Below are 72089 nucleotides of genomic sequence, written 5' to 3'. Positions count from 1 at the left end.
AATACCATCCCGATATCCATCACACTCGCAACACATTGGCAAGCTCCAGTGTAATAAAAAACGTTGCATCTTGCCTATATGACCGCGAGATCTACGTCAACCAAAAGTCGTTGAGAGACTAAACCAACATTATAATATTACTGGTGTATCACCCGCTGGATTAGCGCGAACCCCGTGAAGTCAAAAAAGGCGAGCGACACCCAAAAAATAAAATATAATAAAATGAAATATAATATGATATTACAGGACATTCGCCTGCTGGATCAGCAAAGGTCACACGAAAGACGACGAAACGAATCTCTCATACCAGATACAAGAATTTAAACATAAGCCAGGGTTATTCTTCGAAGAAATCGGACAAATCCACTACGCAAAAGAAAACTGGAAACTAGTAATAAAATTAGACTTATCAAACTTAGACGAAAGATACGAGCAAATAAACGAATATTTAAAACAGACCGAAAGATTATGCGAAACTATGAAATTTCACACTCATTATCTTCGAGATACATGTGTGAACCTAGACATTCTAACAAAAAGAGAAGCAAAATATTTAAAAAATGTCATAATACAAATTAAAACAATATACAAAAAACAGACAAATAAACGACGAGGACTCATAAACGGAATAGGTTCCTTATCCAAAGTCTTTATTTGGCACAATGGACGTTAACGACGAGAAACGAATTAACGAACAACTTAACATATTAGAAAACAGTCAAAAAACAATACAGCATGCCGTACAAAATCAAATTAAAATAATAAATACGACTATCGGGCATATTGATAAAATCGAAAATACAATACAACGTAACGAATACCTCTTACAGAAACGAGTAAATGAATATATAGAACGCAGCGAGATAAACGAACACTTTACCATAATTACCGCAGTAATAGCAGAATTAATACGCGACGCGGATAACATTATAGAATATCTAACATATACAAAAAACGGAGCAATGCATCCGAGATTAACACCGATAGATAGCATAATAACACATTTAAAGGAAGCAACACAGCAGTTGCCACAAGGACTGTACTTCCCTTTTCAAGTACACACCGAAGATTGGCTTACTATAGAAAAATACGCGAAAATAAGCGCATTCAGCGATAAAGCAATTTATACCATTCTAATCTTCCCATTAATTGCGCAACCGAGCTATACCATAATGAATGTAATTGCGTTACCTGTATTCAGTTATAACAATATATTCGCAGTAACAGAAATTAACAATAAAATAATTGCGGTAGACAAAGAAAAACTAACATACGTTATAGTAACAGAAAAAGATTTAAAAGATTGTATTAACATTAACTCACAATACACATGTGAGCATGCGCACCGACATATAGAGTAAATTTAAATGCACCATGCGAAATACAAATTTATACACAGCAGCGTTAACGTAACTGTAAGACGAAATACATTATATCAATGCGTACCACATGGATCGCATTACAACAGCCACAAACATGGCTCTACTCGACTGCTACCGAGCAACAATTAACAATACAATACGACAAACGACAAGAATACAAAACAGTGATTAAAAACACTGGGAAAATTACGCTGAAGGGAAAATGCAAATTAATAACTCCAGACATGACTATACAGACGAAGCAGACAATCTATGAAACGGATATAGAAACGTACCTGCCTGAATATAATTGACACTGGTACGAGAACGCAACACGATAACACACGATAATGACACGATACAAGACATAGGTCAACACCGAATGGAACTGACAAAATTAAAATTACACTAGAAGAAATAGACAACAATTTAAAAAGTAACGAACAAAATTTCTTCGCGAAAAAACAATTCGTATATCCAATGGCGACAAGCGGAACAATCACGATAACAATAATAATAATATTAATTGTACTTTACATAGTCATACGAAACAAAAATAAAAGAAGGAAGCGACCAATAATTAGGATATACGACGAAGAGCTATCCGAACCGATCGATCGACTCCCGAAACCAATATTAAAACGTAGCCTAAGCACGCGATTTTAGATAAGAAAAACGATTATATTTAAATATTGTAAACGCGAAAACAAACAAAATTGTAAACTAGAATAAGAAAATAATATAAAAGAAAACATGTAGTATATATATATATATCGGGAAACTTAAAACTTAAGAAAAAGAAATAAATTCCCTAAAACAGAAAACGTTGTACCTCCGTTTTCTTTTCCAACGGGGAAGGGGTGTTATAGCCCCAGAAAAGACTACAGACTTAATGAATATATACATATATATATACATATAATTATATTGATGCAGGAATGCATCGCGAGCGAAGCGATAATCGCGCGAGCCGCTGACGCAGCGAGCCACGCGCGCCCGAAACCGAATGCGAACACGAAACCGGAAAGGTGTCACCGAATTGCTAAAAGTACAAGCGAGGAAATTCGACTTTGAACTTCCTCGCCTGCACTAAAACGCGAATTCAGCAACATAACCATATTTGGTCATGTTGCTAAGGGACCCCCTCCGAAAAACCATGCAGTTCGGAGGGAAGCTCAGCACCCGCCGCGATGAAGCGACGGGCAGTCGTTGATTAGAACCTAACGAGTAATAATTGTCACGGGCAGCTGTTGACCAGATTCAACAGAGTCATACACGAATAACTAAGAGATATACGCGCGCCGGAGATAAGTCGACGCGTATCAGACTACCTGTGCGACAGAGCATACGGGAGATACCGCTTTCTCACTTTAACCGATAATAAACGCGAGTGACATAACGTTCGCTGGGAGCAGTGACTAAATATCGTACCATAGACTTAATTAAAATGTTATTTATTGTTTACAAATAAAGAGGATAATAAAAAAGCGAATACACGATATTGAAAAAGAGAGAAATTAAAATAAAAAGAGGCCACTGCCCGCCGTATCCCCGGCCTTCCCTGAACGATCCCGAAAAAATCTTGTGCCCCCTCCCAGAGGTACAACATGGAGCTAGATATTATTAATCAAATTCAAACAACAAAATGCACATTCATCGCACAGTCAGCCAAATTCCTCAGAACCATCCTCCTCACACCCTTCCGTAGAAGCTCTTCAAAGATTATATACCATACATTGTTTCAAAACTTATTCCTATCAGAAGATAAATGATGTACATGTCACTTTATGCGTCACTTGTTATATTAAACTAATTCCTGAAACAGTAAAGTCATATTACCAGGAAACTAAGAGACATCAGTGTGTAGATGGCACAAAATTCTACAGAAATAAATGTTATGCATGCGAAAATCACATGGGAACTATCCAACCCATAGCTCATTGTAATCCCTGTATCAATCGGTATTTCGAATTCACTAACGAAATGGAGCAACTACACCGCATAATTAACTATTATGACGATCCTATAATATTAGCAGTCATCGACGACTGAAAGCAAAACATATATACACATACATATAAAAAAAACTCGGTTAGATATAATCATAAGATAGTAATACTAATATAGGAAAGAGAAAAAGAAGAAAACACAATAAACACCTAACATATAAAATACGAAAATTCGAAAAGAAAAATCTTACATACATATATAAGGAAGAAATAGATATAAAACAATAGAGAATAGAGTTATATATAAGTGCTTCTATTAAAGAAATATATATATATATACAAGTATTATCTTTTCAGCAAAAGAATTCATTCCTTGAAGACATTGACGACCTAAACCTGGTCCAGGTTTAATAATAATAGTAATAACTTTTGAATACATATAAATTAAATATATATATATTTCTACGTAGTAATAGTAATTTATAAAATGTGTAGACCTAAGCCTTATAGATATAAGTCACCTTACATTCTGACGCATTGCCCTGGAATTTTCTCTTATCATTGTTATAATGTTCAGTATATTAAAGTGGAAGATAATCGATATTGCGTCACCTGCTTCAGATTAATTCAACAAAATTTTCAAGCGAATGGACTTATACAATTTCATGATATATATAGTGGTATTTTTCAAGAAGAAAATTGCTATATTTGCGGAAATGACATAATTACCTATACTTCTGTAAAAGAATGTTCTACTTGCTTCATGCACTATTTAGCGATATGTTGCGTACTCAGAGAGAGAGAGAGAATTAGATCCAAATAATGTAGACGAGTTGTTATATGATTGCGATAATACAGAAGTAAAGATACTATTAATGCATGAACCAACAAATAAAATGGAAATACCATAAAATGAAGTAAAAATATATTATATTCATACAAATATACATGTACAAATAATAAATTGTATCTGCTTACTTACAGAAATGTATCATTTAGTATTATTATTCACTGCGCAAACGTCCCTCGCCCTTCTTGGTTTTGATTGCGGAGGGCGACATTTAAATATTACATCAGTTTCGTTGTTGGATGTGGGAGAATGCAATCTTCCATATAAAACATCAAACTCTACGGATACTTATATCCAACTCCTTCAATTATCTGAGTATAATCATGCGTATATAATACAATGTACGGTCGAAATTTCAAGAACTATATATTACTGTGGCATGCACTCGCATGTTTCGATCGTGCATAACGGACGTGCTGACTATATACATGAAACCGGACACTCACAGTGCAAACGAATGTTTCGTGATGGTACTCTTTCGCTAGGAGCAAGAGTTTTAATCGACGGCATCCGAGTCAACCAAACCGCCTCCTACAGCATCACCATGGCTGGAAGCGTAGGCAACGATGGAAAATGCAAAGGCACCCAGTATTCCGACCACTATGGAACATGGGACGACGTTGTCGTGCAAGCTGTCGCCAAAATATCTTTGAAATCAGCCTATGTCCCCGTGAAACTAAATACTGGGAAAATAATGCTTATATCAGGAACAATTTGTACGCTCAGTGAAGGATTTTGCATTGATTCAGAGGATGGATATACCTATTGGGAACCGATGCCTACTTCTTCGTGTAATTTTCACCAATACGACGTTCTATATGAAGGACCCGCTATCAAAACTACGGACGATACCAGCAAAGGAAAATCGCCTATCGTATATAGCCTGACAACACAAGACATAACTTTCGCTCTGACAAGAACGCGAGAACAGCCATTGTGCGGATACACGCTTCTTCGTACAGAGCATCCCAAACTCTTTATACTGGAAACTAAAAAGGGAGACGTCTTCGCCGAACGAGGAACAATTCCAATTGATAATCTTGATATTTTCGCATATATGAACTCGAAGTTTGTATATGTAGAAAAACACATACGACACCAAATGACATCTCTTTACCACAATGTCATTCAACAGAAATGCGCGCTGGAAAAGGACGTCGTAACTAACACCTTATCATTTGCCACTTTACAGCCTGACTAATTCGCCTATCGGTTAATGAAAGGACCATGATACATGGCTGTCACTGCAGGAGAAGCAATTTATGTAATAAAATGTATCCCCGTTGAGGCCATAATTCGGAGAACAAAAGAATGTTATGTCGAGCTCCCTGTAACAGTAAGGAACGCTTCACTATTTCTAACGCCAAAATCAAAGATACTCACCAAATTCGGAATTCAGAAGAAATGTAGCTTTGAACTACCAACGCTCTACCGCATAGACGATACATGGATTGTCACGTGCTGTGACCCACTGTTATGGTCTAGCTAGGTGTCAATAACAGGATTGCTCTCTATTTAGGTTTTTGGGTAATCTGTCTAAATCGGCTATACCCAGGGCTCCGCCGAGAGCAGGATCAATGTGTACTAGGAACTAATAAATCAGGGGATTTTTTTACTGATCTAGAATAATGATAATAGAGGCTTGATTTAAAAACTCTTTTATGATATTGTCTAAATTGTAAATAATATTTTCTTTATTTTCTTCTATAAATTGGATTAAAGTTTCTAATATGACTTCAGGGTCAATGAAAGGTTTTTGTTGAAATTCAGAATCAGTTGTCTGAGGCCTCATTTATTTTATTTTATTTGACAAGAAAAATTAAGAAAGTTGAAAATAAAGTGATTAAATTTATGACATATGTGTTTGAAAATGATTAAGAATGTTAAGCAAATGCGTTGAATCCCGTAATTGTATATTTGATATAGTCTGGTGGTCAGAATATTCACTCGGCACTAACGAGAGGCTGAGGAAGTTCTAGGAACTCCATGACACCATGACGATTATCGTGTATGCAATGAACGTGACGCACAATGACACTCGAGTCAATTAAAGATGAAATAAAATTCTAAAATTATATCTGTAATAGTTCTGAATTTATTCAATTTTAAGTTGGAGTAATAATTATGATTAGAAAAGTTCAGTTTAAAATTATAAATAGATTATGATTAATTTGACAAATTTTTAATTATATTGGGATAAAGATTATGGTGGTTTGCGATAGTAGTTATGAGAGATTAAGTACTTACTGTTGTATAGTAGAATTCACCGTCGGAGCAATTCCAAATATACTGATTTTGAAAGTTTTAATTTACGACTTGTATAATGTAAGAGCAAATTTCCCAGTAGTCAATAACTGCTTTAATATGAAGAACAAGGTTAAATTGAGAAATTTAAATAATTTGGATTTGTATTGAATGTAGATATCTCTTTCCTTAAGAGAAAGTCGACTATTGTAATATGATTTTATTTTTCATAAATATCATTGATGCATCTATTCATGTAATAAGAAAAGATTATTAAAATTGTTATTGCTCTTATGTAGATATATATATATATATGTATATATATGTTAACAAGAGTATGGTTCTTTGCAGGTTCAGCACTGTGTGGTGAGGTGTCATATAAAGAAATGTACACTGGAATATGGTGTGGTGGAGGCCAGTGATATAGTTTATTGTTGTCAAAATCACTGTCTCCGATGGAAAATAGGAAGAAGAGATTAAACAAGGGATGCTCCGTTATTTTTATTATTAAATTAAGTGTAACGAGTAGTTAATTCTCTTACATTGATAGATCGATTATTTTATTTCATTCTAAGTTTGCAAATTTCTTGATATAGTATTTTAACTTTATAATTCTTGAGAGTGGTATCAGAATGTGAATCAATTTGTAATTTTAAGAGTCAATAGTCCGAACTGTGAGTTATTCAAAAGAGTGAGATATATATATATATATATCTTGTATGTATGTCTAGTTAACTGTATAAAAGATTTTTATTTCGAAGCTTGAAGGTGGAACAGTTTATTGCATTAGTCGTAAAAGCATATGTCTAGATTGTAATTATAATTGTTTTGCAAAATTGAAGTTGTTAGAGTAATATGATGTCCTATAAATGTCAAACACGATGTGTTATAAATAGTAGTTCAATTCAGAATTTTTTTCTTTTTTATTATATTTTGTTGAAATATAAGTACGTTTTTCTCTTTTTTTTTTATTTAAAATAGTAGTATTCTTCTTGGTTGATCATATACTCTTGTGTATGTGTGTGTTTAAAATAGTGACTTACCTTTATTAATGTCTCTAGTTTTGATGATTTTCCTGGGCCTTTTCCTCGTAATCTGGACGTCGTGGATCTCTCTCAGGGATGTCAGTGATAGAGGTTGAGGCAGGATGCAGCTTGATTTCAACCAAAGGTCCGGGCCAGCCAATAAATTCGAAGGTTCTTCGCGAGATGGGAACTTCAACTAAGTCAGATGCAGGAAGCTGATCGAAAAGTTCTACGACAATTCTTTGATTGTCCGGTACGTTAATTGGATTGTCTTTTTCTACTTGGCTGAGACCGTTATCACTGTTCGAAATTTGTCTCTGTCGGCGTAAAGCGGCACGTAGTTGTCTATGTCGTTTACCGGCGCGACGAGAATCAGGCATTTACTATAAATTATTACCAAAATTTTATTCTAATTTAAAAAGTTATTCATTTCAGTTTGACAATCTGGATCAAGCGACATTCAAGCAGCTCATCGACTAAGTCTCAGCTCTGCTCGAACTAACACGAGGGGCACGTCACTCTGCTCTATCCCAGGCACGGGTCTCGCTAACGCTCAAGATTCAGACGTATATTAAATATTTAATCGATATTAAATTAATTATAGTAAATACTGGTTGGAGGTGAAGGAACACTCTATTAAAATAATTAACTTGTGAATATTCTGAAATAAGCGACTAAGTATTTTAAAAGCTTGAAGATTTTACAGAGATTGCAAGTAATGATTATAAATGTTGGTCACAATTCGAATGTAAAAGGTACAACCGCACTGTACCAGAAATTGGAAATTAATTAACAATAAAGTAGTAATTCTAAATTATAATGTAGAGTGAGTCGAAGCTCTAAATTATAATATAAGACGAGTCGCGAAGACGAGAAAGTAAAGTATTATTAAAGATCTACCTTGACGACACAAAGTAGCTGACGACAATTAAGTTAAAATTGACTTTAGGACGCAGTGAATGTATAAAGACACAGAGACGACTTTTCACGACTTCGGACTAACGTTTCGGAGAGATGTTGAAGTGACTTATTAAGATGAAGTTTGGAAAACGACTTTTTTTTTAATGATGGGGAGCGACTTTTTTAGATGACTGGTGGTGAACGACTTATTAAGATGATGAGTGGTTAGCGACTTTTAGGTTTGAATGATGAGGAGCGACTGACTCCGTCCGCAAACTCGACTGACGTTCTGCGGTCCGTCCCCACTTTCGGGTCACCTCCCTCTAGACGTCCGGTGGATCCAAGGCTTTCCGGGTTGGCTATGTCATCCGGTGGAGATGGATTCTTGATCTTGGTGAAGGAACTCTCCGCCTTCGAAGACGTCAGAAACGGTGAGCTCTTCTTAATCTCAATTTGATATTCAACGTGAATATCAAGAGACACGTTGTTATAATATTTAGTTTCGTCGAGTCGCTGCGTCGAGAGATATGAATAATATTCGGTTTCACTAGTCTCTTCGTCAATAGATAGGAGTAATATTCGATTTCACTAATCTCTGCGTTGATAGATAGTATTTAGTCTCGCTGAGTCTTTGTGTCAATAGATAAGTATAATATTCGATTTCATCGGGTCTCTGCGTCAAGAGATAAGAATAATATTCGATTTCACTGAGTCTTTCTCGCCGTCGCTTATTGCGTCATCATGCGAATGGAAGGTTCTTTGTATTATAAAATGATTTCGAACCCTTATATTATAATTCTTTTTACAGCAAGAGAGACTTATTATTACAAGTATAGCAAGAGTTAATATTCCTTTTCGAAATTATGTCTCATCAATAATATTCCTTTTCTTTTCACTTATTAATTTATATTTGAACTTTCTTTAATTTCCTCTCTTGTTGCATCACATTTTTTTTATATTGACATTTCTGCTTTTATTATAGTATCTATATGGAAGATTTAATTAATGCAGTTTAGTATCGTTATTTTAATTTGTGATTCCTTTCCATTATGATTCTTTATGATTTTACTTTAGCATAGGAGAATAGCTCTCTTTTACATATGTATATATATATATATATATGTATGTATAATACTTGTCATGAGTTATCTTTTGAGAATATTACTTTTGCATCAGTTACATTAAAAGAAAGTCTTCCATTTAGATTTACATGTTGATATATAAAGTCAGCTTATTAATATTATTAAATAAATTAGCTTATATAGATTTGCATATATATATATATATATATATATATATATATATATATCTTAATGCTAGTGTGCGTATGCTTTTTGAAATGTACTTTACTGAATGATATTTCTTTTTCTTTATTTTTTTTTGTTATAGTTATGAAAATGTAAGATTTATAAAGCGATTGTTAGTATGATTTAATTCTAATATAACTAATTTGCAAGTGTTTTTGTTACAATCGTGTAATTGAATTTCAATGATTCTGATACTATAGTAGTGTTTATTTCCACATATTTTAGTAAAGAGAATTTTAACTTTTACTTGAAAATTTAATATATGGTAATCTAATGATTACAATTTTTTATTTCTTTACTATAAGGGTCAGTATTATTTTTGGTCTAATTTTTATAAGAAGTTAATTTGTTTTAAATTTATATTCATCAATGTGAATATAAATAAACATATATATATTTAGAATAAATATATAACTGTAAGAGACTTTGACTTTAAATTTTAATTAATATTTAATATAATATAATTGTATAACTATGATTGTATGATTAATTTTTATTCATTAAGAACTATATTACTTAATTATGATTTTATATAAGCAAGCATTTAGTAATATACCGAATTGTATATATATATAGCGTACATTTTATAATTGAACAGTATATTTGTGTTTTTGAAAATTTTATTTTTGGCGGGACGTCACATCCTCCCCCTTATTTAAGAACGAATTCCCGATGTTTTCGTAGGGATTTGTTCTATATCATTTAATCGTTCGCGTAGATCGGTATAGACAGTGGGGATAAGGGTGGTCGTGTTTACCGCTGTGGTGTGGTTAATAGTGTGTTCGTCTTTTGGTGTTGTTAAAAAGGATTCCGTCTGCCCTGGGGGAGATTGTCCTTCTTCCGGTTGTAGCTTTCGCCGATTTATGGGTCCTCGTGCCAGATGAAGTAAAAGATGTGTGAGGGAACTCCATACGGCGCCCAGCAGGTGCAGACTGCATCCATATACGGTGTATAGTGCATAACCATGGATTGCTGTGTCGATAGTCAACTTAATAACTTTTATGACTATAAATACTCCGAGAATTCCGGCTGTCGCTGACCCGAAGGTTACGAATCCGCTCCATATCCTTGAGGCGGTATTTGAAGCTATTTTTTGGAGTGCCTTTTCGTCTAACAGGCTGTATAATGAGATTTCTCCTGGTACAACTGCTTGTTCTGTCATCCCACGTGCTACGAAGTTGAGAAGCGCTGGTTTCTCAGCAGGAAACATTATGTGATCTCGTAGCTTCTCTATATCTTTTTCAGTGTATATTCCTAATCGCCAATGGCCCTGGAGTGAGATATTTCCAACTCAAGGAGGTCATTGGATGTAATCGTTGTGGAGGTAATTGTCTGACTTGTGGATCTGGAGTAAGTTGAATCCATGTATCGTCTATGCGATAGAGTGTTGGTAGTTCGAAGCTACATTCCTTTTGAGTGCCAAATTTTGTGAGCACTCTAGATTTCGGCGTTAGAAATAATGAGGTATTTCTTACTGTTACAGGAAGTTCAGCGTAGCATTCCTTTGTTCTTCTGACTGTGGCGTCGACAGGAATACATTTTACTACATGAACTGCTTCTCCAGCTGTGACAGCCATGAATCCTGGTCCTTTCATTATTCGATAAGCAAACTCATCAGACTGTAAGGTGGCGAATGATAAGGTGTTGGTTATTACGTCCTTTTCTAACTCGCATTTTTATTGAATAACGTTATAATAAAGAGATGTCATTTGATGTCTTATATGTTTTTCGACATATACGAATTTTGAATTCATATATGCAAAGATGTCGAGGTTATCGATCGGAATTGTTCCTCTTTCGGCGAAACGTATGAATGCATGCCACAATAATATATTATTCTTGAAAGTTCAACTTTGCACTGCATTATATACGCATGATTATAGTCGGAAAGTTGCAGGAGTTGGATATAAGTTTCCGTAGAGTTCGGAATTTTATGCGGAAGGTTGCACTCTCCAACATCCAACAGCGATACCGAGGTTATATTTAAATGTCGCCCGCCGCAATCGAACCCAAGGAGAGCGAGGGAGGTTTGCGTAGTAATTAACAATATTAAATGATACATCATTCTGTAAGTAAAGAAATCAGAGTTTATTGTTTACATGTTTTCAGATTTCTGTTTCATTTGTTGTATCATACATTGTTATAGTCATTATTTTTTTTATCAATACAGTCATATAAGAGTTCTGCTATGTTACAGGGATCATGTCCTTTGTTTCTTAATACAGTACATATTATTAAATAATCTATAAAGCAAATAGTGCAATTTTTAATTGAAGTGCTTTCGACTATGTCATTTCCAAAATTATGACATTTTTCCTCTTCGAATTTATCACTGAATATGCCGTGGAATTTTATAATCTCACATGTTTGAAATCTGCCCATAATTAATCGGAAGCAAGGTACACAGTATCTATTTTCCTCAGCCTTAACATGATACGTTTTATAACATTGAAAAGTAAAGAGTCTGGGGCAGTATGTTAGAAAATAATGCAGTTTTGGTTTATAAGGTTTCGGCCTACACATTTTTATTGATTTTCGTGACTTATTGCAAGGATTATATATATATATATATATATATATATATATGTGTGGTGTATATAAATGTGACTATTAATAAAAACCTTGCGACCAGGCCAAGCTCAGATCTGCAATCCCTCTAGGGAGTGGATTCTTCTACTGAAAAGATATGCAGATTGTGATATATATATATTTTCTTAATTTAAAGCTTACGTATAATGTGATCTTATAGTATGTGCATATAAATGTGCTTACTTATATATGTATGTTTGTATTTCTTGTATATATATATATATATATTTTTTATATGTATATTTGTTTAGCAGCTAACACGGCATTAATACGGTCCTTTATAAAGGTAGTTTTGGTGCAGTCGGACCCAAGTAAAGCAATGGAAATTTGTTTTGGGCGATAATATTGAATAATACATAAAAAGAGTGAGTAGTATATATATTTCTTATATTATTATTTTTTATATATATATATATATATATATATATATATATATATATATATATTTTTCTTAATTTTCCATTTCATCAGTATCGTCATATATTGTTAATTTGATAGTATCTTTAGTGATACTATCATATAATATTTCCTTAATATTGTTAGGATATCAAACCCCCTTTCTCTTAATATTATACATATTGCTAAATAATCTATAAAGCAGATTGTGCAGTTTTTAATGGATGTATTCCTTAGTAAATCAGTTCTACAAATAAGGCATTGTTCCGTTTCAAATGTTCGATTACTTATTCCGTGAAATTTAACAATAAAAAACGTACGGTAATTGCCCTGGATTTGTGCGAAACAACTAGAGCAATATCTTTTTCCTTCTGCCTTAATATATAAAGCCTTATAGCACTTATAAATGAAAAGACCGTGACAATGAGTTAAAAGAAAATGGGGTTTAAATTTGTATGGCTTAGGTCAACACATTTTTAATGATTTATAATAACTATATGGATATATATAAATATATGTATTGACAAGAGTTGAATGACCAAGTCAGCGATTTCTTCCAAGAGTGGATTCATTCACTGAAAGAAAAATACATGTATATATATTTATATTAAAGTATATGTATATGTCTAAGTACGCTCTATTAATAGGATGATAAAACTTATTGTGTTATAATTTATGATTGTAATCTTATAATTATTATTCTTATTGTATAGTATATATTCTTTATATATTAATTTATTTTATATTTTATTTTTAATCATCATTTATTATTAGTATTACGGGGTCTTCATAATCATAAATATTCTGGTGTTGTTGTTCTATTTTGATGATGAATTCAAGATATCGATTGGCACATAAATTGCAATGAACTATAGATCGAATTGTTTCTAGGTAATTTTCACAAATGTAGCATTTACTTCTATTAAATCTTGTGCCGTCTACACAATGGTGTTTCTTGAATTCTTCGTAGTAAGGCTTTACGGATTCCAAAAGCAATGTATCGTAGCATCTAGGGCATAAAATGACATGCATATTATCTATTTTTTTATAAAAGCGTGTTTTAATACATTGTACTATATATAGTCTTTGAAGCGCTTCTGCAGGACGAGATGAGGAGTGTGATTGTGAAGGGGTTGAGGAGTTCTGTGACGAGTGACGCATCTTATATTCTTTTATTAGGGTACTAATAGTATCGAGAACCGCTCACGTGTAATATGAGTGGATTAGGGATAGTGTTAAGGTCGATGTGTCTCTCATCGCAGTTCAACAAAAATTCTAAATATTTCAGAAGGCACTCATCGCATTGGTACATAAGTCTGGTTATTGTGATATTGGCGTTGCAACGTGCACAAATGATTTCGCGAAACCGTTCACTAGAAATCATGTGGTGTGACACTATCCATTCGTATTGACTTTGATATTGCGGTTGGAAAAGGCTATAACATTGGGTACAGTATGCGAATCCTGAGGCTATGTGTCGGTACCCAAGGGATTTAGTGCATCGTGTGATCGATAGTAATGAGAATAGGTCGGTATTAGGCTGTAATGCTGTGCTGAATTGTAGCCCTGTAGATTGGCCTTGCGAGTTCATTCTATAAAGAGAAAAAGGGTAGTGCAGAAAGGGAAATTGACCGGTTTTTATTTATTCAAAGTGGATACTTTGAATAAATAAAAACCGGTCAATTTCCCTTTAGTTTGTATACATGAATATGTATACGAACTAACACAGATTTTTCTGTATCAGTTTGTTCTTCATCTTCTTCTAAATTTGTTAAGTAAGAAAAATATGTATCATGACATAGATTCTCTTAATGATCTTAATGTGACTAAAGGTACCTTACATATTTTGCATATTATTGGTTCATAATAACTTGTGATTATAAGATAATGGCATTTAAAATATTTATAAAACCATCTATAATATTCAGAAGGTAAAAAGTGGTAGCATTCTGTACAAAAATTCAGATTTCCACGTTTGATATGGGAAAATCCGATAGCTCTAACGCACCATGTAATGTCTAATCGCTGTTGTACTTGTGAGAAAGCAGGTGACGATTTGTATATGGGATTTATTGTTGGTCGTTGGCGATGCCAACACATCTGAAACCAAAAATTTAGACTTAATGTATTTCATCCTGGCTCTATATGAGCGATTTTCAATTTGTCCGCGTGGACAATTTTTGTAGTATTTTTGAATGAAATTTTAATATTATTTTTCGGTAGTATTTCAAGTATTTCAAAAGGTCCAATATACTGGTCTGAGAATTTACCTTTATTTGGTTCTTTTAATAAAAATACATAATCTCCTTGTTTAAATTCTCGTACATGAGTACGTTTGTCATAATAATATTTGCTTTTGGTTTTAGATTGTATTAAGTTTTGTTGTGCTTCTTCTTGCGTGTCACGCAATCGATTGAATAGGTTTGTTAAATATTCAGTGTATGTAGGGTCTATATTTTCCTCTATAATAGTATTAGACGAAGGTAATCGCGCTATTTTTCCGAAGATTAGTTCAAAAGGGGAAAATTTTGTGCTTCGTGTATACTTGTATTATATAAAAACATGGCTAAAGCGATATGATCATCCCAGTTCGAGTCTTTATTAATTTGTGTTTTTAAATATTCCGTTAAAACGTGATGAGATCTTTCTATCGATCCGTTAGACTGGGGGTGATAAGCAGTTGTGCGGTATTGTTTAATTCTGAATTTTTTTGCTAAGTTCTTCATCAAGGCGGTTAGGAAATTGGATCCTTGATCGGTTAGAATGGCTTGGGGAGCTCCATAAATGCAAATAAAATTTTTCGTAAAGGCGTCGGCTATGGTTAATGACGTGGCTTCTTTTAAAGGCACCGCGACTGAATATTTTGTTAATAAATCTTGTATCATGAGTATGTAAATATTTCCATTATCGGATATGGTTAATGGACCTACAATGTCCATTGATATTTTGTCGAAAGCTGATCCGGGAGTGTCGGTTATTATCATTGGTTGTTTTGTTTTTATTCTTGTTAATTTTTTTAATTGACAAGTCCGACAATTTCGAATAAAATTTTGAATGTCTTTTTTCATCGTATTCCAATAATAATAAGATCTTAATCTGTTATAGGTTTTAGTTATTCCTTTGTGGCCGCCAATTGTTGAGTCATGATATTCACGGATAAGGGAAAATCTTTCCTCTATATTTGGCGTTTGAATAATATCTTTACATATAGTTATGCAAATATTTATGTCATTCATATGTTTGATTAATTGTGATTCTACATAAGCCCATGGGAGTCCCAGTGTCAAAAAAATTAGTTTTCTTTATTGAAATGGATTCTAATTGCAATTATTGTACGACATCCAGCAATGATTTGATACAGTTTTTTATATTATTCGGTTCTATTAAAGTGCGGTGGTTAAGTTTTAGAGGTAATGATATTAGAGTTTTTGAACGTATTGTATTTATTTTTGCCCTTTCATAATTTATATTATCCTTATACACGGGTAAAAGGTTGGCTTCCTGTAGTTCTTTTGCTCCGTTATCGAAAGGTTCACCTTTTAATGTTATAAAAATTATATAGTTATCATTATGTTTTAGCAATCTATCTCGGCTTATTCGGGCTTTGACTTTATGCTTGGTAGGTATTTCCACGTAGGGTACATTGTCAGCGGATATTAATTCATCATCACTTTCTTCGCTACTTGTTTCCAGATCTTCATTACTAATTATACTTTCGTTTTTGTCACTATTATATTCTTCAACAGTTAAGGGTTCCGTTACAGGTGTATCTATGTGTTAACAAGGAGGTATCTTCGTTTATTTCCTCTTCGGTCACAGGTGAAGGATTATGGGGGTTAATTTCTACATTGGTTTGAATCAGGGGTTAACGAACTGAGAATAAAGATTCATCAGAATCGGAATCAGGGTCTGGAGGAAGAGGATGAGTTTTCTTAAAAGGTAAGATTTTAAAGGTTGGGTTTCTAGATAGTGCATCGGCATTATTATTTAATGTTCCCTTTTTATATTGTATATTGTAATCATATTCAGCTAATTTGATTCTCCATTTTAAAAGTCTCGAAGAAGGATCTTTAATAGAATGTAGCCATACTAGTGGTTTATGGTCTGTCACGTGTCACGTGCTGTGACCCACTGTTATCGTCTACCTAGGTGTCAATAACAAAGTTGCTCTTTATTTAGGTTTTTGGGTAATCTGTCTAAATCGGCTATACCCAGGGCTCCGCCGAGAGCAGGATCAATGTGTACTAGGAACTAATAAATCAGGGGATTTTTTTACTGATCTGGAATGATGATAATAGAGGCTTGATTTAAAAACTCTTTTATGATATTGTCTAAATTGTAAATAATATTTTCGTTATTTTCTTCTATAAATTGAATTAACGTTTCTAATATGACTTCAGGGTCAACGAAAGGATTTTGTTGAAATTCAGAATCAGTTGTCTGAGGCCTCATTTATTTTATTTTATTTGACAAGAAAAAAAATTAAGAAAGTTGAAAATAAAGTGATTAAATTTATGACATATGTGTTTGAAAATGATTAAGAATGTTAAGCAAATGCGTTGAATCCCGTTATTGTATATTTGATATAGTTTGGTGGTCAGAATACAATTCACTCGGCACTAACGAGAGGCTGAGGAAGTTCTAGGAACTCCATGACACCATGACGATTATCGTGTATGCAATGAACGTGACGCACAATGACACTCGAGTCAATTAAAGATAAAATAAAATTCTAAAATTATATCTGTAATAGTTCTGAATTTATTCAATTTTAAGTTGGAGTAATAATTATGATTAGAAAAGTTCGGTTTGAAATTATAAATAGATTGTGATTAATTCGACAAATTTTCAATTATATTAAAATTGAGATAGGGATTAAGGTGGTTTGTGATAGTAATGGTGGGGGATTAAGTACTTACTGTTGTTGTATAGTAGAATTCACCGTCGGAGCAATTCCAAATATATACTGATTTTGAAAGTTTTAATTTACGACTTGTATAATGTAAGAGCAAATTTCCCAGTGTGACGTCCCGCCAAAAAAAAAAAAAAAAAAAAAAAAAAAAATTCAAAAACAAATATACTGCTCAATTATAAAATCTACGCTATATACATATATATATATATAATTTGGCATATTACCAAATGCTTGCTTATACAAAATCATAATTAAGTAATATTGTCCTTAATGAATATAAAATTAATTATATAATCATAGCTATTCAATTATATTATATCAAGTATTAATTAAAAATTAAAAGTCAAGAATTCTTACGGTTATATATATATATATATATATATATATATATATTCAAAAAAAAAAAAAAAATATATATGTTTATATATTCATACTAATAAATATAAATTTAAAACAAATTAACTTCTTATAAAAATTAAAACAAAAATAATACTGACCCTTGTCAGTAAAGAAATAAAAAAAGAAAAAGAAATATCATTCAGTAAAGTACATTTCAAAAAGCATATGCACACTAGCGTTAAGAGATACATATATATATAAGCAAATCTATATAAGCTAATTTATTTAATAATATTAATAAGCTAATTTCATATATATATATATATATCAACATGTAAATCTACATGGAAGACTTTCTCTTAATGTAATTAATGAAAAAGTAATATTCTAAAAAAATAACACATGACAAGTATTATACATACATACATATATATATATATATATATACATATGTAAAAGAGAGCTATTCTCCTATGCTAAAGTAAAAATCATAAAGAATCAATATAGAAAAAATTATAAATTAAAATAACAGTATTAGACTGCATCTTCCATATAGATACTATTATAAAAGCGGATATGTTAAGATGAAATATGTGATACAACAAGAGAGAAAATTAAAAGAAATTTAAATATAAAAGCATAAATTAACAAGTGAAAAGAAAAGGAATATTAATGATGAGACATAATAATTTCGAAAAGAAATACTAACTCTTGCTATGCTTGAATCAATAAGTCTCTCTTGCTGTAAAAAGAATTATAATATAAGAGTGCGAAATTATTTTATAATACAAAGAGCCTTTCATTCGCATGATGACGCAATAAGCGACGGCGAGAAAGACTGAGTGAAATCAAATATTATTCTTATCTCTTGACGCAGAGACCCGATGAAATCGAATATTATACTTATCTCTTGACGAAGAAAGATTGAATGAAACCGAATACTATTCTTATCTATTGACACAGAGACTCAGCGAGACTAAATACTATCTATCAACGCAGAGATTAGTGAAATCGAATATTACTCCTATCTATTGACGAAGAGACTAGTGAAACCGAATATTATTCTTATCTCTCGACGCAGAGACTCGACGAAACTAAATATTATAACAACGTGCCTCTTGATATTCACGTTGAATATCAAGCTGAGATTAAGAAGAGCTCACCGCTTCTGACGTCTTCGAAGGCGGAGAGTTCCCTCACCAAGATCAAGAATCCATCTCCACCGGATGACATAGCCAACCCGGGAAGTCTTGGATCCACCGGACGCCTAGAGGGAGAGACCCGAAAGTGGGGACAGAGCGCAGAACGTCAGTCGAGCTTGCGGACAGAGTCAGTCGTTCACCACCGGTCATCTAAAACAGTCGTCTTCCTACCTTCAACCTAAAAGTCGCTAACCACTCATCATTTTAATAAGTCGTTCATCATAAGTTAAACAGTAGACGTGAAGAAGTCATCCTAAGTGATAGAATCTCTGAGTCTTTGTTCGCTGCGTCCTAAAATATAATTCAACTTAGTTTTTCTGACTACTACTTTGTGTCGTCAAGGTAGAGTCTTTTAATATTTTAAGATTCATCTACTCCGCGACTCGTTTTAAATTAACTTAGATTTAATACTATATTACCATTGATATCTTTAATCTCGGTATAGTGCGGATGTACCTCTCGTTTTAATTAATAACATTATCATAGCAACTTATATACTTGCAGCTTTGTAAAATTATTTTGACATTTGAAATATACTAGCTTATTCTTGCATTACTTCAAGTGAATTGTTAGATCCAGTGTTCCTACATTCCAGAGCCAACATTTACTATAAACAATTAGATATTATACAAATTTATTACTACAATATTAACTAAATATTAAAGTCATTAGAATTTTATTATTTACTCTATCTGGATAAAGCGATAGCGAGTCCCGAGCCTGGGAAAGAGCAAAGTGACGTGCCCCTCGTTACAGTTCAGGCAGAGCTAAGACTTAGTCGATGAGCTGTCTGGGCGTCGTTTAATCCAGATTGTTAACAAAAGTTAAGTTAGCAAAATAAAAAAATAATTTACGATAATTTATAGTAGATGCCTGGTACTCGCCGCGCCGGTAAAAGGTACAAACAGTTACGCGCCGCTTTACGCCAACAACGGCAACTTCAAAACCAAATTAATGCTTTTAATCAAACAATTGGAAATAGTGAAGAACTTATTATAGACATACCGAATAATCAAAGAATCGTTGTTGAACTCTTCGAGTGACCGCAGGCCTTAGAGCCAGTTGACATCCCCAGCACCCGAAGAACCTTTGAGTTCATTGGATGGCCCGGACCACTAGCGCAGATTGAACTATTTTTTCCTGAGATCTCTGTCGCAGACATCCCCGAATCTGATCCACGAAGAACAGCACGTGAGAAGACACAGGAAAATTCACAACAATAAAATACTTTAAAGTAAGTCACACACACATATAAATATATATATATATATATATATACACATATTTTTTCTTTTCTTTTACCTCTTAATATTATTTTAATTCAACATTATTTTAATTACACATTAGTAACCATATTACTACTTTATCTTATAATCATTAAAATTATAATAAAATTTTTAGAAAATTTTATTTGCAATTGCTTTCACTATATTAAAGCATTTTCTATATCATTTAATAATATTATTTCAAATATAAAATACGTAAAAATTTCATTATATACATATATATGTATATATATATATATATAATATAATAAATAAAACACAGTAATAGTTAATACAACTGTAAGTACACATATATATATATATTACTGTTCATACAATAAACTGTTCCTCCCTTAGCTCCTAGATATAACTCACGTATAAAGTAGCAACGTATACATATATATATATATATATATATATATATATATATATATGTATATCTATGCTTCACTAAATAATTAACTATAACAATAAATCTTCATAATAAGCTTTTAGACAAATAAAGTATTAATAAGAATCTTTCCAATCATGTATAAGTATTTATGAAAACAATGAATTTTAACCTTATTTATAGATTAACATTAAATTACTAATTATAGATATATATATAAATTACTAATTATAGATATATATATATATATATATATATATATATATATATCTATGCTTCACTAAATAATTAACTATAACAATAAATCTTCATAATAAGCTTTTAGACAAATAAAGTATTAATAAGAATCTTTCCAATCATGTATAAGTATTTATGAAAACAATGAATTTTAACCTTATTTATAGATTAACATTAAATTACTAATTATTAATTTTTCTAATTATGACAAGGGAACAAATAAATAAATAGAAACATATATATATAAAAGAAAGATCCGCGATACTTATCTTAATAAATAATGTCATAAGGAGCATCCTTCTTATAACTACCACTTTCCTTCTCCATCAGAGACGGTGACTTTTTAAATAAATAATAGCACCGGCCTCTAATTAACCATATTCCAGTGTAAATTCATTTATTTGTAAACCATCTTCCCTTGAAAAAAAAAAAAAAAAAAAAAAACACACAAAAATTAAAACATACCTTATTCAACACATTATTATTATTTAGCATATTATTATCATTTTATTATTAAATAAGAAAATCCATTCAAAGTATTCATGAGTCACAAAATCCCCTACATAATTAAAAATAATCAATTCTTTCTCATACTCATTACTATATGAGTATAACTTGTTCAAAATTATATATTAATTCATATCAAGCAATTAACAAATCATATTGAGAAAGTTTTCATCCCCTTCTTCTCAATCTATAATAAAACCGAGTCAATTTGTTTATAAATAAACAATCAAGTGACATGTTAAGATAATAATTTTAACATACATTTGCACATTAGGGCAATTGTGTGTGTGTGTGTGTTAAAACCCTCCATACACATATACTTATAACCAATCCATTTGTTAACTAACAATAATTTATAAACGATATCATATTTTTCTCATCAAAATTTTAGTCAAATTATTATAATTAGACTCCTTTGTAATTACCAAATATTATTTTTCTTACATAATTTAATTTACAAATTACTTGTAAAATCAAATAATAACGAATCTATTGGAGATACAAAGTTAGAAATTGTCTCAGTTATCCTATCCTACTTGTAAATTAATAATTTCTATCAAATTTTCCTCCTCATGATTAATTATCAATAACGTTATGTAATAACAATAAAAACCATAAAATTTTATTACAAAATAAATAAATAATTAACGAAATTTCCAATTTGCTTGAAACTTTGAGAATACACTTTTTAGCCAATTTTACACATTTTGACCGCTATTTTGAAATTTTTTATTTCCGGATCTAATGATCCCAAATACCCTTAAAACTTCTTATTACCACTAAACTAAGATTTATGCAAAACTTGAACTAAATTAAGACGACTTTAGAATTTTGCTATTCAATAAATCACAATTTTGCACCTGTAAAGGTACTACTTTAACTGGTTTATTTTATGCAGTATTCCCTGTATATCTTATAACCAAAATTTCGTAAACTCACCCTTAATTGGTTACAAAATATTTCCATTTGTTTATAAAACGTCAGCCATCTTGTTCTTACTGGTTCATCCTGGGAAGATCGGACCAATTCCATTATAAAGGACTTGAAATGACGATAATCTGTCCTTAATCTCGCCTCTCCAAATCAGTCCCTATAATAATTAATTAAATGAATTAATTATAAGAGTTATAGAGAATTTCTTAAATAATAAGTTAGGATAATTCTTAACAGTCATTACTAAATAATAAAGACAAAATCCTACTTTAGAGTCACCCTATATACACATCTTATATACCGGGTGTCAAAGAATCATTGATCATAGAAATTTAAATTTTCAATATCTACAATATACTCAATACGTACTCACAACGAACATAAAATTTTTATCTCTATCTCTCTATATTAGCCCCAAATAAATTGATAATCAATGAAACCAAGAGTAACCGACGCTGAAATACAACAAAATTCTTCCCAAGAACCTGACACTATACTAGAAATATTAATACAATTCTTGGAAGAAAATAAAGAAAACATTATTTATAATTTAGACGATATTATTATTGAGCTTATGAACCAAGCCTCAATTGTAGTGGTTCCCGATCAGTAAAAAAATCCCCTGATTATCAAAAGGGTCAAGACTTAGCTCTCGGCGGCTCCCTGGGTATAGCCGGTTTAAACAGGTTGCCCTAAAAAACTAAATAGAGAGCAACCCTGGTATTGACACTGAGGTGGACGATAACAGTGGATCGCGAGACGTGCGAGCACGTAACACCAGTAATTAATGACTGCTTTAATATGAAGAACAAAATTAAATTGAGAAGTTTAAATAATTTAGATTTATATTGAATGTAGATATCTCTTTCTTTAAGAGAAAGTCAACTGTTGCACTATGATTTTATTTTTCATAAATATCGTTGATGCATCTATTCACGTAATAAGAAAAGATCATTAAAATTTTATTGCTCTTATGTAGATATATATATATATGTTAATAAGAGTATGGTTCCTTGCAGGTTCAGCACTGTGTGGTGAGGTGTCATATAAAGAAATGTACAACTGGAATATGGTGTGGTGGAGGCCAGTGATATAATTTATTGTTGTCAAAATCACTGTCTCCGATGGAAAATAGGAAGAAGAGATTAAACAAGGGATGCTCCGTTGTTTTTATTATTAAATTAAGTGTAACGAGTAGTTAATTCACTTACATTGATAGATCGATTATTTGCAAATTTATTGATATAGTATTTTAACTTTATAATTCTTGAGAGTAGTATCAGAATGTGAGTCAATTTGTAATTTTAAAAGTCAATAGACTGTGCGTTATTCAAAAGGGTGAGATATATATATATATATATATATATATATCTTGTATGTATGTCTAGTTAACTGTATAAAAGATTTTTATTTCGGAGCTTGAAGGTGGAACAGTTTATTGCATTAGTCGTAGAAGCATATGTCTAAATTGTAATTATAATTGTTTTGCGAAATTGAAATTGTTAGAGTAGTAAGATGTCATATAAATGTCAAACACGATGTGTTAAAAATAGTAGTTCAATTCGGAATTCTTTTCTTTTTATTATATTTTGTTGGAATATGAGTGCGTTTTCTTTTTTTATTAAAAATAATAGTATTTTCTTGCTTAATCATATGCGCATGTGCGTGTATGTATTTAAAATAGTGATTTACCTTTATTAATGTCTCTAGTTTTGCTGATTTTCCTGGGCCTTTTCCTCGTACTCTGGACGTCGTGGATCTCCCTCAGGGATGTCGGTGGTAGAGGTTGAGGCAGGATGCAGCTTGATTTCAACCAAAGGTCCGGGCCAGCCAATAAATTCGAAGGTTCTTCGCGAGATGGGAACTTCAACTGAGTCAGATGCAGGAAGCTGATCGAAAAGTTCTACGACAATTCTTTGATTGTCCGGTACGTTAATTGGATTGTCTTTTTCTACTTGGCTGAGACCGTTATCACTGTTCGAAATTTGTCTCTGTCGGCGTAAAGCGGCACGTAGTTGTCTATGTCGTTTACCGGCGCGACGAGAACCAGGCATTTACTATAAATTATAACCAAAATTTTATTCTAATTTAAAAAGTTATTCATTTCAGTTTGACAATCTGGATCAAGCGACATTCAAGCAGCTCATCGACTAAGTCTCAGCTCTGCTCGAACTAACACGAGGGGCACTCTGCTCTATCCCAGGCACGGGTCTCGCTAACGCTCAAGATCCAGACGTACGTTAAATATTTAATCGATATTAAATTAATTATAGTGAATACTGGTTGGAGGTGAAGGAACACTGTATTAAAATAATTAACTTGTGAATATTCTGAAATAAGCGACTATGTATTTTAAAAGCTTGAAGATTTTACAGAGATTGCAAGTAATGATTATAAATGTTGGTCACAATTTGAATGTAAAAGGTACAACCGCACTGTACCAGAAATTGGGAATTAATTAACAATAAAGTAGTAATTCTAAATTATAATGTAGAGTGAGTCGAAGCTCTAAATTATAATATAAGACGAGTCGCGAAGACGAGAAAGTGAAGTATTATTAAAGATCTACCTTGACGACACAAAGTAGCTGACGAAAATTAAGTTAAAATTGATTTTAGGACGCAGTGAATGTATAAAGACACAGAGACTTTTCACGACTTCGGACTAACGTTTCGGAGAGATGTTGAAGTGACTTATTAAGATGAAGTTAGGAAGGCGACTGTTTACTTCGGATGTTATAATGCGACTTTTTAGTTTGAATGATGGGGAGCGACTGACTCCGTCCGCAAGCTCGACTGACGTTCTGCGCTCTGTCCCCACTTTCGGGTCACCTCCCTCTAGGCGTCCGGTGGATCCAAGACTTCCCGGGTTGGCTTAATCATCCGGTGGAGATGGATTCTTGCTCTTGGTGAGGGAACTCTCCGCCTTCGAAGACGTCAGAAGCGGTGAGCTCTTCTTAATCTCAAGTTGATATTCAGCGGCGAATATCAAAAGGCACGTTGTTATAATATTTAGTTTCGTCGAGTCGCTGCGTCGAGAGATAGGCATAATATTCAATTTCACTGGTCTCTGCGTTGACATAATATTTAGTCAAGCTGAGTCTCTGCGTCGATAGATAAGAATAATATTCGGTTTCATCGGGTCTCTGCGTCAAGAGATAAGAGTAATATTCGGTTTCATCGGGTCTCTGCGTCAAGAGATAAGAATAATATTTGATTTCACTCAGTCTTTCTCGCCGTCGCTTATCGCGTCATCATGCGAATGAAAGGCTTTTTGTATTATAAAATAATTTCGCACTCTTATATTATAATTCTTTTTACAGCAAGAGAGACTTATTAAATTAACTATAGCAAGAGTTATTATTCGTTCTCAAAGTTATTATGTCTCATCATTAATATTTCTTTTCTTTTCACTTATTAATTTATGCTTTTATATTTAAGTTTCCTTTAATTTTCTCTCTTGTTGTATCACATATTTTATATTGGCATATCCGTTTTTATTATAGTATCTATATGGAAGATTTAATTAATGCAATTTGGTACTGTTATTTCAATTTATAATTCCTTTCTATCGTGATTCTTTATGGTTTTACTTTAGCATAGGAGAATAGCTCTCTTTTACATATGTATATATATATATATATATATATATATATATGTATAATACTTGTCATGAGTTATCTATTGAGAATATTACTTTTTCATCGGTTACATTAAAAGAAAATTTTCCATGTAGATTTACATGTTGATATATAAAATCAGCTTATTAATATTATTAAATATATTAACTTATATGTATTTCTCAATGTTAGTGTGCGTATACCTTTCGAAATGTGCTTCACTGAATAATATTTTCCTTTTTCTTTTATTATTTTCCTTTTGTTATAGTTATGAAAACGTAAAATTTATAAAGCGATTGTTAGTATGATTTAACTCTAATATAATTAGTTTGCAAGTGTTTCTGTTACAATCGCGTAATTGAATTTCAACGATTCTTATATTACAGTAATATTTTATTTCCATATATTTTAGTAAAGAGAATTTTGACTTTTATTTGGAAAATTAATATATAGTAGTTTAATGTTACAAATATTTTTTTTCTTATTTTTTCTGATAAGGTCAGTATTATTTTGTTAATACTTCTATGTAAGCAATGTCCAATTTAATAGCTATATAATACTATGCTTGATTAAATATTTTATTAAGTTCAAGTTGAGATATATATGTATATCTCATACTTTGTGTTCATATCTTCAGCGGTACGTTTATATTTTGGAAAATTTAGTTTGAAATTTTTGGCGGGACGTCACACTTACAGTTCAGGCTATTGACTCTCATAAAATTACAAATTGACTCATATTCTGATACTACTCTCAAGAATTATAAAGTTAAAATACTATATCAATAAATTTGCAAATAATCGATCTATCAATGTAAGTGAATTAACTACTCGTTACACTTAATTTAATAATAATAATAACGGAGCATCCCTTGTTTAATCTCTTCTTCCTATTTTCTATCGGAGACAGTGATTTTGACAACAATAAATTATATCACTGGCCTCCACCACACCATATTCCAGTTGTACATTTCTTTATATGACACCTCACCACACAGTGCTGAATCTGCAAGGAACCATACTCTTATTAACATATATATATATATCTACATAAGAGCAATAAAATTTTAATGATCTTTTCTTATTACGTGAATAGATGCATCAACGATATTTATGAAAAATAAAATCATAGTGCAACAGTTGACTTTCTCTTGAAGAAAGAGATATCTACATTAATATAATCAATATAAATCTAAATCACTTAAACTTCTCAATTTAATTTTGTTCTTCATATTAAAGCAGTCATTAATTACTGGGAAATTCGCTCTTACATTATACAAGTCGTAAATTAAAACTTTCAAAACCAGTATATATTTGGAATTGCTCCAACGGTGAATTCTACTATACAACAACAGTAAGTACTTAATCCCCCACCATTACTATCACAAACCACCTTAATCCCTATCTCAATTTTAATATAATTGAAAATTTGTCAAATAAATCACAATCTATTTATAATTTCAAAATTGAAACTTTCCAATCATTCCAACTTTAAATTGAATAAATTTAAAAACTATTGCAGATATAATTTTAGAATTTTATTTTCTCTTTAATTAACTCGAGTGTCATTGTGCGTCACGTTCATTGCATACGCGATAATGGTCATGGTGTCATGGAGTTCCTAGAACTTCCTCAGCCTCTCGTTAGTGCCGAGTGAATTGTATTCTGACCACCAGACTATATCAAATATACAATAACGAGATTCAACGCGTTTGCTTAATATTCTTAATCATTTTCAAATACATATGTCATAAATTTAACCTTTTTATTTTCAACTTTCTTAATTTTTTTTCTCTTTATCAAATAAAATAAAATAAATGAGGCCTCAGACAACTGATTCTGAATTTCAACAAAATCCTTTCGTTGACCCTGAAGTCATATTAGAAACTTTAATCCAATTTATAGAAGAAAATAAAGAAAATATTATTTACAATTTAGACAATATCATAAAAGAGTTTTTAAATCAAGCCTCTGTTATCATCATTCCAGATCAGTAAAAAAATCTCCTGATTTATTAGTTCCTAGTACACATTGATCCTGCTCTCGGCGAAGCCCTGGGTATAGCCGATTTAGACAGATTACCCAAAAACCTAAATAGAGAGCAACCCTGTTATTGACACCTAGGTAGACGATAACAGTGGGTCACAGCACGTGACACTATTAAAGTGCGGTGGTTAAGTTTTAGGGGTAATGATATTAGAGTTTTTGAACGTATTGTATTTATTTTTGCCATTTCATAAGTTATATCCTTATACACGGGTAAAAGGTTGGCTTCCTGTAGTTCTTTTGCTCCGTTATCGAAAGGTTCACCTTTTCATGTTATAAAAATTATATAGTTATCATTATGTTTTAGCAATCTATCTCGGCTTATTCGGGTTTTGACTTTATGCTTGGTAGGTATTTCCACGTAGGATACATTGTCAGCGGATATTAATTCGTCGTCACTTTCTTCGCTACTTGTTTCCAGGTCTTCATTACTAATTATGCTTTCGTTCTCGTCACTATTATATTCTTCAATAGAGGTTCTGTTACAGGTGTATCTACATGTGTTAACAAGAAGGTATCTTCGTTTATTTCCTTTTCGGTCACAGGTGGGGGATTATGGGGGTTAATTTCTACATTGGTTTGAATCAGAGGTTGACGGGCTGAGAATAAAGATTCATCAGAATCGGAATCAGGGTCTGGAGGAAGAGGATGAGTTTTCTTAAAAGGTAAGATTTTAACGGTTGGATTTCTAGATAGTGCATCGGCATTATTATTTAGTGTTCCCTTTTTATATTGTATATTGTAATCATATTCAGCTAATTTGATTCTCCATTTTAAAAGTCTCGAAGAAGGATCTTTAATAGAATGTAGCCATACTAGTGGTGTATGGTCTGTCACGATAATAAATTTAGTACCGTATAAATAAGGTCTAAAATGGTTTGTACAGTATACCATTGCTAAACATTCTTTTTCGATAGTTGAATAATTTTGTTCTGCTTTATTAAGTACTCTTGATGTATATGCGATGGGAAGATCTTTTCCGATTGGTCCCTGACTTAATACTCCGCCGATTGCATATCCGGATGCGTCAGTAGTTAAATTAAAGGGTTTGCTAAAATCGGGATATTGTAGTATTGGTTTGGTACATAATTGTTCTTTGAGATTATTAAAAGCGTATTCTTGATCTTTTTGCCATTTGAAACAGTTGGTTTTCTTAAGCAAATCAGTTAAAGGTTTAGCGATTTTTGAGAAATTTGGAATAAATCGCCGATAGTATCCAACTAATCCGAGAAATTGTTTTATGTTTTTAGGATTTTTGGGGGAAGGAAAATTATGAACAGCTGTGACCTTTGTAGGGTCAGGTCGTACGCCATCGGATCCGATAATATGACCGAGGTAAGCTACTTCTCGTCGCAAAAATTCGCATTTGTCGGGTTGTAATTTTAAATTAGCTTCACGTAATCTTTTCATTAGTTTGTTAAATTTCACCTCATGTTCTTTTAAAGATCGTGCATAAATGACTATATCATCCATGTAAACAAAAAGTTCATTACCTTGTAACCCAGATAGGACGTTATCCATTAATCTTTGAAATGTTGCAGGGGCATTTTTCAGTCCGAAAGGCATTCGTTTAAACTGATAATGGCCGTAAGGGGTGGAGAATGCTGTTTTGGGAGCGTCATTTGGATTCATGGGTATCTGGTGGAATCCTGAAGCGAGGTCAAGAACGGAAAAATATTTAGCGCTTCCTAATTGATCAAGTATGTCGGTTATATTAGGAAGAGGGTAAGCGTCTCCTATTGTTTTTTCATTTAGAGTGCGGTAATCAATAACCATTCTCCATTTTTTATTTCCAGATGAGTCGGGTTTCTTAGGAACTATCCACACTGGTGAATTATAAGGCGAGAGTGAACATTCTATCATGTCGTCTTTCAGTAATTTAGTAACTTGTTTATCTATTTCTTCTTTGTGCATGGGAGGAAACCGGTATTGCTTGGTGTGGATTGGATAGTCGTCTGTAGTGTAAATGGAGTGGTGAGTCACGTGTGTGGTTCCTAACTTATCGTTGGGTAAGTGGAATCTGTCTAGATTATTGGAGATTAATGTTTTAAGATTAGTCTTTTCTTCCTCATTTAAGTATTCTAATCTTAGGAGTTGTAGAGTAAGTTCCGCACGTTCTGGCGGCGTTTCAAAAAATATTTCTTCTGACTGAGACGGATTTTGGTTTAAAGGATAGTTCGCGCTTATCTGATGCCCTCGGGAATCGATAACACCGCAAAAACTTCCGTGAGACGTAGGAAAATTAACTTCGTCTTCCTCAGAAGAAGAAGTGGGCTGACAAGTGGAGTCAAGATCAGTGATACAATGACCAGAGGCCTCGGATGACCCTAAGGTTCCGTTGGCTTCACAAGGAGAATATTGATTCTCTTGGATGTCGATGGTATCAAATTCTTGCAATGGAAATGAAGGTATTTCTATTTCATACTCTTCATTAGTAGTGTTAAAAAGAGGCAAATGGACCTTGCCATGAATATTAGAGACTAATGCGTCTCCGAGGTATATTCCTTTTATGGAGGTTATTAATGGAAGATATCCTGTTTTTATTTCAGGATTCGTGATTTTAATAAAGAAGGGAGTAACTGACTTTGGTTTGACATTGACATGTTCAGTCTTATCAAACGGAATGGATGTATTTTCTAGAAGTAAGTGCTTTGTTTTAAAATCAACATTTGTATTTCGATCTTTTAAAAATGGGTTGCCAAGAATTCCATGCTGCGAAAAGAGTATATCGTCGGGGACTACATGAAATTCTGTTTGTTTTTCCAGTAATGAAATGTGAATAGCACCTAATGTTTTTATGGGTTCGGATGCTATTCCTTGCAATAATTGGATATTTTCTTTATCCGAAAAAATGTGAGAATTAATATATTGTTTTTTAATTAAATTCAGATCAGAGCCTGAGTCTATCATAAAAGTGCATATTTCCTTTAAATCGAGAGATGACAAGGTGACGGTAGGGGCGCAGGTGCTTCCTGCAAAACGATGCTTATTTACTTTTGTGTTTCCAGATTTTGACTGTCCAGCTCTGCAAATCGTACGACTCGAGAGGGGAGTGGGCGTTCCTGTTGAGCAGCGTCCCGGCGAACGCCTCCTTGGACCGGAGCGCTCTGACCGTTTCCCTGGTTATCAAGGGGTTGACTAGAAGAACTCGTCCCTTCTGTAAGTGAATTCTTATAAGCTAATTTTCGACATTCAGTAATTAAGTGTCCGGGGGATTTACAATAAAGACATATTTTTTCGGTAGGGTAGTTCGGACCAGGTTGTCCAGGAATTAAGGGTTTAATAAAAGGGGCATTATTATTACGCGTATCATATACTCTGGGTGTAGTAATGGGAGTAGCCGTTAGGCTGCGTGATGGACTCTGGAGAATGCGGGGCGTATAAGTAGGGTCTGCGCGAGGAATTAATGTGGATCGTGTGGGAAATGCAGCTCTTTTGCGATAATTTTCGGTTTCTAAAGTCTTACTTAGTTGAATGGCTCCAACGATTGCATCTTCAAGGCAATAATATCCTTCTAGCTTGCCACGAATCAATAATTCCGGTGGAAGGCCGTTAATAAAACTTTCTAAAGCTCTTGTTTCAATATTATAGCGAAGTTGTTCGCTCAAATTCCCGTGAATCGTCAGTTCTCCATCTATAATGGCGGATCTTAATTCTTTAACTCTCTCTATATAATCAAAAATATTTTCATTCGGTTTCATGTAAACATTAGCGAGTTCTCCGCGATATTGGTCAACCGATTTGTTAGGACCGAATACTCTTTTTAATCGATTAGTTAGATCCGTCAAATTATGATATTCTATTCCTTCTATTGCCGCGTACGCATGTCCTTGTAGTTTGTTTACTATTAGTGGTAATAAAAATTCCTCTTGCCAGGAAGGGATCAAATTTAATGCTCGTTCGCATGTTTTACAGAACTGAAATACGGACATCTTATGGCCGTCATATTTGGGAATGGAGTCAATGATGTCTTTAATACGAATGGGAGAGGCTAATTGGATATGGTCCATATTCAGAGGGGCATTTCTTGAAACGGGTGGAGGAGGAAGATTGCCATTGTTAACTGGAGATTTCGGGATTGCATTATCAGGTAAAGTATTATTATTATCTTGTTGAGGCAAACTTCTTATGTAATCTTGTACATGTAGATTAGGCAAGCCTTGTTGTCGCATTTCGGATACCTTTTGTTCTAGATTGTTTAATTGATTTGGTAAGGTTTTTAAAGAGGAAACTTCTTGTCTTAATGAGCTTAATATTGAAGTGAGACTGTTTATGTCAACAGCAGCGTTTTGTTCAGCGTCAAATTTTTCTCTCAAAGATTCAAATTCTTTTTGTTGCGTATTTAAAGCAGTTTGTTGTTCCCGTACGAGTTTTTCTTTATTCCGTAATTGTTGCATCATAACCTCAATTTCGGCTTGTTGTTTTTGTAAAGGAGTAATGATAGTAGTATCACTATCACTATGTTCAGAGGCAGTTCTGGAGGATTGAGATCGAGTATTCATTATCGTTATAGGTCAAGTCTTTTAGGCGAGAATTTCTTACTATAATGGTTTATCCTTTCGGAAATCCAGTATAGTATCCCACCGCTGCCACCAATTTTGTTACGTGCTCGCACGTCTCGCGATCCACTGTTATCGTCCACCTCAGTGTCAATACCAGGGTTGCTCTCTATTTAGTTTTTAGGGCAACCTGTTTAAACCGGCTATACCCAGGGAGCCGCCGAGAGCTAAGTCTTGACCCTTTTTGATAATCAGGAGATTTTTTTACTGATCGGGAACCACTATAATTGAGGCTTGGTTCATAAGCTCAATAATAATATCGTTTAAATTATAAATAATGTTTTCTTTATTTCCTTCCAAGAATTGTATTAATATTTCTAGTATAGTGTCAGGTTCTTGGGAAGAATTTTGTTGTATTTCAGCGTCGGTTACTCTTGGTTTCATTGATTATCAATTTATTTGAGGCTAATATAGAGAGATAGAAATAAAAATTTTATGTTCGTTGTGAGTACGTATTGAGTGTATTGTAGATATTGAAAATTTAAATTTCTATGATCAATGATTCTTTGACACCCGGTATATGAGATGTGTATATAGGGTGGCTCTAAAGTAGGATTTTGTCTTTATTATTTAGTAATGACTGTTAAGAATTATCCTAACTTATTATTTAAGAAATTCTAAAACTCTTATAATTAATTCATTTAATTAATTATTATAGGGACTGATTTGGAGAGGCGAGATTAAGGACAGATTATCGTCATTTCAAGTCCTTTATAATGGAATTGGTCCGATCTTCCCAGGATGAACCAGTAAGAACAAGATGGCTGACGTCTTATAAACAAATGGAAATATTTTGTAACCAATTAAGGGTGAGTTTACGAAATTTTGGTTATAAGATATACAGGGAATACTGCATAAAATAACCCAGTTAAAGTAGTACCTTTACAGGTGCAAAATTGTGATTTATTGAATAGCAAAAATTCTAAAGTCGTCTTAATTTAATCCAAGTTTTGCATAAATCTTAGTTTAGTGGTAATAAGAAGTTTTAAGGGTATTTGGGATCATTAGGTCCGGAAATAAAAAAAATTCAAAATGGCGGTCAAAATGTGTAAAATTGGCTAAAAAGTGTATTCTCAAAGTTTCAAGCAAATTGGAAATTTCGTTAATTATTTATTTATTTTGTAATAAAATTTTATGGTTTCTATTGTTATTACATAACGTTATTGTTAATTAATCATGAGGAGGAAAATTTGTTAGAAATTATTAATTTACAAGTAGGATAGAATAACTGAGACAATTTCTAATTTCGTATCTCCAATAGATTCGTTATTATTTGATTATACAAGTAATTTGTAAATTAAATTATGTAAGAAAAATAATATTTGGTAATTACAAAGGAGTCTAATTATAATAATTTGACTAAAATTTTGATGAGAAAAATATGATATCGTTTATAAATTATTGTTAGTTAACAAATGGATTGGTTATAAGTATATGTGTATGGAGGGTTTTAACACACACACACACACAATTGCCCTAATGTGCAAATGTATGTTAAAATTATTATCTTAACATGTCACTTGATTGTTTATTTATAAACAAATTGACTCGGTTTTATTATAGATTGAGAAGAAAGGGATGAAAATTTTCTCAATATGATTTGTTAATTGCTTGATATGAATTAATATATAATTTTGAACAAGTTATACTCATATAGTAATGAGTATGAGAAAGAATTGATTATTTTTAATTATGTAGGGGATTTTGTGACTCATGAATACTTTGAATGGATTTTCTTATTTAATAATAAAATGATAATAATATGCTAAATAATAATAATGTGTTGAATAAGGTATGTTTTAATTTTTGTGTTTTTTTTTTTTTTCAAGGGAAGATAGTGTACAAATAAATGAATTTACACTGGAATATGGTTAATTAGAGGCCGGTGCTATTATTTATTTAAAAAGTCACCGTCTCTGATGGAGAAGGAAAGTGGTAGTTATAAGAAGGATGCTCCTTATGACATTATTTATTAAGATAAGTATCGCGGATCTTTCTTTTATATATATATATATGTTTCTATTTATTTATTTGTTCCCTTGTCATAATTAGAAAAATTAATAATTAGTAATTTAATGTTAATCTATAAATAAGGTTAAAATTCATTGTTTTCATAAATACTTATACATGATTGGAAAGATTCTTATTAATACTTTATTTGTCTAAAAGCTTATTATGAAGATTTATTGTTATAGTTAATTATTTAGTGAAGCATAGATATACATATATATATATATATATATATATATATATATATATGTATACGTTGCTACTTTATACGTGAGTTATATCTAGGAGCTAAGGGAGGAACAGTTTATTGTATGAACAGTAATATATATATATATGTGTACTTACAGTTGTATTAACTATTACTGTGTTTTATTTATTTATATTATATATATATATATATACATATATATGTATATAATGAAATTTTTACGTATTTTATATTTGAAATAATATTATTAAATGATATAGAAAATGCTTTAATATAGTGAAAGCAATTGCAAATAAAATTTTCTAAAAATTTTATTATAATTTTAATGATTATAAGATAAAGTAGTAATATGGTTACTAATGTGTAATTAAAATAATGTTGAATTAAAATAATATTAAGAGGTAAAAGAAAAGAAAAAATATGTGTATATATATATATATATATATATTTATATGTGTGTGTGACTTACTTTAAAGTATTTTATTGTTGTGAATTTTCCTGTGTCTTCTCACGTGCTGTTCTTCGTGGATCAGATTCGGGGATGTCTGCGACAGAGATCTCAGGAAAAAATAGTTCAATCTGCGCTAGTGGTCCGGGCCATCCAATGAACTCAAAGGTTCTTCGGGTGCTGGGGATGTCAACTGGCTCTAAGGCCTGCGGTCACTCGAAGAGTTCAACAACGATTCTTTGATTATTCGGTATGTCTATAATAAGTTCTTCACTATTTCCAATTGTTTGATTAAAAGCATTAATTTGGTTTTGAAGTTGCCGTTGTTGGCGTAAAGCGGCGCGTAACTGTTTGTACCTTTTACCGGCGCGGCGAGTACCAGGCATCTACTATAAATTATCGTAAATTATTTTTTTATTTTGCTAACTTAACTTTTGTTAACAATCTGGATTAAACGACGCCCAGACAGCTCATCGACTAAGTCTTAGCTCTGCCTGAACTGTAACGAGGGGCACGTCACTTTGCTCTTTCCCAGGCTCGGGACTCGCTATCGCTTTATCCAGATAGAGTAAATAATAAAATTCTAATGACTTTAATATTTAGTTAATATTGTAGTAATAAATTTGTATAATATCTAATTGTTTATAGTAAATGTTGGCTCTGGAATGTAGGAACACTGGATCTAACAATTCACTTGAAGTAATGCAAGAATAAGCTAGTATATTTCAAATGTCAAAATAATTTTACAAAGCTGCAAGTATATAAGTTGCTATGATAATGTTATTAATTAAAACGAGAGGTACATCCGCACTGTACCGAGATTAAAGATATCAATGGTAATATAGTATTAAATCTAAGTTAATTTAAAACGAGTCGCGGAGTAGATGAATCTTAAAATATTAAAAGACTCTACCTTGACGACACAAAGTAGTAGTCAGAAAAACTAAGTTGAATTATATTTTAGGACGCAGCGAACAAAGACTCAGAGATTCTATCACTTAGGATGACTTCTTCACGTCTACTGTTTAACTTATGATGAACGACTTATTAAAATGATGAGTGGTTAGCGACTTTTAGGTTGAAGGTAGGAAGACGACTGTTTTAGATGACCGGTGGTGAACGACTGACTCTGTCCGCAAGCTCGACTGACGTTCTGCGCTCTGTCCCCACTTTCGGGTCTCTCCCTCTAGGCGTCCGGTGGATCCAAGACTTCCCGGGTTGGCTATGTCATCCGGTGGAGATGGATTCTTGATCTTGGTGAGGGAACTCTCCGCCTTCGAAGACGTCAGAAGCGGTGAGCTCTTCTTAATCTCAGCTTGATATTCAACGTGAATATCAAGAGGCACGTTGTTATAATATTTAGTTTCGTCGAGTCTCTGCGTCGAGAGATAAGAATAATATTCGGTTTCACTAGTCTCTTCGTCAATAGATAGGAGTAATATTCGATTTCACTAATCTCTGCGTTGATAGATAGTATTTAGTCTCGCTGAGTCTCTGTGTCAATAGATAAGAATAGTATTCGGTTTCATTCAATCTTTCTTCGTCAAGAGATAAGTATAATATTCGATTTCATCGGGTCTCTGCGTCAAGAGATAAGAATAATATTTGATTTCACTCAGTCTTTCTCGCCGTCGCTTTATTGCGTCATCATGCGAATGAAAGGCTCTTTGTATTATAAAATAATTTCGCACTCTTATATTATAATTCTTTTTACAGCAAGAGAGACTTATTGATTCAAGCATAGCAAGAGTTAGTATTTCTTTTCGAAATTATTATGTCTCATCATTAATATTCCTTTTCTTTTCACTTGTTAATTTATGCTTTTATATTTAAATTTCTTTTAATTTTCTCTCTTGTTGTATCACATATTTCATCTTAACATATCCGCTTTTATAATAGTATCTATATGGAAGATGCAGTCTAATACTGTTATTTTAATTTATAATTTTTTCTATATTGATTCTTTATGATTTTTACTTTAGCATAGGAGAATAGCTCTCTTTTACATATGTATATATATATATATATATGTATGTATGTATAATACTTGTCATGTGTTATTTTTTTAGAATATTACTTTTTCATTAATTACATTAAGAGAAAGTCTTCCATGTAGATTTACATGTTGATATATATATATATATATATATATATGAAATTAGCTTATTAATATTATTAAATAAATTAGCTTATATAGATTTGCTTATATATATATATGTATCTCTTAACGCTAGTGTGCATATGCTTTTTGAAATGTACTTTACTGAATGATATTTCTTTTTCTTTTTTATTTCTTTACTGACAAGGGTCAGTATTATTTTTGTTTTAATTTTTATAAGAAGTTAATTTGTTTTAAATTTATATTTATTAGTATGAATATATAAAAATATATATTTTTTTTTGAATATATATATATATATATATATATATATATATATAGATATATATAACCGTAAGAATTCTTGACTTTTAATTTTTAATTAATACTTGATATAATATAATTGAATAGCTATGATTGTATAATTAATTTTATATTCATTAAGGACAATATTACTTAATTATGATTTTGTATAAGCAAGCATTTGGTAATATGCCGAATTATATATATATATGTATATAGCGTAGATTTTATAATTGAGCAGTATAATTGTTTTTGAAAATTATTTTTTTTTTTTTATTTTTGGCGGGACGCCACACCCCTCGTGTTAGTTCGAGCAGAGCTGAGACTTAGTCGATGAGCTGCTTGAATGTCGCTTGATCCAGATTGTCAAACTGAAATGAATAACTTTTTAAATTAGAATAAAATTTTGGTTATAATTTATAGTAAATGCCTGGTTCTCGTCGCGCCGGTAAACAACATAGACAACTACGTGCCGCTTTACGCCGACAGAGACAAATTTCAAACAGTGATAACGGTCTCAGCCAAGCAGAAAAAGACAATCCAATTAACGTACCGGACAATCAAAGAATTGTCGTAGAACTTTTCAATCAGCTTCCTGCATCTGACTCAGTTGAAGCTCTCATTTCGCGAAGGACCTTCGAATTTATTGGCTGGCCCGGACCTTTGGTTGAAATCAAGCTGCATCCTGCCTCAACCTCTACCACCGACATCCCTGAGGGAGATCCACAAAGTCCAGAGTACGAGGAAAAGGCCCAGGAAAATCAGCAAAACTAGAGTCAGTAATAAAGGTAAATCACTATTTTAAATACATACACGCACATGCGCATATGATCAAGCAAGAAAATACTACTATTTTTAATAAAAAAAAAAGAAAACGCACTCATATTCCAACAAAATATAATAAAAAAGAAAAGAATTCCGAATTGAACTACTATTTTTAACACATCGTGTTTGACATTTATATGACATCTTACTACTCTAACAATTTCAATTTCGCAAAACAATTATAATTACAATTTAGACATATGCTTCTACGACTAATGCAATAAACTGTTCCACCTTCAAGCTCCGAAATAAAAATCTTTTATACAGTTAACTAGACATACATACAAGATATATATATATATATATATATATATATATATCTCACTCTTTTGAATAACGCACAGTTCAGACTATTGACTTTTAAAATTACAAATTGACTCACATTTTGATACCACTCTCAAGAATTATAAAGTTAAAATACTATACCAAGAAATTTGCAAATTTAGAATAAAATAAAATAATCGATCTATCAATGTAAGAGAATTAACTACTCGTTACACTTAATTTAATAATAATAATAACGGAGCATCCCTTGTTTAATCTCTTCTTCCTATTTTCCATCGGAGACAGTGATTTTGACAACAATAAATTATATCACTGGCCTCCACCACACCATATTCCAGTTGTACATTTCTTTATATGACACCTCACCACACAGTGCTGAATCTGCAAGGAACCATACTCTTATTAACATATATATATATATTTACATAAGAGCAATAAAATTTTAATGATCTTTTCTTATTACGTGAATAGATGCATCAACGATATTTATGAAAAATAAAATCATAGTGCAACAGTTGACTTTCTCTTAAAGAAAGAGATATCTACATTCAATATAAATCCAAATCATTTAAATTTCTCAATTTAATTTTGTTCTTCATATTAAAGCAGTCATTAATTACTGGGAAATTTGCTCTTACATTATACAAGTCGTAAATTAAACCTTTCAAAATCAGTATATATTTGGAATTGCTCCGACGGTGAATTCTACTATACAACAACAGTAAGTACTTAATCCCCCACCATTACTATCACAAACCACCTTAACCCTTATCTCAATTTTAATATAATTGAAAATTTGTCAAATTAATCACAATCTATTTATGATTTCAAAGTTGAAATTTTCCAATCATAATTATTGCCTCAACTAAAAATCGAATAAATTCAGAACTATTGCAGTTATAATTTTAGAATTTTATTTTCTCTCATCTTTAATTGACGCGAGTGTCATTGTGCGTCACGTTCATTGCATACGCGATAATTGTCATGGTGTCATGGAGTTCCTAGAACTTCCTCAGCCTCTCGTTAGTGCCGAGTGAATTGTATTCTGACCACCAGACTATCAAATATACAATAACGAGATTCAACGCGTTTGCTTAATATTCTTAATCATTTTCAAATACATATGTCATAAATTTAATCTTTTTATTTTCAACTTTCTTAATTTTTCTTGTCAAATAAAATAAAATAAATGAGGCCTCAGACAACTGATTCTGAATTTCAACAAAATCCTTTCGTTGACCCTGAAGTCATATTACAACCTTTAATCCAATTTATAGAAGAAAAGAAAGAAAATATTATTTACAATTTAGACAATATCATAAAAGAGTTTTTAAATCAAGCCTCTATTATCATCATTCCAGATCAGTAAAAAAATCCCCTGATTTATTAGTTCCTAGTACATATTGATCCTGCTCTCGGCGAAGCCCTGGGTATAGCCGACTTAGACAGATTATCCAAAAACTTAAATAGAGAGCAACCCTGTTATTGACACCTAGGTAGACGATAACAGTGGGTCACAGCACGTGACACTCTCGGCGGAGCCCTGGGTGTAGCCGTTTTAGACAGATTACCCAAAAACTAAATAGAGAGCAACTCTGTTATTGACACCTAGGTAGACGATAACAGTGGGTCACAGCACGTGACAGCGTGATTATGAGAAATGCTGGCTGGAGTGAGCCAACTATTGTGGATGGACACTTTAATTTTTGCGTACCGCTCTACATGTTATTGGGATTTTGCGAGGATTACAGACGCATAGTAATTAACACTCGTCACGAATTAATCTTAATACGATCGCGCAATCACAACAATTGTCTGCTTAGAGCTTTGACGCTGGAGCGTGTGATCAACATATTCAAGATACAATGGCGAATGCCACATGTGTTGTTGAGTGAAATTAAAAAGCTGTCTATGCTGCGCGTTCTGGAAAGCGGACGCTACCTCAGCATGGGTTTTCGCTCGTGGGATCTGTACGAGTTTCCACTGTTGCAGCGTACAACCAAACATTCGTGGGCCATTAAGACCGCGACTCAGCTGGAGAAACCACGATACGTTATCTTTGCTCTGCAGACAGGCCGGAAGAATGTTATGTCCGAGGATGCGAGTAAATTCGACGATTGTAAATTAACAAACGTGAAACTCTATCTGAACTCGGAATGTTATCCGTACGATGACATGAATCTGGATTTCGATAAAAACAGATGGTCGATTCTGTACGACACGTATGCGCGTTTCTGCAAAAACTATTACGGGTACGAGTACCTCGAACCGAGTCTCACTGTCTCACTGTTTCTACAGTACGGTCCGTTTGTGATCATCGATTGTTCTCGACAAAACGAATCGGTCAAGAGTGCAACCGTGAATGTGCGATTGGAATTTGAGTGTAAGGAGAATGTGGCTAATAATACGACTGCGTACTGTCTCATCATACACGATCGCGTAATCCAGTACAACCCGTTGACCAACGTTGTGCGCAAAATTACCTAAGTGTTTGCGACAATAATTTAGAGAGAGGGAAAGCTGGATATAAATCCGAGTGTTACGAGATGGTTGTCATTCTTCTTAACTGACGAAAAGAGATCTCATCATGTCTGTACCAACGTTTGTCGATCTGCAAGGATTTGTTTCGAATAAATTCATCGCAAAGGAGGTGGCGGTGCTGAGAAGAGAAACTGTTCTCGCACACTACATTTTTCGGAGTCCTATACCATGGCATCTCCTTACAAAATCCGAAAAGTGTCAAGCTTCATGGCGAATCATCATGGACTACAAATGGGAGGATGGAATCGTTGCGTACAGCATGGCGAAACGATTGATTACAACAGCTGTAGTTGAAGAAGAAGATGATAAAATGCAGTGTATCGTATACGTTAAAGGATGCCAGAAACGAGAATGGCTTGCTAATATGCTCGGCGACGATGCGAGAGAAAATTTAATCATTGAGACCTTGAATGCTGATTACGACGATATCGAATCTCTAAATAATCTAGATGTTAAAAATACTATACGATGTGAAAAACATGTTAAGAATTGCGCATTACAAAATGTATTCAAAATATTTAACTGGTGGTCGCAACGCCAGAAAGAATTGCAAGATTTGGAAAAATAAAATATTTAAACACTAATATATTTTATTTCTTATTCCCCCTCCTCATTCCCTCCCTCCCTCCCACCCTCACAAGTCATTTAAGAATTCTTTTTATCCGAGTATCGTCTCTCTCTCCCTTCTAAAAATTTCAGAGCACTAAAGTATTCTAGAATCTCCCACCACATTTACCACTAATCTCCCACTACTTTGAAAAACGGGATGTCACGTATATTTGATTCTTCATATGGTCAGTGTTGCGTTAACCGTTCGTGAAAGTGGTCCACTTTTGAAATCTGGAAATATGTACTACGTCAAAAGAACCAGTGGCGGCCCTAGCAGAAGCGTGAATAATTACGTACCGAATCGTTATGAAACTCCATCGTTTGAGAACAAATGTGACAAGTAAGTTTTTGTTTAACTTCTTTCTATTTTTTCACAAATTGTTTTTAAACTAATTTTTTTATTTTATTTTTCTACAGCATTTCGTTGAAGCGTCGTGCGATTCGTATACTAAGTAGACGATACGCATTGACAACCACGGAATTCAAATTCCTTGAAATTGGTATCAACGTGGGTACACCGAGTTACGTGGAAATTGTCATAGGAGATCATCAAGGAAAGGAACTGGTATTATCTCTCGAAACGTGGAAGGGACTCTACAAGCAACGTCGCAATATTCACGATTTACTGCGAAAGGACTCTAAAGATACCTATAATTTTATAAGCGTTGGACCGCTAACAGTGCGAGTTCATACGATTAACGATACTAAACTTATAAGTCTCGAATCTTTAAACGTACGCATGATGATGATTGAACCGACGTTACACCGTATGTTTGATCTCGATCAATGCATCGATGTAACCTTTGATCGATTGGTTAGAATCACCGAGACAGTCGATACTAAGTTTACACAATTCTCCAATATTGCGTCCACTATAACGGATAATAAAAAAGTGTCAAATGTAATATGCGCCAGCGACGCCTTTAATAAACATTAACTCGTCGATTGCGAACTGGTGGCTTTAGTTTTTAGTCACAATATGTAATAAAAAAAAAAAAAAATATATATATAAAAGAGAAGAATAAAGTTTTTTTAAATTTAAATTATGATATAATTTACTCGCACGCATTTCCCATCCGTGCTTCCTCCCACCCGTAAACAGTCCCAGTTCTCATATATAGCTCGTTGCGGGGAATGACGTCATGCTGGGACCGCGAGAGAGTAAGCGCTAGGAAAGAAAGAGATAGCGCGAGGCGAAGGAGAGCGAGAGAGTAAGTGCTAGGAAAGAAAGAGATAGCGCGAGGTGAAGTAGAGCGAGAGAGTAAGTGCTAGAGAAGAAAGAGATAGCGCGAGGCGAAGGAAAGCGAGAACGCAAACAGAAATTTTTTTTCTTTTTTTTTTCTTTTTATAATTTTTTTCTTTTTATAATTTTTTTCTTTTTATTATTTTTTTCTTTTTATTATTTTTTTCTTTTTTTTCTTTTTATATTTTTCTTTTATATTAAATATTAAGTTATTATATCTAATTATATTTAGTATATGAAGGAAGAAGGATGGGATAGATGAAGGAAGCGCAAGCAAGCAATTATATGTGTTTAACATAATTTCTTTTTTATTTAAAAAGTGTGTTTATTTACAAAATCTGTGTGTGTGTGTGTGTGTGTGTGTGTGTGAATTTAAAAATAAAAAGAAAAAGATATAAAAAAAAATATATAAAAGATTGCACGCCGATGGTCGAGGGGTACGGCACGACGACGACTGCTGCTGCGAGGCACTGGAGGAAATGACCGGGCGGTGGTAGTGGCGTCCAGGCAGGGCTCTTGCATAACAGAAAAAAAAAAATTTATTAATATTTTCATAATTTGAAAAAGAATCTTACACATCAAGAATTACTTACAATTACTGATCAGAATCAGTATCAGAATCTGGATCATTGTCGATGACATGTTGTAGATACAACATGTTATCGATATGTTGACGGATTTCCCGATGGATTTCTTGTAACTGCTCAGGACATGCTTGCCGATTTCCGCTTGGTAAACAGCAATTCTTGCAAGGCTTTCCCCTTAGTCTGTTGTTTTCATTCGTCCATATATAACTTTGTAGTTTAAAGATCACTGTTGAGGAATTTTTTATGTCAAGTTCGCGATTTCGTTGAAACTCCACCACCGGATTTAATAGTTTTTCGGTCACCATTTTTCACAGCACTTAGTCCTAGCAAATGTCTACAAAAGTTTATTGCTGCACACAAAAACGACACACACTACATGCTATTACTTGGCACAGTGAGTGTTCACAATTATTACATGAGTTCCAACCGTGATAAATATATTGTCCAGTTTCATGTTTATACACAATTTTACCTTGTGTATATGAATCTTGAACTTCAATGAAACATCCCGAACAAAATTTTTCACTATTTTCCTCGTCGTTGTCATACTTTTTTTACTTCGTAATAAAATATGATGTTACACATTTCCTGCCGTTCAGTTATAATTCGTAAATCTTCACGCACTAACGGCACTACTTGTTTATTCAAATAGTCTTCCGGATCACTCTCATAATCAGAGTCATTCACTATTTCCACTTCTTCATCGCTGTCGTCGATGATAACCACATCTTCATTGTCTTCATTGTCTTCGATGACAATCACATCTTCTATATTCATTTTAGCACTAAATCGAAAGACACTCGACGACTGTTGAATACGTTTTAACGCGGAGACAGATTCTCAAATTCGAGCAGCCGAATGTTGGCGCTGGTGCGTTGCATTCTTTCCTTAAAAATTATGGAAGATGTTTCGCTCCAGTTTTATGGAAGATTTTCCGCGAAGGTACAAAGCTGCCGAACGTCGGCGCTTAAAATCTCTTTTTCCATAATATTCTAATAGTCATAAAATGATCATAAAAAATTAGAAAAAAAAGAAAAAAAAACACTTTTATGGTTTCTAAAATGTCCCCCGGCTATAAATAAACTACAAAGATAAACACCTTGCAGTTGCAGTTCTTTCCCTAAAAATTATGGAAGATATTTTGCTCCAGTTTTATGGGAGATTTTCCGCAAGGGTACAAAGCTGCCGAACGTCGGCGCTTAAAATCTCTTTTTCCATAATATTCTAATGGTCATAAAATAATCATAAAAAATTAGAAAAAAAAAGAAAAAAAACATTTTTATGGTTTCTAAAATGTCCCCCGGCTATAAATAAACTACAAAGATAAACATCTTGCAGTTGCAGTTCTTTCCCTAAAATTATGGAAGATATTTTGCTCCAGTTTTACGGGAGATTTTCCGCAAGGGTACAAAGCTGCCGAACGTCGGCGCTTAAAATCTCTTTTTTCATAATATTCTAATGGTCATAAAATGATCATAAAACTAGAAAAAAAAACAGTTTTATGACTTCTAAAATACCCCGGCTATAAAATCATTTGCAAAGATAAACATCTACTTTCAAACGTGTGTAGGACCATTTCCCCCCCCCTTTCCCTAACAGACCCCTCGCGCCTCTCAGATACCCCCGTCCCCGCATCCCCCTCAGCGCCCCATGGCTTAGAATCCCCACTATAACACTACTGTAATCTTATAATTATTATTCTTATTGTATAGTATATATTCTTTATATATATATTTATTTTATATTTTATTTTTAATCATCATTTATTATTAGTATTACCGGGGTCTTCATAATCATAAATGTTCTGGTGTTGTTGTTCTATTTCGATGATGAATTCAAGATATCGATTGGCACATAGATTGCAATGAACTATAGATCGAATTGTTTCTAGGTAATTTTCACAAATGTAGCATTTACTTCTATTAAATCTTGTGCCGTCTACACAATGGTGTTTCTTGAATTCTTCGTAGTAAGGCTTTACGGATTCCAAAAGCAATGTATCGTAGCATCTAGGGCATAAAATGACATGCATATTATTTATTTTTTTATAAAAGCGTGTTTTAATACATTGTACTATATATAGTCTTTGAAGCGCTTCTGCAGGACGAGATGAGGAGTGTGATTGTGAAAGGGTTGAGGAGTTCTGTGACGAGTAACACATCTTATATTGTTTTATTAGGGTACTAATAGTATCGAAAACCGCTCACGTATAATATGAGTGGATTAGGGATAGTGTTAAGGTCGATGTGTCTCTCATCGCAGTTTAACAAAAATTCTAAATATTTCAGAAGGCACTCATCGCATTGATACATAAGTCTGGTTATTGTGATATTGGCGTTGCAACGTGCACAAATGATTTCGCGAAACCGTTCACCAGAAATCATGTGGTGTGACACTATCCATTCGTATTGACTTTGATATTGCGGTTGGAAAAGGCTATAACATTGGGTACAGTATGCGAATCCTGAGGCTATGTGTCGGTACCCAAGAGATTTAGTGCATCGTGTGATTGATAGTAATGAGAATAGGTCGGTATTAGGCTGTAATGCTGTGCTGAATTGTAGCCCTGTAGATTGGCCTTGCGAGTTCATTCTATAAAGAGAAAAAAGGTAGTGCAGAAAGGGAAATTGACCGGTTTTTATTTATTCAAAGTATCCATGTATACGAACTAACACAGATTCTTCTGTATCAGTTTGTTCTTCATCTTCTTCTAAATTTGTTCAGTAAGAAAAATATGTATCATGACATAGAGGGCATTCTCTTAATGATCTTAATGTGACTAAAGGTACCTTACATATTTTGCATATTATTGGTTCATAATAACTTGTGATTATAAGATAATGGCATTTAAAATATTTATAAAACCATCTATAATATTCAGAAGGTAAAAAGTGGTAGCATTCTGTACAAATCAGATTTCCACGTTTGATATGGGAAAATCCGATAGCTCTAACGCACCATGTAATGTCTAATCGCTGTTGTACTTGTGAGAAAGCAGGTGACGATTTGTATATGGGATTTATTGTTGGTCGTTGGCAATGCCAACACATCTGAAACCAAAAATTTAGACTTAATGTATTTCATCCTGGCTCTATATGAGCGATTTTCAATTCGTCCGCGTGGACAATTTTTGTAGTATTTTTGAATGAAATTTTAATATTGTTTTTTGGTAGTATTTCAAGTATTTCAAAAGGTCCAATATATTGGTCTGAGAATTTACCTTTATTTGGTTCTTTTAATAAAAATACATAATCTCCTTGTTTAAATTCTTGTACATGAGTACGTTTGTCATAATAATATTTGCTTTTGATTTTAGATTGTATTAAGTTTTGCTTCTTCTTGCGTGTCACGCAATCGATTGAATAGGTTTGTTAAATATTCAGTGTATGTAGGGTCTATATTTTCCTCTATAATAGTATTAGAGGAAGGTAATCGCGCTATTTTTCCGAAGATTAGTTCAAAAGGAGAAAATTTTGTGCTTTCGTGTATACTTGTATTATATGAAAACATGGCTAAAGCGATATGATCATCCCAGTTCGAGTCTTTATTAATTTGTGTTTTTAAATATTCCGTTAAAATGTGATGAGATTTTTCTATCGATCCGTTAGACTGGGGGTGATAAGCAGTTGTGTGGTATTGTTTAATTCTGAATTTTTTTGCTAAGTTCTTCATCAAGGCGGTTAGGAAATTGGATCCTTGATCGGTTAGAATGGCTTGGGGAGTTCCATAAATACAAATAAAATTTTTTATAAAGGCGTCTGCTATGGTTAATGACGTGGCTTCTTTTAAAGGTACTGCGACTGAATATTTTGTCAATAAATCTTGTATCGTGAGTATGTAAATATTTCCATTATCGAATATGGGTAATGGACCTACAATGTTCATTGATATTTTGTCGAAAGCTGATCCGGGAGTGTCGGTTATTATCATTGGTTGTTTTGTTTTTATTCTTGTTAATTTTTTTAATTGACAAGTCCGACAATTTCGAATAAAATTTTGAATGTCTTTTTTCAGCGTATTCCAATAATAATAAGATCTTAATCTGTTATAGGTTTTAGTTATTCCTTTGTGGCCGCCAATTGTTGAGTCATGATATTCACGGATAAGGGAAGATCTTACCTCTATATTTGGCGTTTGAATAATATCTTTACATATAGTTATGCAAATATTTATGTCATTCATATGTTTGATTAATTGTGATTCTACATAAGCCCATGGGACAGTGTCGAAAAAATTAGTTTTCTTTATTGAAATGGATTCTAATTGCAATTCTTGTACGACATCCAGCAATGATTTGATACAGTTTTTTATATTATCCGGTTCTATTAAAGTGCGGTGGTTAGGTTTTAGGGATATTAGAGTTTTTGAACGTATTGTATTTATTTTTGCCCTTTTATAAGTTATATCCTTATACACGGGTAACAGGTTGGCTTCCTGTAGTTCCTTTCGTAGCTCCGTTATCGCAAGGTTCAACTTTTAATGTTATAAAAATTATATAGTTATCATTATGTTTTAGCAATCTATCTCGGCTTATTCGGGCTTTGACTTTATGCTTGGTAGGTACTTCCACGTAGGGTACATTGTCAGCGGGTATTAATTCATCATCACTTTCTTCGCTACTTGTTTCCAGGTCTTCATTACTAATTATACTTTCGTTTTCGTCACTATTATATTCTTCAATAGAGGTTCTGTTACAGGTGTATCTACATGTGTTAACAAGAAGGTATCTTCGTTTATTTCCTTTTCGGTCACAGGTGAAGGATTATGGGGGTTAATTTCTACATTGGTTTGAATCAGGGGTTGACGGGCTGAGAATAAAGATTCATCAGAATCGAAATCAAGGTCTGGAGGAAGAGGATGAGTTTTCTTAAAAGGTAAGATTTTAACGGTTGGGTTTTTAGATAGTGCATCGGCATTATTATTTAGTGTTCCCTTTTTATATTGTATATTGTAATCATATTCAGCTAATTTGATTCTCCATTTTAAAAGTCTCGAAGAAGGATCTTTAATAGAATGTAGCCATACTAGGTTTATGGTCTGTCACGATAATAAATTTAGTACCGTATAAATAAGATCTAAAATGGTTTGTACAGTATACCATTGCTAAACATTCTTTTTCGATAGTTGAATAATTTTGTTCTGCTTTATTAAGTACTCTTGATGTATATGCGATGGGAAGATCTTTTCCGATTGGTCCCTGACTTAATACTCCGCCGATTGCATATCCGGATGCATCAGAAGTTAAATTAAAGGGTTTGCTAAAATCGGGATATTGTAATATTGGTTTGGTACATAATTGTTCTTTGAGATTATTAAAAGCGTATTCTTGATCTTTTTGCCATTTGAAACAGTTATTTTTCTTAAGTAAATCAGTTAAAGGTTTAGCAATTTTTGAGAAATTCGGGATAAATCGCCGATAGTATCCAACTAATCCTAGAAATTGTTTTATGCTTTTTGGGAGGATTTTTGGGAGGAGGAAAATCATGGACAGCGGTAACTTTGGTAGGGTCTGGTCGTACGCCGTCGGATCCGATAATATGACCGAGGTAAGCTACTTCTCGTCGCAAAAATTCACAATAATCGGGTTGTAATTTTAAATTAGCTTCGCGTAATCTTTTCATTAGTTTGTTAAATTTCACTTCATGTTCTTTTAAAGATCGTGCATAAATGACTATATCATCCATGTAAACAAAAAGTTCATTACCTTGTAACCCAGATAGGACATTATCCATTAATCTTTGAAATGTTGCAGGGGCATTTTTCAGTCCAAAAGGCATTCGTTTAAATTGATAATGGCCTTAAGAGGTGGAGAATGCTGTTTTAGGAGCGTCATTTGGATTCATGGGTATCTGGTGGAATCCTGAAGCGAGGTCAAGAACGGAAAAATATTTAGCGCTTCCTAGTTGATCAAGTATGTCGGTTATATTAGGAAGAGGGTAAGCGTCTCCTATTGTTTTTTCATTTATAGAGTGCGGTAATCAATAACCATTCTCCATTTTTTATTTCCAGATGAGTCGGGTTTCTTAGGAATTATCCATACTGGTGAATTAAGGTGAGAGTGAACATTCTATCATGTCGTCTCTCAGTAATTTAGTAACTTGTTTATCTATTTCTTCTTCGTGCATGGGAGGAAACCGGTATTGCTTGGTGTGGATTGGAAAGTCGTCTGTAGTGTAAATGGAGTGGTGAGTCACGTGTGTGGTTCCTAGCTTATCGTCGGGTAAGTGGAATCTGTCTAGATTATTGGAGATTAATGTTTTAAGATTAGTCTTTTCTTCCTTATTTAAGTGTTCCAATCTTAGGAGTTGTAGGGTAAGTTCCTAATGTTTTTATGGGTTTGGATGCTATTCCTTGCAATAATTGGATATTTTCTTTATCCGAAAAAATGTGAGAATTAATATATTGTTTTTTAATTAAATTCAGATCAGAGCCTGAGTCTATCATAAAAGTGCATATTTCCTTTAAATCGAGAGATGACAAGGTGACGGTAGGGGCGCAGGTGCTTCCTGCAAAACGATGCTTATTTACTTTTGTGTTTCCAGATTTTGACTGTCCAGCTCTGCAAATCGTACGACTCGAGAGGGGAGTGGGCGTTCCTGTTGAGCAGCGTCCCGGCGAACGCCTCCTTGGACCGGAGCGCTCTGACCGTTTCCCTGGTTATCAAGGGGTTGACTAGAAGAACTCGTCCCTTCTGTAAGTGAATTCTTATAAGCTAATTTTCGACATTCAGTAATTAAGTGTCCGGGGGATTTACAATAAAGACATATTTTTTCGGTAGGGTAGTTCGGACCAGGTTGTCCAGGAATTAAGGGTTTAATAAAAGGGGCATTATTATTACGCGTATCATATACTCTGGGTGTAGTAATGGGAGTAGCCGTTAGGCTGCGTGATGGACTCTGGAGAATGCGGGGCGTATAAGTAGGGTCTGCGCGAGGAATTAATGTGGATCGTGTGGGAAATGCAGCTCTTTTGCGATAATTTTCGGTTTCTAAAGTCTTACTTAGTTGAATGGCTCCAACGATTGCATCTTCAAGGCAATAATATCCTTCTAGCTTGCCACGAATCAATAATTCCGGTGGAAGGCCGTTAATAAAATTTTTTAAAGCTCTTGTTTTAATATTATAGCGAAGTTGTTCGCTCAAATTCCCGTGAATCGTCAGTTCTCCATCTATAATGGCGGATCTTAATTCTTTAACTCTCTCTATATAATCAAAAATATTTTCATTCGGTTTCATGTAAACATTAGCGAGTTCCCCGCGATATTGGTCAACCGATTTGTTAGAACCGAATACTCTTTTTAATCGATTAGTTAGATCCGTCAAATTATGATATTCTATTCCTTCTATTGCTGCGTACGCATGTCCTTGTAGTTTGTTTACTATTAGTGGTAATAAAAATTTCTCTTGCCAGGAAGGCATCAAATTTAATGCTCGTTCGCATGTTTTACAGAACTGAAATACATCTTATGGCCATCGTATATGGGAATGGACTCAATGATGTCCTTAATACGAATGGGAGAGACTAATTGGATATGATCCATATTCAGAGGGGCATTTCTTGAAACGGATGAAGGAGGAAGATTGCCATTGTTAACTGGAGGTTTCGGGATTGCATTATCAGGTAAAGTATTATTATTATCTTGTTGAGGCAAACTTCTTATGTAATCTTGTACATGTAGATTAGACAAGCCTTGTTGTCGCATTTCGGATACCTTTTGTTCTAGATTGTTTAATTGATTTGGTAAGGTTTTTAAAGAGAAAACTTCTTGTCTTAATAAGCTTAATATTGAAGTAAGACTGTTTATGTCAACAGCAGCGTTTTGTTCAGCGTTAAATTTTTCTCTCAAAGATTCAAATTCTTTCTGTTGCGTATTTAAAGCAGTTTGTTGTTCCCGTACGAGTTTTTCTTTATTCCGTAATTGTTGCATCATAACCTTAATTTCGGCTTGTTGTTTTTGTAAAGGAGTAATGATAGTAGTATCACTATTACTATGTTCAGAGGCAGTTCTGGAGAATTGAGATCGAGTATTCATGATTCAAAATTATCGTTATAGGTCAAGTCTTTTAGGCGAGAATTTCTTACTAGAATGGTTTATTCTTTCAGAAATCCAATATAGTCATCCCACCGCTGCCACCAATTTTTGTCTCGTGCTCGCACGTCTCGCGATCCACTGTTATCGTCCACCTCAGTGTCAATACCAGGGTTGCTCTCTATTTAGTTTTTTAGGGCAACCTGTTTAAACCGGCTATACCCAGGGAGTCGCCGAGAGCTAAGTCTTGATCCTTTTGATAATCAGGAGATTTTCTTTATTGATCGGGAACCACTACAATTGAGGCTTGGTTCATAAGCTCAATAATAATATCGTCTAAATTATAAATAATGTTTTCTTTATTTTCTTCTAAAAATTGTATTAATATTTCTAGTATAGTGTCTTGGGAAGTATTCTGTTGTATTTTAGCGTCGGTTATATGTGGTTTAATTAATTATTAATTTATTTGAGGCTAATATAGAGATAGAGATAAAAATTTGAAAAATAATTAAAATTTTTTTTTTTGTAGTTATAAAGGAGTCTAATTTAGATGAGAAAAATAGGATATTGTTTATATAAATTATTGTTAGTTAACAAATGGATTGTTTATAAGTATATGTGTATGGAGGGTTTTAACAATTACCCTAATGTGCAAATGTATTTTAAAATTATTATCTTAACATGTCACTTGATTGTTTATTTATAAACAAATTGACTCGGTTTTATTATAGATTGAGAAGAAGGGGATGAAAACTTTCTTAATATAATTTGTTAATTACTTGATATGAATTAATATATAATTTTGAACAAGTTATACTCATATAGTAATGAGTATGAGAAAGAATTGATTATTTTTAATTATGTAGGGGATTTTGTGACTCATGAATACTTTGAATGGATTTTCTTATTTCATAATAAAATGATAATAATATGCTAAATAATAATAATGTGTTAAATAAAGTATGTTTTAATTTTTGTTTTTTTTTTTCAAGGGAAAATGGTGTAGAAATAAATGAATTCACTCTGGAATATGGTTAATTAGAGGCCGGTGCTATTATTTATTTAAAAAGTCACCGTCTCTGATGGAGAAGGAAAATGGTAGTTATAAGAAGGATGCTCCTTATGACATTATTTATTAAGATAAGTATCGCGAATCTTCCTTTCATTTATATATATTTCTATTTTTTTTCTTTTATTATAATTAGAAAGACTAATAATTAATAATTTAATATTAATCTATAAATAAAGAAAAAGTTTATTGTTTTCACAAATACTTATACGTATGCTTAAAAAGATTCTTATTAATACTTTATTTGTCTTAAAAACCTTATTATGAAGATTTATTATTATGGTTAATTATTTAGTGAAATATGTGTATATATGTATACGTTGCTTCAAATTTTTTTTTTATTTCTTCGCGAGTTATATCTAGGAGCTAAGGGTGGAACAGTTTATTACATGAACAATAATATATATACGTATACTTATAATTGTATTGCTATTACTATGTTTTATTTATTATATTATATTATATATATATATAATCAAAATTTTAAGTATTCTATATTTGGAATAATATTATTAAATGATAGAGAAAATGCTTTAATATAGTGAAAGCAATTGCAAATAAAAAAATTTACTTATATTTTTATTTTTTTTTTTATAATTTTAATGATATAAAGATAAAGTAGTATGATTACTAACGTGCAATTAAAATGGTGTTGAATTAAAATAGTATTAAACAAAAAAAAATATATGTGTGTGTGACTTACTTTAATAATATTTTATTGTTGTGAATTTTCCTGTGTCTTCTCGCGTGCTGTTTTTCGTGGATCAGATTCAGGGATGTCTGCGACAGAGATCTCAGGAAGAAATAGTTCAATCTGCGCCAATGGTCCAGGCCATCCAATGAACTCGAAAGTTCTTCGGGTGCTGGAGATGTCAACTGGCTCTAAGGCCTGCGGCCACTTGAAGAGTTCAACAACGATTCTTTGATTATTTGGTATGTCTATAATAAGTTCTTCACTATTTCCAGTTATTTGATCAGAAGCATTAATTTGATTTTGAAGTTGCCGTTGTTGGCGTAAAGCGGCGCGTAACTGTTTGTACTTTTTACCGGCGCGGCGAGTACCAGGCATCTACTATAAATTATCGTAAATTATTTTTATTCTGCTAAATTAACTTTTGTTAATAATCTGGGTTAAACGACGCCCAGACAGCTCATCGACTAAGTCTCAGTTCTGCCTGAACTGTAACGAGGGGCACGTCACTTTGCTCTTTCCCAGGCTCGAGACTCGCTATCGCTTTATCCAGATAGAGTAAATGATAAGATTCTAATGACTTTGATATTTAGTTAATATTGTAGTAATAATTTGTATAATATCTAATTGTTTATAGTAAATGTTGGCTCTGGAATGTAGGAACACTGGATTTAACAATTCACTTAAAGTAATGCAAGAATAAGCTGGTATATTTCAAATATCAAAATAATTTTACAAAGTTGCAAGTATATAAGTTGCTATGATAATGTTATTAATTAAAACGAGAGGTACATCCGCACTGTACCGTGATTAAAGATATCAATGGTAATATAGTATTAAATCTAAATTAATTTAAAATGAGTCGCGGAGTAGAAAAATCTTAAGATATAAAAAGACTCTACCTTGACGACACAAAGTAGTAGTCAGAAAAACTAAGTTGAATTATATTTTAGGACGCAGCGAACAAAGACTCAGAGATTCTATCACTTAAGATGACTTCTTCACGTCTACTGTTTAACTTATGATGAACGACTTATTAAGATGATGAGTGGTTAGCGACTTTTAGGTTAAAGGTAGGAAGACGACTGTCACACTTCGGATGTTATAATGCGACTTTTAGGTTGAAGGTAGAAAGACGACTGTCACGCTTTGGATGTTATAATGCGACTTTTAGGTTGAAGGTAGGAAGACGACTGACTCCGTCCGCAAACTCGACTGACGTTCTGCGCTCCGTCCCCACTTTCGGGTCACCTCCCTCTAGACGTCCGGTGAATCCAAGGCTTCCCGGGTTGGCTATGTCATCCGGTGGAGATGGATTTTTGATCTTGGTGAGGGAACTTTCCGTCTTCGAAGACGTCAGAAACGGTGAGCTCTTCTTAATTTCAATTTGATATTCAACGTGAATATCAAAAGGCACATTGTTATAATATTTAGTTTCATCGAGTCGCTGCGTCGAGAGATATGAATAATATTCACTAGTCTCTTCGTCAATAGATAGAAGTAATATTCGATTTCACTAATCTCTGCGTTGATAGATAGTATTTAGTCTCGCTGAGTCTTTGTGTCAATAGATAAGTATAATATTCGATTTCATCGGGTCTCTGCGTCAAGAAATAAGAATAATATTCGATTTCACTGAGTCTTTCTCGCCGTCGCTTATTGTGTCATTATGCGAATGAAAGGTTCTTTGTATTATAAAATGATTTCGCACTCTTATATTATAATTCTTTTTACAGCAAGAGAGACTTATTAATTCAAGTATAGCAAGAGTTAATATTCCTTTTCGAAATTATTATGTCTCATCATTAATATTCCTTTTCTTTTCACTTATTAATTTATGCTTTTATATTTGAATTTCTTTTAATTTTCTCTCTTGTTGTATCACATATTTCATCTTAACATATCCGCTTTTATAATAGTATATATGGAAGATGCAGTTTAATACTGTTATTTTAATTTATAATTCCTTTCTATCGTGATTCTCTATGGTTTTACTTTAACATAGGAGACTAGCTTTCCTTTACATATATATAAATATATATATATATATATATATGTAGACATACATGTATAATACTTGTCATGTGTTATCTTTTTAGAATATTACTTTTTCATCCATTACACTAAGAGAAAGTCTTTCATGTAGATTTACATGTTGATATATAAAATTAGCTTAATATTATTAAAATTAATATTATTAATATTATTAAATAAATTAACTTATATAGATTTGCATATATATATGTATCTCCTAACGCTAGTGTGCGTATGCTTTTTGAAATGTACTTTACTGAATGATATTTCTTTTTCTTTATTATTTTTTTTTTTGTTATAGTTATGAAAATGTAAGATTTATAAAGCGATTGTTAGTATGATTTAATTCTAATATAACTAATTTGCAAGTGTTTCTGTTACAATCGTGTAATTAAATTTCAATGATTCTGATACTATAGTAGTGTTTATTTCCATATATTTTAGTAGAGAGAATTTTAACTTTTACTTGAAAATTTAATATATGGTAATCTAATGATTACAATTTTTTATTTCTTTACTGATAAGGGTCAGTATTATTTTTGGTCTAATTTTTATAAGAAGTTAATTTGTTTTAAATTTATATTCATCAATGTGAATATAAATAAACATATATATATTTAGAATATATATATAACTGTAAGAGACTTTGACTTTAAATTTTAATTAATATTTAATATAATTGAATAACTATGATTGTATGATTAATTTTTATTCATTAAGAACTATATTACTTAATTATGATTTTATATAAGCAAGCATTTAGTAATATACCGAATTGTATATATATATAGCGTACATTTTATAATTGAACAGTATATTTGTGTTTTTGAAAATTTTATTTTTGGCAAGACGTCACAGAATTCCATGTTGCGAAATGAATATATCGTCGGGGACTACATGAAATTCTGTTTGTTTTCCCAGTAATGAAATGTGAATAGCACCTAATGTTTTTATGGGTTCGGATGCTATTCCTTGCAATAATTGGATATTTTCTTTATCCGAAAAAATGTGAGAATTAATATATTGTTTTTTAATTAAATTCAGATCAGAGCCTGAGTCTATCATAAAAGTGCATATTTCCTTTAAATCGAGAGATGACAAGGTGACGGTAGGGGCGCAGGTGCTTCCTGCAAAACGATGCTTATTTACTTTTGTGTTTCCAGATTTTGACTGTCCAGCTCTGCGAATCGTACGACTCGAGAGGGGAGTGGGCGTTCCTGTGTGACGTCTCACCAAAAATTTCAAATTAAATTTTTCAAAATATAAACGTACCGCTAGAAATATGAACACAAAGTATGAGATATACATATCTCAACTTGAACTTAATAAAATATTTAATCAAGCATAGTATTATATAGCTATTAAATTGGACGTTGCTTGCATAGAAATATTAACAAAATAATACTGACCTTATCAGTAAAGAAATAGAAAAAAAATTGTAATCATTAGACTACTATATATTAGTTTTCCAAATAAAAGCTAAAATTCTTTTTACTAAAATATATGGAAATAAAATATTACTGTAATATCAGAATCGTTGAAATTCAATTACGGGATTATAACAGAAACCACCCCCGCCTTTCTCCCCCAGATGGTCGGAGGAGATTCCTGCCTTTTGATGCGTCACTGAGAGAAACTTCAGTGACGCATCAACGGCGGCGTTGCGGGACCACCACGCAACCCCGCCGTCTTCCCTGGGGCCAAGGTGCAATGGGGAGTGGGTGTTCCCGCACCCACTCCCCCTTGACCCCTGGGGGAAGTGAGAGTTATTTCCCACTTCCCCCGCTAAGACCAGATGTTCGGTCTGGATCAGGGGCGAGGGGAGTCCAAGGACCCCCCGAGTTCACTGCCCCGTGGGGGAGAGGGGGGAAAGACTACGTCTAACTCCTTCCTGCTCCCTCACGACCCTTTCATCTGTGAGAGGGTTTTTTCCCCGGGCGGGGACACCTCATCCACCTCTATAATAGAGGCGTCCTCAATCGTCTCTGGGGAGGGGGGGTGTTAAAGCAACATCCCCCCCACTTTCCACACCAGGGGCCTTTACCGCATCCAAGGCCACCTTCACCGGGGGAGACACCTCCGCACCCGGTGGGGGATCCTTTCTTCTCCTCCTCTCCTCCAATACAGGAGGGGAAGAGCACTCGACGCCCCCGCCCAGGGCATGGTTGGAGGGAACACCCAGATCTGCGCATAATGCGCATTTGGGTGTCCCCCGACACCCCCATCCGAGGTGTCCGGGTACGCCGCACTGGTAACACCGGTCGCCCCGGAACACCTCGGATCTGCAGGCACCACCAATGTGCCCCCCCTTGAGGCACTTAAAGCACCTCAAGGGAGCACCAGTGCCGCGCCTTCTGCCCTTCTTCCTCCCGTCACCAGGGGAGGAAAACTGGTTCGAAGGTCCCTTATTCCTTTTAACAGGAGGGGATCCCTTTGGAACCAGCTCTTCCCTCTTTTTCCCCTCACCCCCTTTGGCCGTTACCATCGCCCAGGTGGGTAGCGCGGTCGCCCCTTCACTAGAGATGGGGGATTCCGGACATACGGGTCCCCCCCGAGTCGTCCGGACCTCTTGGTGGAGTCCGCTTAGCCCTAAGGCCAGAGCAGACCCCACCTCTTTCCGGAGGATTGAGGCCTTTTTTTTTTTTTTACGTTGGGAAATGCTTTACGCATCCCTCTGGGACCGGGGACTCCCAGAGGGTATGTGGGACTCGCCCGACCAATTAGTTATGGTCGGGCATACCCACTAAAACCCAACGGTGGTCCACGCTGCGGTTATGGACGGGCTCCGGGGTCGCTTTCGCATTCGACCGGGATTCGCCCCCGCTGGGTCCCCGTCCTTCGGCCCTGTTGAGGGTCGAAGGAGGGAGGACCCTTCTTCCGCGCGGGCGGCATCGGGCGTTCTAAAACGCCCAATGCCGCACCGATGGCGACGTTGCGGGACCACCACGCAACGTCGCCTCTTCGTTGGGTCGCGGTGCAATGGGGTGCAGGTGTCCGCCGCACCTGCATCTCCGCGGCCCTGGAGAAGGGACACCTAGGGGGGTTAAAGGATGCGAGCGTTATACGCCCGCATTCTCGCTCCCCCGCTCCTTCTCCGAGAGGGAGGGGCATTGGGATCCGCCTCCCTCTCTCTTTCGGCCGCCTCCTTCCGGGACATAACGTCCCCACAGAAGGAGGCGGCCGCCCTCCACTGGTCTTCCCCATCTACCATGGCTCGCACCATGGCAGATAGGGAGACCTCCTCTCCTATGGCGCTCCGGAGGGCACGGCGTTGCTCTTCCCACGCCTGGCACTTGGCCAGGGTGTGTTCAGCCGTGTCCACCGGGGCGTCACAGTGGTGACACGCGGTCGACCGTTCCCTTCCTATTCGGTGCAGGTACTCCCCAAAGCAACCATGCCCCGTGAGCACCTGCATCGTCCTAAAATCGAGGGCGCCGTGTTGCCGGTCCACCCAGTCGATCAGGACTGGACGGATAGCCTCGACGGCGCGTAGGCTTGTCCTTACGTTGAACAGGCCCTCTTCCCATTTGGCTAGCTTGCGTCGCCGAGCCTGGAGCCTGAGCCTCGCCATGACTCTTGGTGGCAGCGGTCTTCTTACTTCCGGATCCGGGTCCTCCCGTCGGGCCACGCGCATCCGATACATGTCGGAATATGCCCCCGCCGTGAGGATCCAGGGCAAGACCCCGGCCACCACGCACGCCGCCTCAAAGGCGACGGTCCTGTACCCCCGTATGACGCGGATGGCCAGCCTTCTCTGCATACCCCTTAAAGTCTGCAGATTCTTGTTGCTGGCCAATACCGCTTCGTGCCACACGGGGGCTCCGTACAATGCTACGAATTGGACCGCCGTCATGTACAGGCGGCGCGCTCCATCCCCCGGCCCCCCCAGATTGGGCATGAGTCTGCCAAGACTGGCAGCTACTGCTCGCACTCGGGGAGCCAGTTTGGTCATTAAAGGCCCAAAGCTCCACCGACTGTTGAAAACGAGGCCCAGGTATTTTAGCTGGGTCCCTACCTCGACCACGACACCCTTCATTTCAATTTTAGCTAGATCTCGAGGCGGTCCCCTTTTTTTGCCGGGGGCGAACCAAATCGCCTCCGTCTTCTGTAGTGCCACTTCGAGACCCATCCTCCGGATCCGGCCGACCACGTGCCTGGTTCCTACCCCCGCTAGGCGGATGGTGCTGCCCCAGTCCCTCTCCCAGGACAAGACCAGCGTGTCATCTGCGTAACACACCAGTTCCTGTCCCGGGAGAAGGGCCCCCCGTAGGACCCAATCGTACCCTAGGTTCCACAGGAGTGGGCCTAAGACCGACCCCTGTGGAACCCTTTGGTGGACCTCCCTCCTAATGGTTCTTTGGTGCCGCCCCTGGTACACAATTTCCCTGTCCTTGAAGTAATCCCATATGACTTCTTGTATATACGCGGAGACTCTGTGATAATTCAGGGCCCCGCCTATCCCTTCCCAGGGAAGGGTGTTAAATGCGTTGGCGATGTCAAGAGACACCGCCACCACCATCCTCCCCCTCTCCATGGCTTGTTCCGCGAGGGTCTTCACGCGCATGATTGCGTCGATCGTTGATAGACCCTCGCGGAATCCGAACTGGCGTTTAACCAGGTCGGGACCACTCCGGGACAGGTGCCTCCTCAGGCGGGCAGCGATAATTCTCTCAAACAGTTTGCCCGCCTCATCGAGGAGGCAGATGGGGCGGTACGCGGAGGGAGATCCAGCTGGCTTCCCCTCTTTGGGGAGCAGCACCATCCGCGCTTTCTTCCATTCCCTAGGGAACTCCTCCTTTTTCAGGCACTCTGTAAAGAGCTGCCTGATCAGCCCTGATGTGACCTCCGCGGTCAAGGCCAGCGCTCTGGCGGGAATTCCGTCCAGACCCGGGGCCATTTTCTTGCCTCGGATCTTTCTGACCTCCCGCATGAGCTCATCCTCGTCGACCCCCAGGTCTTCTGTCCAGGGGGCGCGTTCGACCATCCGATATCGAAAGATATCATCGGTGCGACCCGCGCCCCCTGGGAAGAGGGTGGATACCACCCTCTTCAGCATCTGTGGATCTAATTTCTCGGCGATCGGTGGGCCGCCCGCACTGAGTTTTTTTCGAGCGCATTTGTACGGGCGCCCCCACGGATCGCCGTCAATCGATTGGATGAGCTCATCCCAAGCCCTGGCCTTGGCCGCTTTAATGGCCCGCTGAAGGGTTTTCTTTGCACTTATGTATGCCTCCCTCAGCGGTGCCGCCATTTGGGCTCCGTCCCGTCTTCTCATTTGTCGCGTGTATTGGCGGCGCTCCCTATTGCACGCTGAACGTAGTTCCGCGAGCTCAGACGACCACCAATACACGCTTCTCTTCAGGGGGGCGACTCTTCTCCGGGGCATTGACGCATCGCAAAGATCCGTCAATATTTCCCGGAGCCGATCCGCCCCCTCGTTTACATCCATGACGGGACGAGCCATTTCTCCTGTCGCCGACTTGGCAATGGCGGCTGCCATTAGGAGGTCACGGTCCATCCTTTTCAAACACCATTCCCGTGGGCGTGTACCCCTCCTTTCGGTGGGCCTCCCCGGCATGGCACCCATGGACAGGTCGAAGACGTCGAACCTAATGTATTTGTGGTCAGACATTGTCTCCGCCCAGTCCACAACGCGCCAACCAGAGACCATGCGCGTGACACGGGGGCATCCAAAGGTCACATCTATGATAGACCCCCCACTGCCGCGAACACATGTGAGGACCCGACCCTGGTTTAATATTGCCAGGTCGAGCTCCTCGGCCCACTCTTCTAGGGTTGTGCCTCTCGTATCGGTTACCAAAGACCCCCAAGCATGCGATTTCGCATTGGGGTCCCCAACCAGAACCGGACGAGGCAGGAACCGCCTGACGACGTGTCCCACCCCGTCCAGCACCCTTTCCAAATTGGCACAACCCCTGTTTGGTGAGGCGTACACCCCCACAACCAGTACTTCCCCCCACATGGCGGCCACAAAGCCCCTTCCCCTCGCCACAGGAGCGAAAGGAAGGGAGCCCGGCCGGCCACTGGACATTATGACGACCGAGCCGCTCTCGTCCCCCGCCCAAATTGTTTTGTTCGGGGGAACCGAGCACGGCTCAGCCGCCACCACCAGGTCTATCGACCACTCCGCCACGTGCTGACACAACATGTCCTGCGCAGCGGCGGAGTGGTTCAAATTGGCCTGGAGGACGCGATGAACAGTCATTTACGACGTGTCCATCGCCCCCTCCAGACTTCTACCCTTGCTATTGCTTGTTCCCCCTTTTTCCTCTGCTATTGCAGGGGGGGTGGGTTTTACCTCTTTCCCAATGTTTGGGGAGGATGCTTTCTTGGGTTTTCCCTTTTTGCCTTCTTTGTTTTGCGGCAGGGGTTGTGGCTTGAGTGATCCCCCCTCCGCACCTTCCTTTTTCTTGTCTTTGGCCTTATTCTTGTTGTCCGGCTTAGACTTGGTTCCTGTTTTCCCTTTTTTCCCCCTATTTTCTCTTCCTTTGAACGTTAAGGATAGGGGGCAGGCCTTTCCACCCATTCTATGCCTCTCGTCACCGCCCTTTGCGATGCACAGGAGGCATCGTGGTGTGGACTCGCATGATGCGGCTTTGTGTCCCGACTGACCGCATCTGTAACATATGTCACTGCGGTCCTCCGGGGCAGTGCATTTAGCTTTTACATGGCCAAATGCCATGCATCGGTGGCACTGGAGTGGTCGAGATTCCAGCGCCACCACCCTGGCCATTGTCCATCCCACTCTTATCTTCCCTGCCTTGGTCAGCTTCTGGGCCGCTGCCTTCGGGCATTTGACCCATATCATCCACAGGCCTTCTGGTGCTTTCCTCATTAGGCCCGTTTTAACTTCTCTTTCGGGAACTCCTCCTTCCTCTGCCACCACCTTCGCTACTTTATTCATGGTGGCCGCGTCGTCCAGACCAATGATCCGCAATTCCGACATCGCCACTGGTCTAGCAATGCGTACCTCCGGCCTGTTCTTCATGATCTCGGCCATTTTCTTCGCTAGAAGGTCCGCTTTGGCGGCGCTGTTCTCTCCGGGGATCTCTATGACCAGACCCCCTGTGGCGGCCCTTTTGGGCCGCACATGATCTACACCACATTCCTTTAGATTTATTTTGGTGCATATCTCCTCCATAGCTTTTGCTAGTGAGATGACTTTTATCCCTTCCTTTTGCGGAAATACATTAAGCGTAATCGCTGCAGTTTTCTTCCTTTTAATTATTGCCCCTTTTTTGGGTATAACCTTCTTCCCGCCCGGGCTGAGCCCACCACTTTTTGGGGTGGATGAGGCCCCGGTTGGGGGGAGAGAGCCACCCTTTTTGGGGGTTTCCTCCTTCTCCTCTCTTTCTTTCCCTCTCTTTTTCCTGTTCACATTCTCCCAATTGCCTTGTGTAGACCGTGTACTTTGGGGGGGGAGTGGGATGTTCTGTGCTTGGATTGCTTGATTCACTGTGCCTATTTTATCCCTTTTTCTGTTTTTGTTTTTGTTTCCTCCCTTTGCTTGCGTCTCAGGGTTTTTTGTGACATCCGCTTTGGGATTCTCTGCTTTATGCTTCTTCCCCTTACCCTCTTGGGTTTTGTATGTGGTCACTTCATTGTGGCCAGTACTGCTCGTATTAAGCTGTTCCGTCTTTTTTTGCAAAAGTCTAAATTTGTGAGCCTCTTCCTTGGGCAATCTATCCTCTACACCTCTAGACGGGCCGATATCATATCTCCCGTCTGTCGAAGGATGTCTTTTGTCCATTTGTCCCGAGTATTCTCTAGGTCCGCAAGCAGTGTGAGAGCTTGCTTACTTTCTTCCTTAAGGGGGGGTCCGTCCTCTTCCTGTTCTTTCCGAAAACAAATATATCCGTTTCGGGCAGGCGGTTAGATGTTTGTGCGTGTTGTTGGTGTTTCAACTTCCACAGGTCTTCCTTGATTTTCCCTAGTTCCTGTTCCAGGGAGTTTATTTTGTCTTGGAGGGTTTGGTTTTTCTTTTCTAGAGTCCTTTTGTCTTTTTCTAGGGCTCTATTCTCCTCCGTGGCAGATAGACTTCCTAGCTGTTGTGCAGCTTGTTTCATATTATCCGCCGTGGTTTTTAGGATGCCTGCGAGCTTTCCTTTCAAACTCTTGGAGACTTTTGCAACCAACAGGCAGGATTCGGCACAGTCTTCCGCCAATTTTAGGTTGGCAATTCGTCTTACTTTCTTCGCTTTACTCGGGTCACGGGATACCTCCTCTTCCAAACTTGCGTATAGAGCATTTCTTGTAATTATCTTAGACCTCTCTTGTTCTATACACATCTGCTCGAAGGCATCTAAAGCAGCCTTTTCTTCTTCTTCAGCCAACTCTCTTTTGGCTTTGGCTTTTCCCACATGTTCACCTGTTGTGGGAGGTCTGCCTTGTTTTTTCTGCTGCTCTTTTACATTCCGCGCACCTTTGCAAACTTCTACGTAGGTTGGATTATTGTTGTCCGAGATTACTTCCGTGTCTGTGTCCTCGTCTGACTCAATCACTTTTTCCTTGCTCTCGGCAATCCGTTTTTTACGCGTGTTTCCAGCCTCTTCCTCAGTGTCCGAGGACACTACGGACCGTTGGGCTCTGATCTTCCTTTTCTTCTTTCGCTTGTCCCGAGTGTTCGGAGCTGAAGGGTTAGAAGAGGTTTCAAACGAGGGGATGTTGGGGGTAGGGAGAAAATCTTCCATGGTAACCTCCCTCTTTTTAAAGGAGGCAGGACCTGTTCGGTCTCCCAACATTACTCTGCAATTGAGAGTTCTAACCGCGATTATTTGCGGCTTTGAGGTGCCTTCCATGTTTTTTGGAACCTTAACCTCACCCTCTTCGTCTATTGCTCCGCCCATGTCCTCTACAGCTTGAGATTTCTCAAGTGCCTTCTCTTCAGAGATTTGCGACACATAGTCGCAGATGTTCAAATCTGTTTTGTGGGAAATTGTGCTACTCATTTTTTTTAGTATTTCCCACTCCCCGCTGCGGCTCCGCCACCCAGGGTGTACCCTCTCCCGCCGCAAAGTGTCCCGAAACATGACCGGCAACACTCTACGACGGGGCCCCAAGTTCCCCCGGGGGGGTGGCATACGACACGGGCCGGGGGATGGGCATCCCCGGCACTGGTCCCCAGCCCCCTACTGACCCATGGAGGTTTTTACTCCTCCATGGGCTTTCAGGGGTTCCCGGCCTCCGACCTCCGGGATACCGCAGCAGGTGGTGCCAACCGGGGGGCTCCATGGACGGTTAAGACTGGGTCGCCGCTCCCCGGCCCAGTTTTACCCGCTATGGCAGCCAGCGTACCGTGTTACACCCTCTCCGAGATAATCCTCGGAGAGGGCACCGGCGGAGCACGGCTTCGGAAGAGGAAACGGTCGCGATGCACCGCCGGTGGCACCCATTTTCGCTGCCAGACCCAAACCTCGGAATAAGTCCGAGCGGCCCTGGCAGCTGGACCGACCCGGAGTCGCCGGGCTGTGCCCGTTTACGACCCGCGCCGGCCCCTCCGCCATCCCGACCCCGACCTCGGAATAAGTCCGAGCGACTCGGGACGGCCCAGCCCGATAGGCCTGGGAGTTCCGGAACCATACCGGCCCGTCCGGCCCGATGGGCCCGGGAGTTCCGGGACACCATCGGCCCACACGGCTCCCCCTCGCGACCGCGCACTTGAGGGCAAACCACCCCCAAGCCGCTTGTCCACGAGGAAGGAACCTCCCCCACCGTGGGACACCGGTCGAAGCCGGCACCCACATCCCCCCCGAGGGACGCTGCGTGGCAGGAGCACTCACACGCACAGCACCCTCATGGGGCCGGGAGCACCCAGCCGTGTCGCGGGCGGGGAGCAGACCTCCCCCAACGGTGCCGCGCCACCGGGCAATTGAAGTCGGGGCTGCCTACCCCTACCAGCGATTGGGATGACACTTTAAACCACCCCAGAGGGTGGGTGTCATCCCTGAGGGAGTCGCTGGGTCTCCTCTTGTACCCTTGGAAAGGATACTCGCGCTACTGCGATACTGCGCTCTTAGTTCCCCTTCCACCCCGGAGGTTCACCCAACTTGGCCGAAGCCTTGCGGGTGTTCCATGGGGTTTCAGGGTTAAGTCTCCTCACCACGACAAGGTGGCGCACGACGAGGAGGTGCACCCCCTGTGGAACAAAGGGCCGATAGATGGCCCCATAGTGGTCCGGCCGCGTACACGGTGGTGCAGGCCGTGCCGTTTGGCCAGACCGGGGCGATATCCCCTTTCGGCCCTAAACTCGCCCGGACCAGCCACCTCTTTGGCATCCCCCGGGTGACACCCCTGGCTCACGCCCTTGCCTCCGGTGTCCACCCTCGGACGATAGCCATTCGCATGCGTCTTTCGGTTATTATAGTGGCTAAGACGAATCACCACTAGGCGGACTCCTGTATTGGCGGTCCGGCCGCACTTCATGGGTCCCCACCTTGACAAGAACCTTCCACAGGGCCCTGGTTTCGCAGAACCCCTCCTGGGTTCCACTACTAACAGGTTCCCGCTTCCAGTCTTCGATCCAGCAGAGCCCTTTCCCTTGGACAAGTTCCCAGGAAAAGAGTCGAGACACGTACTAGCCCCAACGGCAGTTGGCCCGGAGGGGTCTTCAGTGCAACGACGCCCCAATCAGCGCGAACCGGTTTCCCCCGGTCAGGCACCAGCCATTTCACAGGATGTTATCGCATTGTCGATCAACATCCTGCCCCGAACGCCTCCGTGTTTTGTACAGGGAGTAGGCGCACCCCTGCTCGAACCGTGTGTAGCATCGGGACGGTAATGTCGTTCAACCCACATCGGGCTTCCTCACCCGTGTCCCCGCTTCCGCGTTTTTATACGAGGGGGAAGGCGGACCCCTGTGCGTACCGTGTATAGCATCGGGACTCTTGTCCGTCAACTCACATCGGGCGTCCTGTTAACCGTGTCAGGGGAAGCGACCCCTGAGTACCTTGTCAGTTATTTCCACGTGGAACCAACTGCTAAGGTTCTACCCGCACCCACATTGTAGAGTGAAGAACTACCTTATACCTATAGGCAGGGTGCCATCGCATGCTGATAGACACCCTGCACCGGGCGCCTCCGTGTTTTGTACAGGGGGTAGGCGCACCACTGTTCGAGCCGTATGTAGCATCGGGACGGTAATGTCCTTCAACCCACATCGGGCTTCCTAACCCGTGTCCCCGCCTCCGCGTTTTTATACGAGGGGGAAGGCGGACCCCTGTGCGTACCGTGTATAGCATCGGGACTGCGGTCCTTCAGCCTACATCGGGCGTCCTGTTAACCGATCCGTCTTTCGAGATTCCTATACAGAGGAAAGAGGACCCCTGTTGCGGTATTTGGTGACTTTGGGACTCGAATCCAGCCGAAAATCCCTCCATCACCCACCACCAAAACCCGAATCAGGGGTGAGCGACCCCCTGATGCTTCGCCCTGCTGTCAAGCCAACAGGTCGAGGTCCTACCCAACCCTGCATCGTAGGGTGGCGATCTACCCTACAACGACCAAAGCGATGCCGGCGAAACCCGCCGCCCCCGAAGAGCCGGCGGATCCCCCGACACCGAGATGGCCCGGAAGCCCCGACCGTCCCAGGAGGCTCGTCGGCACCCGTAGGTCCGCCTCCCCCCAAGAAGCCGTGCGCCGAACGCTCGCTTCCCGTCTTATTGGGATTTGCGACGCGTAAGCCTCACTTTAGGATCGACACCCGGGAAGCCCGATCAGCCTCGGTTGCCTCTCCATCCGATCGGCTCTTCTGAAGAGGACTCCTCCGGAAGGGAGGACGCTCTTCAGGCGGGCACGCTAAGGCCCTCGCGTAGTGTCTTCGTTACTCCTCAACCCCCGCCCAGCCACGCTCCGGCTTAAGGGCTTTCGCCCCCGGCGTACTATGTGGCATTCATCATCATTTCCGCCGCGACCGTCGCGCCTGTAGCAGGAACCGATTCGTACGCGTCCGACACCCAGGTATGCATGCCGGTGCTATGCATCCTGCCCGAGCCGGGGTCCAAGAGAAAATCCGGCTAAAGGTGCGCTCTTAGCTATCCCTCCACTCCGGTTTCCCGGGGCTTCGGGACAGAGCCTCCCTACCACGTAAAGGTGGCGCACCATCGAGGAGGGGAGGATTGAGGCCTACCTCAACCCTTTTTAACCCTGTCCAATCTTTTTAACTATAAGTGTGCATTCCCCTTGAGGTATGCTCTGCTAAATAATTTTTCTCTATTTTTCTAATTTTTTTTTTTTTTTTTTTTTTTATGTTAATTAAGAAAACGCAAAATTTATAATTGATAAAGCGATTTTTAGTATGATTTAGTATTGACATACTAATCTAATGGTTTTAAAAGTATTATTGTTACGTCCGCATAATTTTTTTATTTTTTTTTTTATTGGATTTTTGCGATTCTGATATTATAGTGACATATATTTCTATATATTTTAATAGTAAAATTTTTCAACTATTATTTAGCGAGTCAAATGGTAAAGTAGTCTGATGGTTGTAATTATATTCTTTACTGATAAGGGTCAGTATTTTTTTTTTGTTAACAATATGTAGGCAAGTTTTATCCAATTTAATAGCTATATAATATTTTGCTCGATTAAATATTTTATTAAGCTGAATTTGAGATATATATGTATATCTCATACTTTGTGTTCATATTTCTAGCGGTACGTTTATATTTTGAAAAATTCAATTTTAAATTTTGGCGGGACGTCACATCCCCCCCCTTATTTAAGAACAAATTCCCGATGTTATCGAAGGGATTTGTTCGATATCATTCAATCGCTCTCGAAGGTCAGTGTAAACAATGGGCATAGGGGTGGTTGTATTTACCGCTGTTGCATTAACGATAGTTGACTCGATTTTGGGTGCTGTCGGTGTTACTGGTGAGGGACTCATTGGCTCCAGGGAAGATTGATCTTCTTCTGGCTCTATTCTTCGTTGATTCACGGGTCCTCGTGCTAAGTGAAGTAGGAGATGTGTGAGAGAACTCCATACGGCGCCTAGCAGGTGCAGACTGCATCCGTACACGGTGTGAAGGGCGTATCCATGGATTGCTGTATCAATAGTTAATTTAATGAGTTGTATAATTAGGAATACTTCTAGAATTCCGGCCGTTGCTGATCCGAAGGTTACAAATTCACCCCGAATTCTTGAGACGGTATTCGAAGCTATTTTCTGGAGTGATTCCTCATCTAGCAGACTGTATATAGAGACTTCTCCAAGTATGACAACTTGTCCTGTCATCCCACGGGCTATGAAATTTAGAAGTGCTGGTTTCTCTGCAGGAAACATAATATGATCTCGTAACTTTTCTATATCTTTTTCCGTATATATTCCACTAATGGCTAATGGACCTGGGGTGAGGTATTTCCAACTCAAAGAGGTCATCGGACGTAATCGTTGTGAAGGTAATTGTATGACTTGTGGATCAAGGATGAGCTGGATCCATGTATCATCTATGCGGTAGAGTGTTGGTAGTTCAAAGCTACATTCCTTCTGAGTTCCGAATTTGGTGAATATCCTTGATTTTGGCGTTAGAAATAGTGAAGCGTTCCTTACTGTTACAGGGAGCTCGGCATAACATTCTTTTGTTCTCCAAATTATGGCGTTAACGGGAATACATTTTATTACATGAATTGCTTCTCCTGCAGTGACAGCCATGTATCCTGGTCCTTTCATTAACCGATAGGCGAATTCGTCAGGCTGTAAAGTGGCAAATGATAAGGTGTTAGTTATTACATCTTTTTCCAGCTCGCATTTCTGTTGAATGACATTGTGGTAAAGAGATGTCATTTGATGTCGTATGTGTTTTTCTACATATACAAACTTCGAGTTCATATATGCAAAAATATCAAGATTATCAATTGGGATTGTTCCTCTTTCGGCGAAGACGTCTCCCTTTTTAGTTTCCAGTATAAAGAGTTTGGGATGCTCTGTACGAAGAAGCGTATCCGCACAGTGGCTGTCCCGTGTTCTTGTCAGAGCGAAGGTTATGTCTTGTGTTGTCAGGCTGTATACAATAGGTGATTTTCCTTCACTGTTATCGTCCGTGGTTTTGATAGCAGGTCCTTCATATAGAACGTCGTATTGATGAAAGTTACATGAAGAGGTAGGCATCGGTTCCCAATAGGTATATCCATCCTCTCAATCGATGCAAAATCCTTCACAAATGGTTCCTGATTTTAGCATTATTTTTCCAGTATTTAGTTTCATGGGGACATAGACTGATTTCAAGGATATTCTGGCGACAGCTTGCACGACAACGTCGTCCCATGTTCCATAGTGGTCGGAATACTGGGTGGCTTTGCATTTTCCATCGTTGCCTACGCTTCCAGCCATGGTGATGCTGTAGGAGGCGGTTTGGTTGACTTGAATGCCGTCGATTAAAACTCTTGCTCCTAGTGAAAAAGTACCATCACGAAACATTTGTTTGCACTGTGAGTGTCCGGTTTCATGTATATAGTCAGCACGTCCGTTATGCACAATGGAAACATGTGAGCGCATGCCACAGTAATATATAGTTCTTGAAACTTTGACCTTACATTGTATTATATACGCATGATTATAGTCAGATAATTGAAGGAGTTGGATATAAGTATCCGTAGAGTTTGATGTTTTATGCGGAAGATTGCATTCTCCCACATCCAACAACGAAACCGATGTGATATTTAAATGTCGCCCTCCGCAATCAAAACCGAGAAGGGCGAGGGAGGTTTGCGCAGTGAATAATAATACTAAATGATACATCATTTCTGTAAATAAGCAGATACAATTTATTATTTATACATGTATATTTGTATGAATATATTATATATATTTATATATTTTTACTTTATTTCATGGTATTTCCATCTCATTTGTTAGTTCATACATTAATAGTATCTTTACTTCTGTATTGTCGCAATCATACAACAACTCTTCTACATTACTTGGGTCTAATTTTCTTCCTCTGAGTACGCAACATATCGCTAAATAATGCATGAAGCAAGTAGAACATTCTTTTACGGAAGTATAAGTAATTATATCATTTCCGCAAATATAACAATTTTTTTCTTGAGAAATACCACTATACATGCCATGAAATTGTATAAGTCCGTACGCTTGAAAATTTTGTTGAATTAATCTGAAGCAAGTGACGCAATATCGATTATCTTCCACTTTAATATACTGAATATTATAACAATGATAAGAGAAAATTCCAGGGCAATGCGTCAAAATATAAGGCCGCTTATATCTATAAGGTTTAGATCTGCACATTTTGTCACGTGCTGTGACCCGCTGTTATCGTCTACCTAGGTGTCAATAACAGGGTTGCTCTCTATTTAGTTTTTTGGGTAATCTGTCTAAATCGGCTATACCCAGGGCTCCGCCGAGAGCAGGATCAATATGTACTAGGAACTAATAAATCAGGGGATTTTTTTTACTGATCAGGAATGATGATAATAGAGGCTGTGAAGTCCCGCTAAAAATAAAATTTTCAAAAACACAAATATACTGTTCAATTATAAAATGTACGCTATATATATATATATATATATATACAATTCGGCATATTACCAATTGCTTGCTTATACAAAATCATAATTAAGTAATATTGTCCTTAATGAATATAAAAATTAATCATACGATCATAATTATTCAATTATATTATATTAAGTATTAATTAAAAATTAAAGTCTCTTACGGTTATATATACATATATTCTAAATATATATATATTTATATATATTCATATTTATAAATATAAATTTTAAACAAATTAACTTCTTACAAAATTAGACCAAACTTATCAAACTAGAAGTAAATATCACCTATTCTCAAAAGGACAACTAGTAGTTAAATACATATAAAGACACAAGAGCCCTGACGATACTCGAATAAAATACATCTATCCGTATACATATATATAATATAATATATATGTACAAAATATATAAATACTGCCGATATTAATCTGCGTCCACTAAAAATGTAAATTTATTTATATGGAAGATTTATTTTTTTTATTTTACAAAGCAATAGTTGTTGGAACTAAAATTAAAAAAATCACCTTATATATATATATCTTATATACTGGGTGTCAAAAGGGTATTATCAAAATTAAAATTAAATATTTGCTCAAGAGTTAACTTTCGCAGCTGAATAAAATCAATATTAGAAAAACAAAAGCACCATATGTCAAAATAAATTCAATAAAATATAGAAATAAGAATATAATCTCCCAAATAAATATTTTCAAACATGTAAAATTAATCAATAAAACAAATGTGATGCAACGAGAGAGAAAGTATTCAAAATTCTTATAACTAATATTATGTTGAGAAATAAATTATATATAACAATAATAGTCATTAAATCTCTCTCTCTCGCTGCAATACGAATAAGTCTTAGCGTTGTATAAAAAAACGATAATTAATATGACGCACGCGATAACAGCGACACAAAGACTCATGAAATCACCTATA

At 36.5% G+C, this 72089-nt stretch overlaps 1 protein-coding gene and 6 long non-coding RNA genes across 8 annotated transcripts; 2 read left to right on the top strand and 5 right to left on the bottom strand.

Moving 5' to 3' along the window:
- Positions 1-13395: 13395 nt before the first annotated feature.
- On the bottom strand, positions 13396-20208 carry LOC140664784 (uncharacterized). The gene is made up of 4 exons (XR_012046498.1): positions 20083-20208; positions 19039-19227; positions 14630-14721; positions 13396-14213 (listed from the first exon to the last, which is right to left on the bottom strand). It is a non-coding gene; the product is annotated as an uncharacterized lncRNA (long non-coding RNA).
- Positions 19220-24012, top strand: LOC140664782 (uncharacterized). The gene is made up of 3 exons (XR_012046495.1): positions 19220-19419; positions 19944-20311; positions 23430-24012. It is a non-coding gene; the product is annotated as an uncharacterized lncRNA (long non-coding RNA).
- LOC140664785 (uncharacterized) lies at positions 21032-24522 on the bottom strand. Its single transcript, XR_012046499.1, has 3 exons — positions 24103-24522; positions 22417-22567; positions 21032-21387 (listed from the first exon to the last, which is right to left on the bottom strand). It is a non-coding gene; the product is annotated as an uncharacterized lncRNA (long non-coding RNA).
- A 1977-nt stretch (positions 24523-26499) lies between these two features.
- On the bottom strand, positions 26500-36412 carry LOC140664783 (uncharacterized). Of its 2 annotated transcripts, XR_012046497.1 has the most exons (4): positions 36213-36412; positions 35321-35688; positions 31069-31231; positions 26500-27034 (listed from the first exon to the last, which is right to left on the bottom strand). It is a non-coding gene; the product is annotated as an uncharacterized lncRNA (long non-coding RNA). The 2 variants fall into 2 exon arrangements; XR_012046496.1 differs by lacking the exon at positions 31069-31231 and having other exon boundaries at positions 26502-27034.
- LOC140664786 (uncharacterized) lies at positions 31163-33437 on the top strand. The gene is made up of 3 exons (XR_012046500.1): positions 31163-31233; positions 31990-32164; positions 33292-33437. It is a non-coding gene; the product is annotated as an uncharacterized lncRNA (long non-coding RNA).
- Positions 36413-37933: 1521 nt separating the features above from the next.
- LOC140664891 (uncharacterized) lies at positions 37934-54754 on the bottom strand. Its single transcript, XR_012046508.1, has 4 exons — positions 53592-54754; positions 50319-50481; positions 38254-39191; positions 37934-38071 (listed from the first exon to the last, which is right to left on the bottom strand). It is a non-coding gene; the product is annotated as an uncharacterized lncRNA (long non-coding RNA).
- A 13598-nt stretch (positions 54755-68352) lies between these two features.
- LOC140664425 (uncharacterized) lies at positions 68353-69861 on the bottom strand. Its single transcript, XM_072889507.1, has one exon. It carries the CDS (start codon positions 69739-69741, stop codon positions 68353-68355), a length of 1389 nt encoding a protein of 462 aa, XP_072745608.1. The 5' UTR covers positions 69742-69861.
- Positions 69862-72089: the final 2228 nt, after the last annotated feature.

This window comes from Anoplolepis gracilipes, chromosome 4, assembly GCF_047496725.1.
Source record: "Anoplolepis gracilipes chromosome 4, ASM4749672v1, whole genome shotgun sequence".
Taxonomy (NCBI): domain Eukaryota; kingdom Metazoa; phylum Arthropoda; class Insecta; order Hymenoptera; family Formicidae; genus Anoplolepis; species Anoplolepis gracilipes.
The sequence above is the reverse complement of the archived record's forward strand: the minus strand, read 5'-3'. Positions and strand labels throughout refer to the sequence as shown.

Excerpts from the sequence above, each read along its gene's own strand:
- LOC140664425 (XM_072889507.1), bottom strand. The coding sequence starts at position 69,741 with ATGCCTACCTCTTCATGTAACTTTCATCAATACGACGTTCTATATGAA.